The following is a 71010-nucleotide window of genomic DNA, read 5'->3' on the forward strand; positions in this document are numbered from 1 at the left end:
CGTCCGGCTGTGGTAGTAGTTTCTGCACATTTCTGCTGTCACAGAGTAATTCCAGCACAAATTAAAGTAGGTATGACGGTTTGCCACTTAACGTTGCCCATCAGAGTATGCTTGTAGCTTATATTCTTAAATCCAGGATGGTTTGTGTTATGTATGAACCAAGAGTTATGGTGTGCTATGCAAGCCATCGCCAGTAGGGGGCACCACGCCCAGTTATGTGTGTGTGTGTAACTTCTGTGTCATCCATAAAGAAGAAGTCAACTTGTAAACAAACTATCGTATGTGCAGTCTGACTCGGCATAAGCCAGGGGCCCGTTCTTCGTACCTCGCTTACTACATCCAAGATCAAATCATCGCGCCAACTTTGAGCTCGCTATTCCGGTTCTCCGAACACACCTGTTGTTGACGATTAGTACAGCTGGATGAAGTAATGCGAGATCACTGGGTGGCTTAAAAGGGGCTACGCATCGATAGTAGAAACATTGATCGGCAACCCTGTGATTGGTCGGCGAAGATGTCGAAGGAGCGCGCTCAGTATTTTTCGGCAGCAGAGCAAGAACTCTTGATTGAGGGATTTCAGGAGTTTCAGAGTTTAATTAAAACGCAGGGGAACACCGCAAAGGCTGCAAAAGCAAGGAGAGAGGGCTGGCAGAAAGTTGCTGACAAATTAAACTCGTAAGTTTTATTATATTATATTACATTATATCCTCTTTCACATTAGAGCCACAACAGGACCCACTAGTATGGAAGCCCGTTCCCGCCACTAAGAAAAAAAATAAAACGATACTTAACTCGAAATTTCGAGTTATCTTTCTCGAAATTTCGACTTATTTTCTCGAAATTTCGACTTAGTTTCTCAAAATTTCGAGTTAGTAACTCGAAATTTCGACTTAGCAACTCGAATTTTCGATTTAGTAACTCGAAATTATGAGAAAAATAACTCGAAATTTTGAGATAATAACTCAAAATTCCGAGTTAGCTCTGCCAATCAGTAATCTACCTGAATGACGTCATTTCCGTGTTACCCGGAAGCTGAATCCCTCAGCTACAAATGCTACAGATATGCTAACAGTATTACAGATACGGATCATGAATTCACACATTGCTGAGTATTTTAACCGTGGCTTCACAAATGAGGAGATTCTTGCGTTATTAGCTGAATCACATGGCATTACTATCAGCCTTCGTACACTTGAAAGGATTTTACACAACAACCGACTTTGGCGCAGAAAGAACAAAACAGAGGTGGGAGAGGTGGCAGTTTTTATACAAGCACAACTGGCAACCTCAGGACAGTGTCATGGGTATCGTTGGATGCACCAGAAGTGTTGGATGAATGGCATTGTTACTGACAGAGAAACCGTTCGTCTTCTGCTCCGTTTATTCGATGGAGAAGGTGTGGATTTGAGGTCACGTAGACGACTGCGGAGGCGAGTGTATCATAGCAGAGGCCCCAACTATGTGTGGCATATCGACGGCTACGATAAGCTGAAGCCATTTGGGATTGCAATCAGTGGATGCATTGACGGCTTTTCAAGGAGTGTAATATGGCTAGACGCTTACAAGACAAATAATGACCCGAGAGTAATTGCTGGCTACTTCATGGATGCCGTGATTCAACAAGGTGGTTGCCCTGATCGAGTGAGATTAGATCTAGGAACAGAAAACGTCCATGTGGCTCACATGCAACGATTTTTGCACTTTACAGACAATGAACCAGAAAGAGAGCACGTCATATTTGGAGCAAGTACAGGAAATCAACGCATTGAAAGATGGTGGCTAATCTTACGAAGCCAGTGTATCCAGTACTGGATTGAACTATTTGACAAACTAAGAGAGGATGGCCACTTCTCAGACTCTTTCTTGGACAAATCATTGGTCCAGTTCTGTTTTCTTCACATTATACAGGTGAGTTTACATAGGTGATTGTGTAAACGACATGTATTGTAACTGTTTAATTTGTAACAACTCACACGGCCTTTGCATATTATAGAAACATCAGATATATAAAAGTACACGTGAAAAGTGTGTGTGTGTGTGTGTGTGTGTGTACCAAAGCTACATTAATGGTGTGTATGCTAAGAAAATCAATGTAGAAGTTAGTTGTGCTATTGTACATTAACATTTTCATATTGTATGCCTGAAAATGTTTCTTTTGTGCATTTGTTTTCATCTAGGAAGAATTAAATGAAGTTGCTTTGGCCTGGAATGACCACAGAATGCGCCCAGTCCACAACTCCCGAAGTCCTTACGGCCGACCATCTTTTATGTATGCCCTCCCAGACATTTATGGCGCGAGGGACTGTCTCAAACATATCAATATGGACAAAGTTGAAGCCTGCCTTGAAGAATGCGTGTTCAAAGACTTTCCATGTGAAGAGGATGTTTTTCATCTCTGTGTAGAACTCATGTCAGAACATAACCTGGACTTCTCAGATGATGTGTTTCATACAGTGGATCTGTATGTAAAGCTAAGGCAGTTGATGCTTACTGAGTTGGAGCTTTTGCCTTAAAGGTTAGACATCATTATGCATTTGATTGAGGTGGCAAAAACACATTCTTTGACCCTTGTCCTTCAGGGACATCTAGGGATATTTAGGGCACACCCCCCCTTTTGTTTGGTTTTAATTTTGCTACATTTGCTGTCTGCAACAAATATTACCCCAAAAGACACTTTTTTAATGCTGTATTTTGATATTTAAACTCTAACCTTTTATGAGTTATTAATTCATGGATGGTTGTCGTTTTGGGGGCACACATACATGGGTTTTGAGGGCCTGAAAATGTATTTCACAAACAGGGCCAAGTGAAAAAGGCTATAAAAATTGTATTTAATTTTTGGAGGGTTTTTTTTTAATTTATTTTTTGGGATGGTTTATTTCAATTAACAAACCATTTTTTTGCGTTAAAAACCTTATTATTAAAACACATGTACACAATGTCTGTTAAACCTGCTATTTGGAGGACGTCATAAAGGATATGCAACGAATGTCACCTTGGAATTATGATTTCAACTTTTTGTAAATATGCTTTTTTATCTTTCTTTTTATTTGAGTAATTATTGATATTTTGAAATATCTGGTTATGTAGCAGTAATTTTTTTTTCATTGTCATTTTTTTTTTTTTACTGCTGAGACTTTTTTATATATACTGACTGTTTTCCTGATTATGGGCAGTGTAATTATATATTTTTTAGCATATGGACATTTATGGACCTATGTTTTTTTTTTTCAGATTGTGCCTCAGAATAATAAAAACCCAGAATTTACCAAAATGAAAGATGTAATTTGACTCATTGAACACTTTATTATAAAACACAGATCTTTTGCCATCATCTTATCTTAAAGCAAATAATATATGTACTGTATTTACAGTTACACAAAAAACCTTAAAGTACTCTTATAAAAATCAAATTGCAAGCACAAGACTTGGAAAAAGTAAGACAATACACATAACAAAAATATGCAATATTTTGTGCAAAACTTCAATTAGTATTAAAAATACAAACTTTCTAAAAACAGAATGGGACAATAAGAAGAGATTGAGGATAATATGGCAAGATCTGATAACAATATCCTACAATTACTTAAAGAATAAGAACAGTGTGGTCTAAAACCACTATGAAGCAAATACATTAGGCTCGAAGATGAAAACAAATATAGGAAAATATCTTTTAAATAACTACCCCATCTGCTATGCAGTTTAAAAAAAGGGGGCTATGATAAACAAGGGTTTTTTTCCATCACAAAAATCAGGAAAAGCCAACCAAAAGTCAACCTTCAGCTCAGCAATTGCTGATTTCACAGAAATCCCAAATAAAAGCATATAGGTGTTCCTTATGGCCATTCAATTTAGCAAAAGTCAACATAACCCAGATGGCTAAACAGAACTGTACGAACATAACTGTATTAAAATACAATGATATAATAAAACCTGACTTGTAAACTGTAAAATGTGTGCACAATAATAAAACATGTAGGAGATATTGAATATATCTCCTACATGTACTACATACTACATATTGCAGGGGTCTCAATCTCAAATTTTCTGGTGAGCCACTAGAATACATGTCATCTTGTGACATTACATTAATAAAATTTGACAAATTAAAATTAACCTAATGCATTTTTTAAGTTGATTTTGGATTCAAATAATAGAAAATTGAATAAAAGGTGGGAAAACTGCTTTGATTGTTCACATGCACACATGCTGACTGAGGAAATGGGAGTTCTTATAAATGGTCTCCAGACTTCCACTTTGAGACCTCTGCAGAAATGCATTTCACAAGTGTTTAGAAAAATATTGCCTCAGTTGTAATACGAAAACGCAAAGACAAAGAAGTACCTCAAATTACATTACAGTGGTATTTCACCAAAGACTTTTTCTTAGAACTCAGTTTTTAAACACCTGAAACCTTTGATGTGACATTCACTTGGGAACACTTTAGTTTTAGTTCACAACTCAAATATAATTTGTTGTAAAACAACAATGGCTTTTAAGCCATTGTCTGTGAATCAAACCTTTAGATAATGTCCATGACCCACACATTTGATTCCAACACACTGTTCATCTCCGATCTGAAGTCAGGATAGCTGTCATAATTTATCGACAGCTCCAGTACAAATCCACATGTGTGTGCCACAGGTCGTCTCTGGAAACCTTTAAGTTCATTAAACCCAATGATGATGTTCTTTCCAAGATGTAAATCTGAACCTGTGCAAAACCTGAGGAACAAACACAAATGTTCCTTCTCAGCATTCTTCACATATGTAGTTAGATATTTCTGAATCAGCTTCTGGTGAGCCGTCATTGTTTCAGGGAAAGTGAGACACTTGAGAACTTTTCTCACATTTGGTTGGAGAGTTTCAAAAAGTGACGATAGATCACAAATGCTTTCCCATGCAGTGCTGAGTGTTCTTGCCCACTGTTCAATAACATAGGCAGGCTCTTGGACAAGTGTTTTGTGTGCAAGCTCCAATAGGACTTCAGTGGCATTGTAGGCTGTTGGTATCTTTCTGCAGCTGTGGTTATCAAGTATGTCTATAAGTTCTTCTTGGTCCACGATGCTAAAGTCTGATCGCCACGCCTCTAACACTGTACGCTCAGATTCAGGCATGAACTTAAGGAAATCCTCCACAATATCACTCTTTACATATCCAAAGGCAGCTTGTTCTAGAATGGCAGGTGCAATTTTCACAGGCAAATATTTCTCTCTAACCCATCCAAATGCAATGATTCTGCCCACACTCTCCCACTCCTGTTGCCCAAAATCATGCCTTAAGAAGGGCACCTTGCAAACATTTCCAGTGGTGCACTGGTCATAGAATTCTTTCCAGAATTCTGAAAGACAATCTCTCACAACTCCCCCATCGTCATGGGCCATTTCAGGTGTTCCATCAGGCAGTATGAACTGGATTTTGATGTCGACATCTTCAAGGTCCTTATCACTAAAATGTGAAATGAGCTCTGACATTACCTGCCCTCTGTGGACCACCACTACTCTCCTCACTCTCTCACTGGATGGACCAGGGTGTGGAGAAAAAATCAGGGTGTCATCCAAATTTATTGGCTCACTGTCAGAAAAGGGGCCAACAAAAATAATGTCACTGCTGTGAGAAGTGTTAGCACTTAGAGACTGCGTGGAAGATTGTGGAAGGTTATCGTTTGGAGTGTCTTCAATGTATGTCACATCATGGCTGATTGTTTCAAATGGAGCAGATGTTTGGACTGTAGTGACAGTAAAAGAAGAGGTTTGGTTTTGAGGACTCTCTTCAATTTCTGAAGATGGATGCAAACCTGGGCTGGAACTCTGAAGGCTGTCATTTTGTTTTTTCTTTGTGGTGAGGTAGAACCTGAGGATATTTAGTTTTGTGACATGATAAAGTTCTCCTACTGTCAATGCATCATCGACTATCATCTCTTGATAATCCTTTAGATCACAGTCAAAATCTGTTAAGGGCCCCTGAATGTTTCCTCCATCTGGAAAGAACAGGCCTGTTGCAACCTGTAATATGTCCCTTTTCTTGGCATCCTTGCAAATGTCTATTTTTCTTGTTCCTCCTCCTCGTCTAGCTCTAACCTGCTTGAAAACCTCAGTGTCTTCATCATAATGCATCCATCCTATTTCTATTTTTCTATTTCTCTTCAGAGCATTTCTTTTATGGGTTGTTTGGGAATGTTCTTCTTGCCGTGTACTACTGCCATCCTCTTCAGATAATTTTCTTTTGGACAGTTTGGATTTCGGCCGTTCAAAAAGCGCTGACTTGCGGCTGCTGCCCCTCCGTCTGCAAAATCCAAATACTGCTAGACGATCACCATATGATGGCAAATAAGTCTTCAGCTCCTCATCTGTCATTAGACTTATGACACTGGCATCAATCTAAAGATGGAAAAATAATTTAATTTATTAAAACAACCAGCCTTGAAAATACAATCCTATTTTTAACTTAAGAACAATAAGGAAAAGTTGCATTTCAACCAGTATCTTGTTGGAATTAATTACCTTCTCATTCTCCAAGGTCTGTATAATTTCCTCAGAGACTTCTCTTTGTTTCAAGAATTCAATCAAGTCTCCCATGCTGTAAGGAAGGATGTAAATTAAAATTATCTATTATAAAGCCACAATATTATCATCAAAGTATCTGTGCCTACATTATGGGATCTGACTATGGTGGAGAAGTGGGAATTGCATTTTTAAGTGTCCATTTGCACTGTAACTACAATCTGCATCACAATACAGTCAATCCCACATTTTCTCAGTTTTCTGGTTACATTTTTATTGGTTTTGTTCCTTATTTATATAGTTTTCAGTCATATTCCCTGTTTTGGGTGATTTGTGATTTTGTTTTATACAGTGCTGTACACTTATTACGCATGCTTTCAGCAAAACGTCTGTTTCATCAAACGTAACAGCTGTCATTAGCGTGTAACAGAAATGGTAAATAAATGGTAAAATGGGCTGTATTTATATAGCGCTTTTCTAGTCCCTAAGGACCCCAAAGCGCTTTACACATCCAGTCATCCACCCACTGACTCGCACATTTACACACTGGTGATGGCAAGCTACATTGTAGCCACAGCCACCCTGGGGCGCACTGACAGAGGCGAGGCTGCCGGACACTGGCGCCACCGGGCCCTCTGACCACCACCAGAAACCTTATAGGTACCTTTGGTTAACCCTCACGTTGCATTCTATTCAACTTTGTATGTAACAATTAGGGATGCACCGATACCGATACTGGTATCGGGTATCGGGGCCGATACTGTAAAATGTGTGCGTACTCGTACTCGTAAAAGTTAACCGATACCATGAACCGATACTAATGTAGCCCGGATGGGAATACTCATAATTCCCATGGACTTAAACGCCACGGTAACATAAGGTGTTCACAGTTGATGTTATGTGATGTAACTCTACCCTGAATATAATTTGCCCTGTAATATGTCGCAAGGTAAATACAGGTAATTAGAGCAATCAAACTGTTATGTTAATCATAAAAGTATTATTTTATGGTATGTAACTCTGAAGGGAGTTAAAATATTTTTCAGAGTTCTAATTTTCTGGAGGCCTGTGAAGGTAGCATAAAACGGGACCTTGCATGGGGAGATGCACGAGGTTAGCTGAACCAAAGTGAGAGACTCGGCTAGTTTTACTGAGGTTAACCAGCACAAAAGAGTGTGTGACTAGAAAGCTGACCGTGTGAGAGCTTCACAACAGAGTGTGGGTGAAGTGACTTTTTGTTTCAATGGTCGCACCACTGTGCTGTGTTTCCAGCTACGACCGCCGAGGCTAAAGGCTAGCCCGGACTGCTTGGCTTCGCCAAGGAGGCAGCCGCTATGGACTGTCGGAGAGCTGGACAGTGACTCGCTAACGCGCTGTAGCAGAGACAGCATCGGGTCCGCAGGGAGTGGATTTAGTGTGGGACTGGTGCACGGCGACCTACCGATCAGCTGAACTGTAAGTCAGACTTTTGTGCTCTTACTGGGGAGAAGAGGATTTTTCTCCATCGTCCGGCGTGAGCAGCAAACAGGCCTGCAACAAGTGTGAATGTGAGTGTGTGTGGCGCCCATGTGTGAATATTGTATGTTTAGTGGAGTTATATAACGTGTTTTGGAGTGTATATTAGTGAGTCACTTACCAAAAGGTGATAACATAAGTTGGGTTGTTTAATATAATTTGAAAGGGAATTATTTCATTTATACAGTGTATTTCATTTGGTTAAGGAATTGGAATATCATTTGAGTTTAAAAAAGGGATGTGTTGTACAGTATTTGTCTCTGCCCTTACGTTCAGTAAACGTTTCGTTTGTGTTAAAGAGTTGTCTGGGGTCGTTTCTTTACTACTGGTTAAGTTTAACTTGTGTGTGGTAGAAGTATCGGTTTTTGTACTCGGTATCGGCAAGTACTCAGATCCAAGTATCGGTATCGGATCGGTTTGAAAAAATTGGTATCGTTGCATCCCTAGTAACAATCGCTGTCACAGCGTTTTTGTATACCTTTTATCCAGTTATCATTTGTAGGAAGGCATTCAAAGCTGAAGAACCTGGCGCCATTTGTAGCTCACTGTAGCTCACGAGAGGATCCAGTTTTGAGTGCGCGCGCCTTTGTGCCATATCCTTCCGGGTAACAAGGAAATGACGTCATTCACGTAGATTACTGATTGGCAGAGCTAACTCGAAATTTCGAGTTATTTTCTCGAAATTTCGAGTTATTTTTCTCATAATTTCGAGTTACTAAGTCGAAAATCCGAGTTGCTAAGTCGAAAATTCGAGTTGCTAAGTCGAAATTTCGAGAAAAAAAAGTCGAAATTTCGAGAAAAAAAAGTCGAAATTTCGAGTTAAGTATCGTTTTTTTTTTTTTTAGTGGCGGAAACGGGCTTCCATACACTAGAACATGGGAACAACAGCATACAGAAACGTGCCACTCGCAAAGAAACGCAAGGCAATGCACACAGTTTGTGCAGTTGTTAATGCCCGACTACGGTGAGTGGAACTCTTAACATAGGGATCCAACAAGTTGGTTAAGTCAATAATACCCTGACGGGAAAATCAATATCTCTCTATGAGCACACCGTCGCGCTGAGCTAAAGGATCCTGTCTATCCCGCAATATACGCTAAATTCTGTAAACTCTCCTTATCAATCTTGCACCTTCCTTGCTCGCGTACAAACGGACAGGACATGGCTGCGACAGACTTCCCAAATCCACCTTCGCTTTTATAGTCGTGGTCTCTCATCTTGATTACACGAAGTAATTTACTATTACTACTCTAAAATATGAATTACATCTGAAATAATCAAATACATGAAATAGAATGATTAATAGTACATTTCCCTTTTTTAGGAATTTACATTGATAATATTTATTTATGGAAAAACAGTGGAGAAATATCGCTGTTGCTTTCGTATAAATGCAGCGGACATACCTGAGTGGCCGCGATCTAATCCTGTTTACATAAAGTAAACCTGTTCCCGAGCAGGTTTACGCTTACGGATCTGTTGCTATGACAGCAAGTCCCGGATGAGCTTCGGAGAACCGAACGATCCAAGATCACGCGAAATCGTCAACAATCAAATCCAGCTAACTTACTTAGCGAGGTACGAAGAACGGACCCCTGGGGTCTCAAACTCAAATGAGCCGCGGGCCACTTCTGGCACCGTCATCTCATTGGAGGGCCACTTTAGTGTCCAAGTAGTACAAAAAAAACAAAAACGAAAACACCCTCTAATATTTCCTAAAATGTAGTGTTTTGTTTGTTTTATTTAATTCCAAATATTGTGTAACAAGACAAAATTGCAAACATGAACGCAATTTTTTTTCTCACTCTTAACTATCTGAAGCCTTTCCACTTCAGTTTCATTTGTCATATGCAAGTTAGCGCAGGGTCAACATTGCAATGAAATGTATTTAACGAGCAACAGTCACTCAGCAGTATACTACAGTAGTTTCATTGAACTACCAAATAAACAGCTCTTTCTGGCCAGATACTTTCCAGCACTTTTGCTACAATTTTGTTTGTATTTAACAAAATAAAAATGCAGGCATAAGCGTACACATTAGTTTTTGACTGCAAGTGAAAATAGTTTTCTTTCCAAATAAATCTCTCACTGAACTAACACAGCCCTCAACATGTTTGCACTCTCTTGTTACCTCGGCCAGGTCCGCGGCTCCGAACAGTGGTAAGGAGACCTCTGGATAATACTTTGGGTTCTGTGTCGGGCTCGTAGCCGGGAACGGGCTTTACTGTCTGGGTCAACTTTGCTAGCGAGAAACAGAGAGAGGCGTTGAAAGGCTGCTCCAGCAGAACTTTATTGTTTTGGAGGAAAACACGAACACGGTGTACAGTCGAGTCTTAATGGCACTTACAACTGGGCTCGTCAGGCACTCTTTTTGGCTGCAGTGGTTATTTTTATATTTACATGCTTCCATCTCCCGTTTCTGCTCGGTAGCACCTCGTACTTTTTGACTCTCCTTTTTCTCCCTCCCTCACGCTCAGACACACAGCGGGAGGGGCGCTCCCACAGGTTCTCCCTGCAGCAAGGACACCACCGCCCATGAGGCTACAGTCTTAAAGGGCCATGCCTGTAACACTCTGCCGTCGTATTAAATCATTTTTTGTATAATAATTAAAAAAAAAAAAAATTTCTTCACATCAATATGCAGGCCGCAAGTAGAGGAGACGTGGGCCTCAAATGGCCCGCGGGCCGCGAGTTTGAGACCCCTGGCATAAGCCCTAATAGTGTACTGACACTACAGTGGGAATATAACAGTTTGCCACTTCATTTTACCCGTTAAATTATGCTTATAGGTAACATTCACAAAGGTAGCATGGTTTGGCACGTAATTTCACCCGTCAGAGTATGTTTCTAGCTCTTATTAACAAAGGTAGGATGATTTGCCACTTAATTTTAGCCGTTAAAGTATGCTTCTAGTGTGGTGGACCACTGGAGGGCTCCACTCACACCCAGTTCTCAGGAAGTGTGGTTGCTATGTTTTGAAGTGTTCAGTTGTGTGGTGATGAGTAATAAACGAGGAGTGTTAATCGACAGCTCTCGTGTCGTCTGTGTTTACCTCCACACTAGCTCATTTTCATAAAGGTAGGATGGTTCGCCACTGAATTTTAGCTGTTAAAGTATGCGTGTACGTCACATTTACAAAGGTAGGATGGTGTGGCACTTAATTTCGTGTTGTGCGCATGCGCAGAAACAACGGGTGGGATGGATTCCCAGAACACCTGCTTCTGTTTTCACTGTTCTGAGGTGGTAGCGCTCCGTGGACAACGTTAGTTTAGCACTGACGGCTGGTGAGAAACCCGAATAACATTTGCTTTATTATGCTTTATTTATTTATTTAATTTCATCGGCAAACCTTAACGTTAGCTAAAATAATGCGTAACTGGATGACACTTTACTTTACTGGATGTTTTCTGTGTAGCTTGTTGCCACTGATAAGTGAATAAATCACTTATCCTTAGACCGTGCTATCTAGCTTCATGCCTCCATCTCTCACCACTGCCTCCCAAATCCTTGTAATCCAGACAAGTTGAATCGCTGCTGTTAATCTGATCGTCTATTTCAGGAGCAGACTGCGTAGATGGATCCTGTGGCAAACTTTGCCTTTCCTGATGATACAGAGACCAGTTTGTGTTGCACCTTCCACAATTTGACTAGCACTCGGTGAGTAGTTGGCAAGTGTTTGCAGACAGCATTACAGCTACAGTAACCGCGGCTATCTGCTAGTGACCAAATTAATCATAAGGTGGTCTTTGGTATCACTGCATACCTCTTTGTGATTATGTTCACCTATTCACCAGCAACCTCCAATAACCACTCGCCTAGAGACACTGGTGTCTAGACCTGTGTGACTAAGATGACTGAAGAGTGGAAAGTTGGCATTAGAGAAATGACCCCTCTACTCAATCTTCTTTGTTGTTTGCATAAAATGTTAGTAAGGGTGGCCAGTGGCACTCTGAGAACCCTAGATATATAGGTGAACCTTTTTTGGATCAGAGAAACTCCTCTATGTTAGTCACTGTACTTTGGAGCCTCAAACAAGAAGCAGATTAGTGCCTTTGTCAGTTTTCTAGGTCACTCTAATGAACATTTTTGGCAGCATGAACCTCAAACATGGCTGGCACTAATCTTGGATGTTTCCTCTTAAATTGAGCGCAACTGTCTAACTGATAAGAGAGCTTTGTTTCTCTTCATAAGGCATGAACGGGAAATGTATAAGACTCTGCTGAGCTACTATGACGCTCGCCAGAGAGAGCTCGTGCTGGAAAATGCAGAGCTGAGAAAAGTGTTGCAGCAGATAAAAAAAGACATGGTGTCCATTCTAAGTTCAAGAAAACCAGCCGTGAAAAGCAACAAACGTGAACACAGTGGCGTACAGGTAGTGTTTGATCACCTTTTGTATACTTTGTATTTTTCTTTTGAGACTCTTCCGTCACATTTTAAAGCTGCTGATGACATTTCCTCGCAATTTTAAACAATCAGCCTCCTTCTTTGTTTCACTTAGTCATTCAAAAATGTTTGTTAGATATGCTACCAGCAGACTGAAAAATGTTTTATTTTATTTATTCACTCCAGGCCACATCGGAGGAGAAAGAGGAAGAGGTGTTTGATTCCAGTAAGGAAAGTGTAGAGCTTTATTGCGTTCATGCCCCGGAGAAACTGACCAACAGTATTCGTCTCCAGTGGGGAAGACTTAAGAGCCACATCGAAAGACTGGACAGCCAAGGTAAAATACTGTGACATCAACGATTCCTCACTAATGCAAATAATTGTTTAAATTATTAACTGAAGCCTCTGCTGTGATTGCTCAAAGAATTAAAAGTCAGTATTCACACATGGACCTGTTATGTTTTTTTGTCTGTTAAAATCAAGAAATGTTATGAGCTGATTGGAAGCTAAAGATAATGTGTGGTTTGAATATTTTGTATACAGCGGCTCTGTCACTTTGTGTTTGATGTTTACTTCTTGTTCCTTCTTCTTGTTGAATTCAGTATTTATAAGACACATTTAAATCTGATTAATTATTTGGGCTTTTTGCTTAGCATCCTTGGTTCAGACGGTGGAAAGCAAAAACACTGATGCTGTTCCACAAGAGACTCAGGAGGAAGAGATGGACAGACTAAAGCTGGAGATCTAGCAGTGCAAAGACTTTATTCCAACACAGCAGCAGCTCCTACAGGTACGGATGAATTAGCCCTGAGGTTTTGTGGATTTAAAAGCTGAAATTTGCACAGAGAGAGAAAGTGTCTTTAATATTTATCGGTGTTTAGTGAAAGGTAATATACATTTACCAAAACCAGGATCAGAGATGTCTGCTACTTCTCACGTTACCCTGGAATGAACACCTGACTTACTGTTGTTTGTGTTTTGGTTGAAACTCATTTTGTTCTATAAATAATCAATAAATTGTTGATTAATCCATCCACGTTCCTTTCTTTCCTATAGCAGCAGCTAAGCTCTCCATGTGATGAGGAAACCGCATCCCTGCTAAGCAATTGCTACATGCTTCAAGAGAAGGAGCGCCTCAGGGAGGAGTGGAAGACTCTGGAGGAGCAGAGGAAGATCTTTGAGAGGGAGAGGAAGAACTTTACAGAGGCAGCCATCAGACTGAGCCACGAGGTGATCAAAAACAAATATTAGTTTAGATCTTGTGCAAAGTTGTGTGCATATGACAGGTTACTGACTTCAGTTAAGATGTTTGAACTGTTTTTAAAACCTTTTTTTGTTTGGTTCATTTTGCAGAGGTGGGCCCTTGAGGAGGATCGAGCAACATGGCTCAAAGACCGGTTTTTAAACTTGAGTCCATTTGCAGACTCAAAGAAAACCCCATTGTTAAAATCTAAAGGTGCCTTTTTGATATGTGAGTCTCAGTTTTCTATCAATTTCCCTAAAATGATGAGCAGCAGTTGCTTTAGATGGTTTGAAAATGTTACATATTAACAGGAGTTGAAAAAAGGAAAATATATCCAAATAGACTTATGACTAAGTTTCTTTTTAAGTGATGAGTAATTTCCATCCGTTCCAGCAATCATTAAATCAGCCTCTTTTTTTTCCCCAGCAGCTGAAACAGAGGCGGCTGCGACGGTGGCTCCAGAAAAGCTCATCAAATGTCCTTCAGACACAGCCTCCCCCACACCCAGTGTGTCCCGCTCGCGTCAGCTTCCACCGCTGACCTGTAGCCCACGCTTTGCCTTATCCCAGAAAACAGGTGTGGTAGCTTTATGTGTACCACAATTTCTGAATTGGTAATAAGCATGGCATAATGTACCTGCATGAACTTAATTTGAAGTTTTCCCCTCAATGTGATTGCAGCTCAGTGCAACCAAAGACAAACGGGGAGCATGCGGAGGAATCGATCATCCAGCACCAACAGTGGGAGTACAGTGAGGACCACACACTCTCACAGGAGAAGAACAGCTTCATCTGAAGCCAAAAACTCCCATCACTGAATTAAACGTATCATTAATGTCCAGTGTTTATGGTTTCTTCTGTATTAAGTCAAATCAAATCAAGTATGCCGGCTCTTTGTTTACAACACTGAGAATGAGTGACAGCTGCATTTTTCCAGTAAATGTTGCTGTTAGGTTTATAACAGGTAGTATATCTGCTGCTTTTGCATAGGAAGAATGTAACATCTTGCACAGTTTACATATTATGTAGAAGATAGTGACTTTAGACCACTGTGATGTTAATATGATTTGTCATGAAACAATTTGTTTCTTTAACCTCTGGAGGTCCTGGGACCATTTTGTGGCTTTTGCGTTTTTCAGTTCTAAGCCATTTGCACTGTGTTGAATGGAATACAGGGAGTGCAGAATTATTAGGCAAGTTGTATTTTTGAGGAATAATTTTATTATTGAACAACAACCATGTTCTCAATGAACCCAAAAAACTCATTAATATCAAAGCTGAATGTTTTTGGAAGTAGTTTTTAGTTTGTTTTTAGTTTTAGCTATTTTAGGGGGATATCTGTGTGTGCAGGTGACTATTACTGTGCATAATTATTAGGCAACTTAACAAAAAACAAATATATAGCCATTTCAATGATTTATTTTTACCAGTGAAACCAATATAACATCTCCACATTCACAAATATACATTTCTGACATACAAAAACAAATCAGCGACCAATATAGCCACCTTTCTTTGCAAGGACACTCAAAAGCCTGCCATCCATGGATTCTGTCAGTGTTTTGATCTGTTCACCATCAACATTGCGTGCAGCAGCAACTACAGCCTCCCAGACACTGTTCAGAGAGGTGTACTGTTTTCCCTCCTTGTAAATCTCACATTTGATGATGGACCACAGGTTCTCAATGGGGTTCAGATCAGGTGAACAAGGAGGCCAAATGAGTATTTTGTCCACATCATCCTCTTCATGCATGTTGTCTTACTCCAAGCTGTATAGGCTCGAAAGCCTACTACCAATTAAGCATATTAGGTGATGTGCATCTCTGTAATGAGAAGGGGTGTGGTCTAATGACATCAACACCCTATATCAGGTGTGCATAATTATTAGGCAACTTCCTTTCCTTTTGCAAAATGTGTCAAAAGAAGGACTTGACAGGCTCAGAAAAGTCAAAAATAGTGAGATATCTTGCAGAGGGATGCAGCAGTCTTAAAATTTGAAAGCTTCTGAAGCGTGATCATCGAACAATCAACCCAGATAGCAAGGAAACATTGAAACAATGTTGAGTCAATATCAGGCGACGTCATTGAAGCAACGTTGAAGTGTGACGTTGACCCAACATCACTCTTGCACCCATTTTTAACGTTGAAACAACGTCAGGTTTTGATGTTGAATCAATGTTGAAACCTGACATTGATTCGACGTTATATTTTCTAACACTGTTGACATTGAAACAATGTCAGATTCTGATATTGAAACACTGTTGAGCTATGGTGTTGATTTTCCACCTCTTTTGTACAGTTGCTTTTTAATGAAAAAAAACAAAAAAACAAAAAAGGTCAATAGACATGTATCATTTGCAAAATACTTTATTAAAAGACAAAGTTTCCTATTTACATTTTTATGTTTCACGTCACTTTTTATTATTTACTCGGGGATGGGGATGGATGATGTGCGTCCTGCGCGCCACCCGTACGATCTGGAGCATATCTGAGCCATTTCTGGACTGCTTGAGCAAAGACCAACTCAGACATAGAGTTCGCCCCTACCTGCTGCGCCAGGCCATCTAGGACAAAAATAGACACACACACAAAAAAAACAAAGACAAAAAAAGCGAATTAGAGCACATGAATAAGCTCTTGTTAATTGTCTTCAGCAGGGAGTAAGTATGTAAACTCCTAGGCTGATAAACATGAAAGTCACCAGGCGGAAATCAGCAAACTGCTGCCCAAAGAGCTATAAGCTGAAAATGTGATATGTCTTAGCATGGTGTGCCGTGTATCCTTTAAAAAAAAAAAAGAAAACATGGGGTCCTCGGGCTGTACAAAGTGTACAACCCGAGGACAAAACAAGCCGAAGACCAAAGACTCCATCTCCAGATTAACCGGACATGAAAGTCTTGTTATTAAAAAAGACAAAGTAATATAGCAAAAAACAGACATAGGAAATGTGAAACGCACCCAGCACATCAATTGATCCCTTTATTGTTCACTTTAGGCTCATAAAACTACAATAAATGTTAAAACTTACCAAATATGCATCTGCACAGCGCTGTCTCTTTAAATGCCCTTTTTTGCTTTGTCTGGTCCTTGGTTTTTTTTCCCCTGCCCAGTTGAGTACAGAGGCCAGCTCCTTTGTAATGGCATAAACCATTACACGGCGGACTCGCACCTCCAGTGTGGTCCAGCAGCACCAATCAACGCAAAGCGTCTCACCTATAGACACATTTTATGAGATGGAATTAGCGTGTCTCATGTCTTAAATGTGTATGCAAGTGCTTGTGTGTTTACTTCATGTAATTGATGATAGAAACATGTCATTTAGTTTTCCCTAAAGCCTGATTTTCAAGTCATACAAAGAATAAACCAAAGTATTGGCAGTACAATGTATTTCTATTCCCTTTTGTTGGATATTCATTTGTTAGTTCTTGTAACTGCTAAAAGTGTTTACTAGTTTTTGCCTGTCACATATATTTGTAATACCATGTAAACTGTGAAATTCCAAGATTTTCAAACTTGCCTTGTAATAGTGGCCTCACAGAGTCTCTGGAATCTACAGGAAAAAAAAAATCACAACAAGATGACATTCAGGAGAATTGGGTTTTTTTAAGATAAGAGTACAATGACATTGTGATGCAGCTTTAAAGCTTTTTTTAAAAGCATACCATCTATAGGGAAGACATCAGACTCTGCATGCTGGCGAGATCGCAAAGCTGTGTCGGTTTGTGCCGGAGTGGCGAAAGGTGCCGGAAGCTGGGTGGGGCATTATGATGGTTGCTATCAGTGGGCTGGGGGGCAGACTGCGGAGTGATGAGGGCTGTTTAGAAAAAGATAATTTTTTAAGTATTTAAGAATACAGACAACTTGTCAAAAAGTTTCCTCGTGTCAGACACAGATATGTACACAGACACTAGACAGTATTTTATTACCTGGTATTTTCACTCGAGGGGCCTGGGGAAACCGTTTTTTTGTAGGCTGCTCATCCTCTGAGTCCGTATATGTGTACAGGGGATTTGGTCTAAAGAAAAGAAATTAAAAACGGTCTTAAGTAATTGTAAATATGCTTTTGGCATATTGTTTCCTAAAGTTAGTTTGATTTCTAACAACACACACAGGAAACAGAGACGTGCAAGAAGGTACAGTATACAATGAATTTTTGAAGTGCACAAGTGTACACGGCTTTGCATTTTTAAAAAGTTTACAAACTTCCACTTTTTGGACTATATTATGTGGTGATATTGCAGTATGCAAGCACCACAGATATGTATAAAAGACAAGATCATAAATTCTTAACAATCAAAGATATGTTTGTGAATAAAAGGGTTTTACTTGTGCTTTCTTTTAAGACTGGTCTGGGTTTCTTCTTCGGACTGAAGGTCAGACGTATCACAGCGTTCACGTGGATATCTCTGAAGACTGCGTTCTGCTTCGTGAAATGTGCCTGGAAATACAAACACAATGTACGGCCAGACATACATTACGTGTGGACAAAAGGTGCAAACGCATAGAAAAATCAGCGTTTTCAAAAATACGCTGGTACGTGTGGACGTAGCCTTATTCATTATACAAGGCACAAACGGAAAGTCATGTACGCGTGCAACGTAAAGTTAGGTCAGCGTGCAACGTACAGTCACGTGGGCATGCTGCGTGAGCATTCAAACTGAGTCTAAAGTTTTCGTGTGCGAATTGAAACGAGTGCTCTCCAATCATCAAAAGTAACAAAGTCATTGAACACGTTTATACAGTTAACTTTACGTTTATCAATCATATATCACAGATTTAGAATTTTTTGTAGTACTAAGCAACTACAGAGCGAAAGTCTGGGTCAAGCGCCGAGGCCACGGCAAGAACAAAGGAAACCTCGAAGCGTTAAAGCTAGCTTTGTAAGGGAATATAACGAAGAAATTATGAAACAAAAATGTTTTCTTTGTTGATATACTTTGTTCGCAGTGCAATTTATTTGTTGCCGGATTGTAAGAAGTAGACACAATTTCGGGCTCCCACATTTTTTGGGAGCAACGTAAATAACAGTAAAAAAACTCGTTAATGTACAACATTAACGAGTTTTTTTACTGTTATTCAGATGCAAACATGGAAATAACGAGTAGGAAAAAAAAATCATTCATTCTTACCTTATACTAATCGTGGTGCAGGCCAGTGCAGTGCATGACCTGATGCCTTCTCCAGTCAATTCCGCTGAGAGTAAATCAAATGTCTACTGTAGAAGACAATGAATACCTGGGGGGATGTACCAATGTGAGAGGGGTGCTGCGGAATAGTCCAAGTGATCGCTGCTTTAATTTCCCGGTCAACTATACATAAATTGCACGTAGACATGATTTTTTTAAAGCTGGTGAACTAGACCAAGTCATTGATAACAAATGAACAATAAATCTACTTTCTCTGGTACTTTATACCTGATCAGTTACAATGCAATTTAATGCTCAACTACAAATCGATGGTTTTTGATGGTGACCGGAGCCGAATGATCGTCAACTATAAATAGACGTTTTCTCGACGTTGTTGTTGTCACCTGGTCGACTACAAATAGATCAAATATCAATGACAAAAAAACAACGGTGAATCAACATCGTTACAACGTCTCTATAGTAAGACCGTCGGTTTACCACAGTATTTCAATGTTGTTACAACATTGGCATTTCAACCCCGACCATATACGACGGTTCGGATGAAAAATCAACATAGATTCAATGTCGTCTTGCTATCTGGGAAGCGTTTCATTCAAAATAGTCAACAGGGTCGCAAGAAGCGTGTGGAAAAACCAAGGCGCAAAATAACTGCCCATGAACTGAGAAAAGTCAAGCGTGCAGCTGCCAAGATGCCACTTGCCACCAGTTTGGCCATATTTCAGAGCTGCAACATCACTGGAGTGCCCAAAAGCACAAGGTGTGCAATACTCAGAGACATGGCCAAGGTAAGAAAGGCTGAAAGATGACCACCACTGAACAAGACACACAAGCTGAAACGTCAAGACTGGGCCAAGAAATATCTCAAGACTGATTTTTCTAAGGTTTTATGGACTGATGAAATGAGAGTGAGTCTTGATGGGCCAGATGGATGGGCCCGTGGCTGGATTGGTAAAGGGCAGAGAGCTCCAGTCCGACTCAGACGCCAGCAAGGTGGAGGTGGAGTACTGGTTTGGGCTGGTATCATCAAAGATGAGCTTGTGGGGCCTTTTCGGGTTGAGGATGGAGTCAAGCTCAACTCCCAGTCCTACTGCCAGTTTCTGGAAGACACCTTCTTCAAGCAGTGGTACAGGAAGAAGTCTGCATCCTTCAAGAAAAACATGATTTTCATGCAGGACAATGCTCCATCACACGCGTCCAAGTACTCCACAGCGTGGCTGGCAAGAAAGGGTATAAAAGAAGAAAAACTAATGACATGGCCTCCTTGTTCACCTGATCTGAACCCCATTGAGAACCTGTGGTCCATCATCAAATGTGAGATTTACAAGGAGGGAAAACAGTACACCTCTCTGAACAGTGTCGGGGAGGCTGTGGTTGCTGCTGCACGCAATGTTGATGGTGAACAGATCAAAACACTGACAGAATCCATGGATGGCAGGCTTTTGAGTGTCCTTGCAAAGAAAGGTGGCTATATTGGTCGCTGATTTGTTTTTGTTTTGTTTTTGAATGTCAGAAATGTATATTTGTGAATGTGGAGATGTTATATTGGTTTCACTGGTAAAAATAAATAATTGAAATGGGTATATATCTGTTTTTTGTTAAGTTGCCTAATAATTATGCACAGTAATAGTCACCTGCACACACAGATATCCCCCTAAAATAGCTAAAACTAAAAACAAACTAAAAACTACTTCCAAAAACATTCAGCTTTGATATTAATGAGTTTTTTGGGTTCATTGAGAACATGGTTGTTGTTCAATAATAAAATTATTCCTCAAAAATACAACTTGCCTAATAATTCTGCACTCCCTGTACGTCTTTCAAGTGGAACAGCAAAACCCATTACGTTACACGGGCATTTTGTTGTACCACGGGCAAAAATATTGCCGTTAAGTGCCTTCGTAACTTGAATTTTTTGTTAAATGGGGTCTTCGTAAGCCGGGGTTCCACTGTACTTATGGAGGGGGGAAGAAAACAACTTTAAATATTGTCTAAGGAGCTTGGAAAGAAAAGCGTCTGGACTTCTTTAAGTTTCTTGAAGACATTTCACCTCTCATCCAAGAAGCTTCTTCACTTCTAAGGTCAAGAAGCTTCTTGACCCCACATTGTTACGTCCCCCCGAAGGGGTCTAGGCGTGCGAGTGAGGGGACCAGTAACAAATGAGTCCAGAACAGAATGAAAGGAGAACAGACAGGTGCTTTTACTAAATAAAATAGTCTTTATTATAAATAATCTTAACATAAAGAGCCGGCAACGCCGTTTTACCAATGACACTTGGAAAAAGGAAAAAAGGTTATAACAACAAAGAACACAACAACCAAACAAAAACTCCACACCACGAGGAGGCACTCCAGGGGCCCACAAGCTCACCCTGTCACTAGCAGCAGCTAGCTTTACTGCTGCCGAGGCCCACAAGCCCACACTACTCACGTAAAGCAGCTATACTGCTTCCACAACTCCACACTTCAAGCAGGATAACCACACACCAAGCAAAGACACCAGAGAACACCACCCCTGCTCACAGCTCATCCCCAGCTTAAATAGCCTCAGAGGTGATTGCTGACTGGATTCAGGTGGCAAACGAGGCTAACCAAGAGCAGCTGTGTCCTGGGGAGAGAGGAGAGTGAGAGACAGAGGGGGTAGGAGAGGCAAGAGAGGAGGAGGCGGAGAAAAACACCACGCCCACACAAGGGCAGTTTCAGGAGGCCCAGCTAGGGCCGTAACACCCCCTCCCATAAATACAAACCAGTGGTTTGTCACAGAATGTCCTACCCAACTTTTAAACATATCACTTACCATACACCATAATAACGGTTAGGCAGACCCGACATTCCCAGCGAGCTGAGGAGGAAAAGACGGGGGTGTCGTGCTGGGAAGGAGCGCCGTCGCCCGAGAAGGAGACGTTATCGACCATCTCTTCCTTCTGTAATTATTGGAAATGTACGATCTTTGCCCAATAAGATGGATGAGCTCACGTCGCTAACCTGGTCACAGAGGGAGTACCGGCAATGTAGCATCATGATGCTAACGGAGTCGTGACTAACACCGCTAACTCCGGACACGAGCGTGACACTACCGGGATTCCAGCTGCTGCGAGCGGACAGGACGAGAGACAGCGGTAAGAGGAAAGGAGGGGGACTGGCAGTGTTTGTGAATGACAGATGGTGTAACCCCGGGCACATCACTGTGAAAGAACAACTCTGCAGCAGAGACATTGAGCTGTTAGCCGTTAGCATGCGTCCGTACTACCTGCCCCGGGAATTCTCGCATGTTATCGCGATAACAGCGTATGTCCCCCCCTCGGCCAACGCGGATGCAGCCTGTGACACTCTCCACTCTGTGGTCAGCAGACTGCAAACACAATCTCCGAGAGCCCTTCTCATAATATCAGGGGACTTCAATCATGCCTCACTGGACTCCACACTGCCCACCTTCACCCAGTATGTGACCTGCCCAACCAGAGACAATAAAACACTGGACTTACTGTATGCCAATGCAGAAGAGGCATACATTTATATAGCACTTTAAAAACACACAAGGCTGACCAAAGTGCTGAACAATAGAAACATAATAGATACCATAAGAATAATAAATACGATAAAAATAATAAACATAATAAACATAGCAAAAACAATAAAATATAAGTAAATACAAGTCAGTCAACCACTGAGTCAAAAGCCAGTGAATAAAAATGCGTTTTCAATCTGGATTTAAAAACCAGCACTGATGTCGATTGCCTAATGTGAAGAGGAAGGTTATTCCAAAGCTTAGGAGCCACAATAGAGAACGCTCGGTCTCCTCTCAGTTTCAGCCGTGATTTGGGGACTGAGAGCAACAGCTGCTCAGCTGACCAGAGCGAACGAGTGGGGACATAGGGCTTCAGCAAATCAGACATATATGCAGGTGCCAGACCATTTAAAGATTTAAAAACCAATAAAAGAACTTTAAAATGAATCCTAAATTTAATTGAATCATTTCTTCAACAGATTTGATTCAGCCATGAGGCAGTCTCCAACATTGGCTGCAGACTCACCCACCCCCACTGCTGCTGTTCCACCTCTGACACTTCACACCTCCTCTATTCACCCTGCTCACTCCTCCCCACCCCCAACAACAGCATCCAATACACATCCAATACACACTCAACACAAGGCTCCAGCCTGTCTCTCTCAACCACCCAGGTTAGGAGGGAACTGAGGAGGATTAAAGCCAAGAAGGCAGCGGGTCCAGATGGCATCAGCTCGAGGGTCGTCAGGTCCTGCGCGGACCAACTGTGTGGTGTTATGGAACACCTCTTCAACCTGAGCCTGAGGCTGGGAAGAGTCCCACAGCTCTGGAAAACCTCCTGTGTCGTACCAGTGCCAAAGACTTCACGCCCCAAGGACCTCAACAGCTACAGGCCGGTGGCTCTGACATCCCACCTGATGAAGACCCTGGAGCGGTTGGTCCTGGCTCAGCGTCGGCACCTGGTGAGCTCATCACTGGACCCACTTCAGTTTGCCTACCAGCCTGGCATTGGAGCAGATGATGCCGTCATTCACCTCCTACATCGCTCCCTCGCTCACCTGGAGACCGCTGGGAGCACTGTGAGAATCATGTTCTTTGATTTCTCCAGTGCCTTCAACACTATTCTTCCCTCGGTTCTGAAGGACAAGCTGGAGAACTCTGGAGTGGACCATCACCTCACAGCATGGATACTGGACTACCTCACCGACCGACCACAGTATGTGAGGACTCGGGGCTGTGTGTCGGACAGGGTCGTCTGCAGTACGGGGGCCCCACAGGGAACGGTTCTGGCTCCGTTCCTCTTCACCATCTACACTGCAGACTTCTCCCACAACTCCACCCAGTGCTTCCTGCAGAAGTTCTCTGATGACTCTGCAATAGTCGGCCTCATCACTGATGGGGACGACAAGGAGTACAGAGGACTGACTCAGGACTTTGTGGACTGGTGCCAGCTGAACTACCTCCAGATCAATGCCAGTAAAACCAAGGAGCTGGTGGTAGACTTCCGCAGGCACAAACATCCTCCACTGCAACCACTGAACATCCAAGGTATGGACATTGAGGCTGTGGACAGCTACAGGTACCTTGGTGTTCATCTGAACAACAAACTGGACTGGACTCATAACTCAGACACCCTGTACAGGAAAGGGCAGAGCAGGCTGTACCTGCTGCGGAGACTCAGGTCGTTTGGAGTGGAGGGCCCACTCCTGAAGACCTTCTATGACTCTGTGGTGGCCTCAGTCATCTTTTACGGTGTGGTCTGCTGGGGCGGCAGCATCTCTGCTGGGGACAGGAAGAGACTGAACAGGCTGATCCGCAGGGCCAGCTCTGTTCTAGGATGCCCTCTGGACCCAGTGGAGGTGGTGAGTGACAGGAGAATGGTGGCTAAGCTGTCATCACTGATGGACAACATCTCCCACCCCATGCATGAGACTGTGACAGCACTGAGCAGCTCCTTCAGTGGGAGACTGCGGCACCCACGGTGTGGGACGGAGAGATTTCGCAGGTCTTTCCTCCCCACTGCTGTCAGACTCCACAATAAAGACTTTAACTGATCAAACACACACATGTGCAATAACACTAAGTGCAATAATCTTCCTGGCATCGTTGTATTTTTTACTCAGTTGTATATAGCATTTGTATTCTATTTTTATCTTATTGTATATTTTATTCTATTTTATTCTACTGTATATAGTATTTTATTTTATTCTATTCTGTACAGTTGTGTACTGTATTTATTCTTATTTTATTTTATTCTAATTTTTGCTTCATAACTTTTGCACTGTCCACTTCCTGCTGTGACAAAACAAATTTCCCACATGTGGGACTAATAAAGGTTATCTTATCTTATCTTATCTTATAGTTTGACCATAAAATCCCAGAATAGTTACTATTTGAGAATGTGGCAGCAACATCATTAAAGAAAAAATATCTTTCCATGACACTTTCATTTAAAAATATAAAAATGTGAAGTTTTTGTGTAAAACATTAAAAACAACAAAAACTTAAGACCTTAAGAATATCCTGATGAATTTTGTGAATATCTAGATCATTGGTGTTTGGATTTGAGGGTCTACAGGGCGAACACTGAGGCTGGGTATTAGAAATACAACATGGTAACATGAGACATGTTAACTCTGAGAACACGAACATTTAGTTTAACGTGTGAGAGGTAAATGCATAACAGAAGCTAAAAAGGAGTTGCTTGTCCCTACATTTGTTCAGATAAATTACAAGAGATTTGTTTGATGAATAATACAAAAAAGAGGTTAGTGAGATAGTTGAGATCATCTAAGTAAGACTCTATTGGAACCTGAAATGTTAAAGTACACTTACTGATTGTACTTTTATTTGATGAGCTAATGTAGATGCTCTAAAAGCACACTGAGTGATGAAAAAGAAGCACACATTTGGAGAAACTGTGCTGTGCTATTGTGAAGGTTTCTGACAAAAAGTGAATTGAAAACTTCTGCTGTACAGCTTACTAAGGGGCTTTGTGATGGGCCATGTGCAATTACACAAAAGAACAAGTTTAAATTTCACCATAACACTGAGTGGAGAAAAGCCAGTTTGGAATTCTAATTGACATTACAACTGTTGCACATTACTGTAAAATCAGTGCTGTGATAGTTCGTTTAAGCTCACAACCTGATTTAAAACACAGTCTAACATGAACATTGTTGTCCCTGAAAATAGGTCAGGATATTTTCTTTCGTTTCATTGGAACAGTAAAGTACCGTAACAAAGAAATGAGTACACCTTTGTAAGAACAAATATCCCAGATATGGAGTTTTTCATGTTTTACATAAAGACTTAGGGCTGCTAGTTTCCTAGTAGCAATTTCTCATTTAAACCTTGGTGACTTAAAAGTTTAGCAGCAAGACACTTGTTTACTTTGTTCCATCAAACATTTCTTTCAGCCATCTGTGTTTATCAGAGCGATATGTGACTAATTTTTTATTGAATCACCAGAAAGTACACAAATACAAGATTAAATATTTTATTTATTTATCAAAGATACATAATTACACATTGATACAATGAACAAGGTGTGAATGAAAATTACACATGGTGTAAGAAAAACATTATAACATACAAATAAGTGTTTTATGATAATCTGAGATAGTTTTAAAAGCATAAGAATAAAAGTCTTTTTAAAAACTCATGTTCTTTGATGATCACATTACATGTATCAAATTTTTTAAAGCATAACGTGGGGAGCAAAGTGTTCACAAAAAACAGTTTTAGAGGACTTACACACGATTACTTTTTCCACAGTGCTTGCATGCCTCTTGCAAAACTACTTTTCACCATAAGACACAATAACTCACGATTATCTAAGATCAGCCATGAAATGTCCGTCGCTTCATTACAAGCATTTGTCCCCGCTGCTGCTGCCCTCAGATCCAGTCTTCTGTACTGGGGGGTAAAATGTCTCTTTTTGGTGGTTCATAAAAAAAAATATCTCAAAAAGCGATGTTAGTGAGGGGACCAGAAACACTGGGTTGCAGAGCAGTTGGTAAGGATTTGTATATTTCTGGCGAGTCTGCAAAAGCTGTCTTGCTCGTGCTCCTGATTGGATATGTGGAGCCCGGCTCTGATATCTCACTGGTGGCAGCTAAAGGTAGGCACGCCTTGGAGGCGGAGTTGGTCTAGGGCGCAATCTTTCAAACGAGCCTGACGGCATTTCAGGCAACCTCAGGCCGGAAACAACATCCGGTCACTCGCGGTCAAAATCCACGCAGAGCTGGTGTTTCGCAGGGATCAGGTGAACACATCTGGCTTAAATCAGAGTCTAAAAATATAAAGAACAACAAAAAGAGTTTTAAAACACGCAAACTAGCAAAATATCAAAGGAGCATAACATAACAATAACAAGAGGATATGAGATACCTGATGAGGCCATGATAGGTGATGTAGACATGTAATGTATAAACTTTTAACGGGAGTTAAAGTCGAGCTTTTATATATTTTTAAAGTGTATTGTACGTGGGATAGGCTCCAGCGCACCGCGCGAGCCTGAAAAAAGGATAAGCGGAAGCGAATGGATGGACGGATGGTGTATTGTACGTGTTACAAACCAATGTGATATTTTTTAAATGAAAGGATTGAGAGAATGGTAAAAAGGAAAATGCAAAAATGTAGTTAGAGAGGAAGATTAACACTTACCAACTGATATGCACATAGGGAAAGCGAGGCGAGTTGTTGTTGATCCCTGGTTCGCGGTTGTTGCGAGCTCGTCCCGCAGGCTCTTCTGCACTTCGGGCGTAGCGATGAGGCTCAAAACACCCCAATCAGACGAAGTAAAGACGATCCGCGGTGTTAGCGGGCCAAAACCTTCACCCGCTTTTAGCTGGTAGAAATAGATTTTGCTCTCTCTAAGGCTGAAAGCATAGCCCCAAAGCCCACCGGTGTTGAGCCTGAATCTCTCCTCCATCGGACCTGCAGCCGATTGGCTAACCGGGGTGCGAGGGGAGCCGCCCCTTTGTTATGTGATTGGCAGCGGGGCGAGTTAGGCACGCCTGGGAGGCGGAGTTGGTCTCTGGTGCAAATTTTCAAACTAGGTAAGCAGCATTCGGGGATGAGCCGGGGAGCGAACAGAAGGAAAAAGATGCTGCTCTGGGAGAGGTTCGATGCGAGTCAGAGCGAAAGGAGAACTTAGACTTTGCTGAATTTGAGACGGAGCTAGTAGAGGGCTGGTTTGAAGAAAAAAGACTAAGGATTTTTTCAGGATTTCCCCTTTTTTCAAATATAAGGCTTTGGGTATAGAGGGTTCCCTACAAGTTATTCTAGGGTTTTTTTGTTGCGCGTGTTTTGGAGAAAAGAGTTTTTTTCAGGAAGTTTTTAATGTTGGGAGCCGCGGTGCGTTTATGATCGCGAGAGTTTTTTGTGACTCTGACTTTGATTCTAAATCTCCTTGTTCGGATTAAACAAATGCATATAAATTGAAATAAATCTGTGAAGGTTCTCAGTCATCCAGGTCATCGTAGTCAAAGGAGTTTGCAAAGAAAAGCGTCTGGATCTTAAAATTGCTTGAAGACGTTTCACCTCTCATCCAAGAAGCTTCTTCAGTTCTAAGGTCAAATGGCCGAGAGTCCCAGATTTAAACCCAGTGGGAGTATCCCCCCAAAGAGGGACAAAGGACCCCCTGGTGATCCTCTAATCACATGAGCCAAGGTGTGAAAGCAGGTGTGGGACCTAATCAGCCAGGGTTTCAGGTGAGCTCATTGTGAAACCTGGCCCCACCTTGTCATATGAGGATCACCAGGGGGTCCTTTGTCCCTCTTTGGGGGGATACTCCCACTGGGTTTAAATCTGGGACTCTCGGCCATTTGACCTTAGAACTGAAGAAGCTTCTCGGATGAGAGGTGAAACGTCTTCAAGCAATTTTAAGAAGTCCAGACGCTTTTCTTTGCAAACTCCTTTGACCAAATTGAAATAAAGTTTTCCCCCAAGGCATGCACCCTGTATGTGTGGCCATACTGAACGTTACAAAAGCACAAGTTTAACTAAGCACTTTTACTACGGTTTAACACATTTTCACACACACACACACACACAAGCACGGTCCCAGAGACACAAGCACGGGCCCGAGACAGGCGCGCCCACGAGCGCGCGGGGGCGTGCACGCGCGCACACACGCGCTGAGCCACCACCAGATGGCGTTTTTTAAGCATAAAAAAGTAAAAACTTTTTAATGGCTTAAAAATAAAAGAATGCTATTTGATATAAAAACTTTCTAAATAATCACTTAGTTCTTTTTTGGGGGGGGAAGAAAAAGCAATGAGCTATGAACTATCATATTTTTTGAGCAATATCATAATTTTATGAAAATCATACTTTTTATGAATATCATATTTTTTTTATAAATATCATATTTTTATTACTTCCTTTATTACTTCCTTTACTTCCTGAGCTCATGAATAACTTATTGGGGCCACAAATCACTCAGTTTGACATAAGGGGCCTAATATCCCTCTCTAGTGTAGTGCAGGTCTATGATGATTTTTAGTGCTACTACCATGTAGTTCTGATTCTGGTTCTGTCTTGTTTAAGTCCTAAGTAGTCCTGATTTTGAACTGTTGTAGTCCCGTTTTAATTCCGGATCAGTTCTGGGTCTGGTTGAATTGGGGTTTAGTCCCTGTGTCTTGATACAGCCCCAAATTTGTTCTGCCTTGCTGCTTAATTAAAAAACTAGTTTAAGGTGTCCTGCATATGTGATATATATATTTTTTCCTATATGAAGTCATTCTTTTTTTAACAAAATTCAAAACAGAGCCTGTTAATCTTTCAGTCATTTCTACCCTCACTTAATTTCCTTTCGCTGCTCAGCTCTCACACAGTGGCTCAGCTATGCTCCAATTGCTCCATATTATGGTCAATCACATGCGAGGATACAGGATAATATCATTGTGTGAAAAACAGAGAGGGTGAGAGACGCGACAGTCAAGTGGAGTGTGCGTCTGTCCTCTCAGTAAGTGAGTGAGACAGTAGACAGCGGTGAGGAGGGCTGTGCGAAAGCAAAAACACATAAACATGCCTGACACCTGTAAACGAAGCAGCATCTGGCTGCAGTTTAAAGACTTTTTTGTCTCGGTCCTGGTCCCGTCTCGACTTTGTCTTGGTCTTGGTCTTGTCTTGGTCTCGGTACCCTCTGGTCTTGGTCTTGTCTTGGTCTCGATACCCTCTGGTCTTGGTCTTGTCTTGGTCTCGGTTTAGGTGGTCTTGACTACAAGTCTACTTGGTCCTGGTGGTCTCCCTCACTAGTTTCTCCCCAGGGTGAATGTAGCTGTTGATATAATATGGACTCTGTTATTAAATGAAAAGACCAAATTAGACTACACTACTGAAACGTTCTGCTGATGTTTTTAAAGTCTCCATGTTACCAGGATGTAGAGGGCTCTGAAGATTTAAACAGTTTTAGATCCATTACACTCACAGTCTTATGTTAAAATCTCAAAGGACAGCATTATATTTTTGATATTAACAGTAACTCTGGGCCTCTGCAGAGTGAGCAGATGATCTCATTGCTGTCTAAAAATGGATAAAAACAAACATAAGAAGTGCTGAATCCTTCAATAATACAGACTATTAGAGTAACAGGTGTGTAGCATCGCTAACTAGCTAGCAACAAGCCTCCAACACAGTGCGTATGCTAGCGGCTAATCTAGCAAACGAATTAGTGTGATTTTAGATGTTTTAGAAGTATAAAATGATAAGCTGTGTGTCTTTTTCATAACTGTGACATGGTTGTATTTACCTTAATTGAAGAAGTCGTCAGTGGCGGTATACTCATCAGCAAATAAACTGGAGCAGCTGGGCTACGTAAAAGTGTAGGGGGGCGTGTTTGCAGTCACGTCCAGCGGGTGTGTGGGCGGGAGCGTGACACAGTCGCTCCACCTCAAGTCACTACTGCGCAGACTTCGGCTCCAAAAATGCAGGATGGCAGCCTCCACAAATGGGATATTTTGGCTTCAGTTTTGTACAATGGGAGGTGGCGCTGGGTAGACCCGTTTTGTACGGTCCAACTTTGCACATGTGCAGTAAGGATCGGGGAGTCCTGATCCATAACTACCTTTTTTTTCTGTTTTTGTCCACTTTATATTAATATGTTTCATTACTGCAAACATTTTAAGAGATACGTATTATTGTTAACATCTTAACAGATACTCTGACGCGTAACTATTGTAAAATGCTTCAAGCGTTAGTAGTGGCCTTTCGCACATGCGTGGTACTGATCGGGTTTCTGGTATGGATCTGGTAGTGACGGGCAGCTGAACCAATCAACTCAATATGGAAGATGATAAACGCACACTGGCCCTCTCGATGGGAAATTTGAGTATTAAAAAAATAACAAGACGGAACAGTCGACCAACATAGAGTATTATGCACATTGTGCACGAAGGAATTTTCTTTTCACCGAAGCACTTCCAGCTTAAAATATCACATTGACGAAAGCAAACGTTAGCCGGGGATGCTGCTAGCACTTTGGCTAACGCGTCACCCAGCTTGCAACAAACCACTCACGGAGCATCGGGGACGCAGTAAGTCTACCTCGGACATATTGACTGACACAAGTGGATTGCAACAAACTGCAGACCTGTTAATATCATTAAGAACACGCACTTTACATAGCTTTGGTTCCTCGTTTCAAGGACTTGAAGCCTCCCGGAGAGTGACAGAGGGAGAGGATACATGTTTACAGAGTTTATTGTTAACATGAATGTTCAAGATGTTCAATAAACATGTTAAGTGCGTATATTTTACCTTTTTTTTCCCGAGTCTGTTTGCTCATGCAAAATGAAATGCAATTAATATAGAATAAAAATGAATTATATTTAATCGTGATTATTCAAAATCCACCGTAACCCTGAGATGAATCAGATTGAACATTTTGATTGTTTGAGAGTGCTAATATATATTATATATTAGTGTATACTTACATATTAGTATATAGTTTCTTTTTTTTTAAAAGTTTTATTACCTGTGCTAAAAGACTGAAGAAAACTATTCATATTCTCTTTGAATTTAAGCATACGCTCTTTGTGTTTATTCTGCGTTTACTTCATAACTGCATAAATGTCAGTTTAAAGGTTAAATATAAAGTTGAAAAAATGTAATTGCATTGATCAAGTAATTGCAATTAATCGCGATTAATTACAGACAATTGTGAGACTAATTAGGTATTTTTTCTTAATCTATTGACAGCTCTAAATAATAAACAGGACAAACGTGTGTTTAAGGCTGCTGGTCTGCACATTTTCTGCATGTAAATATTTGTTCACTTACGTTTTATTTCTTTTTATTTCCTGGTGTGTATTTATCTACAGATCAAGAAGTCATTTTTCCTCCTCCAGATAAAGCTCTGCTGCCGAGCCTCTGACTCTGACAAACTTCATTTGTTTTTTTGTTTTTGTTTGTTTGGGGGGTTTTGTGGGGGCAGGGTGTAGTTGTGACAAAGAATGATATTACAAACTCAGAGCAACACCCTCTTCTCTGCATGAAGCCTTCCAGCTTCACACATTTTGCGTTTATTTCTGATGTCGGCCGTGCGACGGAGGTTTGATCATGATCGGAGGTGTCTGCTAACCAGGAAAAGTCCGTCAGTGTCAGAACTCACAGTGAGTGTTGATAAAGATGCAGAGGAGGAGAAGCTGATGGATGCCTCAGGCGGAGAAGTTATTTCAGTCCAGGAGGAAGCTGCACGACACCGCAAACCCCAAACCTGCTCACCGAGAAGAGTTTTACTCTGGATTTAAAGATTTCATCATGTAAACACAGAAAACAGGAGAAACATTCAGACATCAGAAGAAATCAGCTCCAGCTTTTAAACTGTGATGACAACAGCTCATTTACACAGAGCCAAATCACAACAACACTGTAAGGTAAAGACCTTAAATATTCACACAACACAGAATTAAAGCACACAAAGAAGAAACTGGTGTTTGTTGTGGTGTCCTCCTCCATGCGGATCACAATCATGCCCACGGTTTTCACAGCGATGTCCTTTTAATCCAGGACTGTCTCTGTGGAGAGGACACGTCCTTAAAGTGCAGAAACATCCTCAGTATGAAGGTTTAGGTCTGACATGTGTCCATGCAGAGTCCTGAAGACACTACAGACACACACACACACACACACACACACACACACACACACGCAGACAGACAGACACACACACACACACACACACACACACACACACACACACTGAAGATGAAAGGTGTGTTTGATGTGTTGGGCTGTGTCGCTGACCTTCATCATCATCACCATCCTAGCTCCAGCTCTAAAATCATCGTCGGCGTGATGATGAAGTCTCCTGATGAAGATAATAAAACATTCCTTGTTCCTGGCCGTTTGAATATCCGTGTGGAGCTCAGTGAAAGTCTGTTTTATCTCGTGTAACCTGAAAGTTCAGTCATTATGGACGATAATGAGCTCACACAGCTCAAAGACCACAGAGGAGCTGACTGTCAGACCTTCCTCCACGGTCACCTGACCTTATCTGTCCTGATTATTTATGAGGAAAGATAACGCTCTGAAATGTGGCTGAAGTTCTGTATGTGTGTTTGAGGAGGACAAGGACTGCTGCTGCTATTTGTTTGATTTAATCTGCTGCTGCTGGTGTTTCTCATTTCTCTCCCAAGGTCGCTGAAGCTGCAGCGAAACAGGTCGAGCTGTCTTCTTCTTCTTCTGCTCTGGTTTCTGAGTAAACAGCATCTGCGTGACGTCAGCTTCAGCCTCAGAAATTTATCTTTGTCTTTATATATAAATAATAAAATAAAATTTAAAAAATGTTGTTCCTGGGATCTGCTGGAGCCACTTGCCTAGCTTGGGAGTCACCGCGCCAAGCGCTCCAACTATCACTGAGACCACTGTTACCTTCACCCTTCACATTTGCTCCAGCTCTTCTCTGAGCCCTTGGTACTCCTCCAGCTTCTCGAGTTGTCATTCAGTATCATTACATCAATCACTACTGCCATCTTCCTCTGCTAGTCTACTGATACGTCCAGTATATACACAGTCTCTTGTCCTGTGTCCAGTGTGTTCAGTTTTGCTTTCCCTGTTAGTCTGTATTTGTTCCAGCTGTGTTCCCACCTGCTGTCCATCCTCTCGTTATCCTGTCTATGTTTTAGTCTTCAGTCTCCCTCTGCTTGTTGTTTCCCTCCTGACCTGAGTTTTTCATATCTTTTATTTTTGAGTGTTTTTGTCAGAGAAATAAAGCTGCCTCTTTCAGTTCATCCTGTTGTGTTTGAGTCCGGTGTTTGGGTACTGTCTGACCTGCCACACCTCCCCCTCGGCCTGTGCTTCGAGGACTCTGATAGTTAGAATGGCTCGGGGCTGTTGATTCATTTCAACTAACATGTCTGTGAAGATTCTCAGTCATCCAGGTCACAGTGATCTGAAGACCTTGGAAAGAAAAGTGTCTGGACTTCATAATCATCCTGCTGTAACCAGGTTTCTGTGAGGCAGAGTAAATCGATTTGTTGATCACTTATTAACTCATGTAGTAACAGAGACCTAACGTTTAATAATCCACATCTCACAGTTTTTCTCTTTGGTGCTGTTGTGGATACTGTATTGTTTTTTCTGATGTTTTATGTTTCAGTTATTTTTTGTCAGATACTAAATTAAACATTTGTGTGACAAATATGCAAAAACCTAAGGAATCAAAATATTTCACTGACTAAAAGTTCTGCCAAACATATTTGTACATCTTTTAAAGTAAGGCCAGCTTCTAAAAAGCACTCATCACACCCACTGACAGCATCCATGACAACACATGTCAACAATTCAAACAACACAAACACAATAACATCAGACAGAAGCATCACCGTGTAACATCCCTGAAACCATTAAACACAAAAACATTCATGAATAAAAACAGTTCTTCATAGAGACATATTTATGATCTACTGTGTGATGTAATGATATTAAACATTATTTATATGACACTGGCTTGATGTTCAATAGTTCTGTTTCTGTACATTTGGAATAAACACAATGAATGTGAGTCGATGTGGCATTCCTAATGAAGCGGTGCAGCAGAGCTGGCGTGGAGATGTGAGGTTTTCGTCCGTCAGCGCGGCTGTGGTCTGACATTTAGTGGTTAATGAGAGTGCAGATGAAAGCGGAGCGTGAACGAGTGGAGCTGCAGGTCGCAGCGTGATGCAGATCAGACAAAGAAAAGGGCACAAACTGTTTCTTCTGCGTCATCACCAAACTCTGAGCCAAGGGCAGCTAAGGTGCATCACGTATGGCGCTCACATCACTAAACAACACTGAATGAGCAAAACAGTGAGCATGACCTCTGACCTGTGATGAGAAGGTGCGGCCGTTTAATGAGCAGATGGAAACAGAAGCTGCTAAAGAGTCCAGGTATTAGACATGGCCCCTGGAGAGCAGCGGCTTTTAGCACCAACCACATGGTTTCAGCTAGCTGATCTCAACAACACAAACACATGTTTGTTAGCCATATACAGCCACAAATCTCAAGATTAAACTCTTACACATTATGTGTTTTAGCGATGCCATAACACTGAAACAATAGAGCGTGGTCAGTAAGTCAGAACAAACTACAACATAATGAACACACATTTACTCACTAACAGATTTAAAGACCATCCAAGAAGTCGGAGCTCTTTGATTTGGATGGTGTTGAGCACTAATTAGCAGCTATCTGTGTAAAGTCCTTTAATATCCAAGCTGGAAAGCTTTAGCTGATAACTTCACCCTCTCATGCAGATGCAGCGGTGATGTCACATGACCACATCCAGCTGTTATATGCAGTGTTTTTTTCATAGACACATGAAATGTGCTCACACTGACAGTGAAGAAAACAGTGTTTATTTGTTTAAGTCTGCGATTAAAGCGGCTTTAAGTCGGCACGAACGTCCGACCTGAGTGTGATCATTAAGGACAAAACACTTCCACCTGATGAGCAGTCACACGAGTCGTGCTCATCTTCAGCTGTGCGTCACATGGTGACCTTTTGACCTCTGCGCAACAGGTAAACATTCATGTAAACATTCAGTATAGACATGTTTAATATGAACTCACGGACACCCCATCAATCAAAGCAGAGCACATCCACACAGTTTATCTCATAAGCTGCATACATGAATAATCTGAGCGATGGAGAGGAGGAGGCGGAGGAGGTGGAGGTATAAATAGAGGAGACAGACAAACCAACGCTCATGAGGAGGAAGGAAAGGGAGAGGAAAACCTAAAGAGAAACACCAACCTGACTGAAATCAGACACCACAGAAGAAGAGTTTGTGACACCTTCCTGGAGGATCTTTAATTATTAGTTTAAAGTGAGTTTATTCACCTTCTCATGACTTTAGTGACAGTTAACATGAGAAAACTCATTCTCTGATTGTTTTATAGGTTTTTAAAAGTACTTTTGGAGATGGAGAGCAAACGAGCTGTGGTCTATCTGTCCGTCTGTCTGTCTGTGCTGACATCACTCTGTCAAGGCCAAAGGTCAGGCAACAGCCACCTGCTGTCAGCGCCCGATGAACCAACCCTCGGACTCACAACCAGTGAGCTGGTGAGTCATCTGTCTCATACATGATCTTTGTATGTCTTTTATTTTGAAAAGGTCTGCTTGTGTTTACTAATCTAATAAGATTCAAATGTTTAATCTGATGACATTTGTGCTTCATTTTAATGAGTGACTAAAGGAAGCCATAATAATACAAATAGTTTTTTGGCTGCAGGTAAAATATCATATAATGAGAAAACTGATTCTGACTTTTTAAACTAGTGTCTGATGAAGCACAGTTAAAATAAAGATAATTAACAACTGTTTTTTTTTCTTAGAGTGAAATATGAAAAATAAATTAAAGATGGTAAAACTGAAACAGACGGAAACCAAAATTGTATTAAATCAGTTTTATGAGTTAAACTACAGTGAATTATGATCATCTGATATCTGAGCTGATCAAAGCATTAAGTTTCCTTTGTAGAAAATAAAGATATAAAACGACACGCAGGTTTGAGCTGATTGGCTGAAATATGTTTTTACAAATGTACATAAATGATGACAAATGAAAGTAGTTTGATTAAAATTTGATTAAAAATTATAATTAAAGTAATAAATGTAGACAAATACAACTTTAATAGGAGAAAAAATAAAAAACACTGTTGTGACGTTAAAGAACTAAATCAATAAATGAGCTGTTTAATTTTAACAAAGGAAGATGAGAATGATATATATATATATATACATATACATATACATACATACATACATACATATATATATATATATATATATATATGTACACACATATGAAGTCCAGCCATTACTGAGTCCACAGACACAAACTTAATGAGATTTAAATTTATGAAGATTTTAGGAGAGAAAACATTCATGTTTTATTTTTATTAAATATTTGCTGTTTTTATTTTTATTTTCTGAAATTTACTTTTTTTTAATTTATAAAGTTTCCCCATGAAGTCTCAGCGATGAATCAGTGACACCAGTGTAAACTATCACTGCTGTACTTTGGTCTCTGTCAATGAAATATGACTTTAACATGTGTGTGTGTGTGTGTGTGCAGGCTGAAGCTCTGCAGGGTCTTCTGGATGAAGCTGACAGCTCAGCCGGTCTCTCTGTGGAGAAAAAAGCCAGCGTGATCCCGCGGGTGAGAACACTCTGACTCTATGTTATTTATTTATTTAGTTAAGCATCTTTTGAAAAACAGTTTCCAAAGTGCTTCGACTGAAAGCAGCGAGTGCAGATCCAAATAAAAAGGTTCCTATATGATTCATGATCATGAATGACGAGAGACGATCATAAAGATCAAATCTCGCCTCTGAGCGGTCGTGATGAAAAAGACCATGTAAAAGATCCGAGGCTCAGAACTGACTCGCAGTTCTGAGCTGATGAAGAGCTCTAAAACTGATCAGTAAAATCTCGCAGGATGGGGCTGATGTGATGATTAAACCCATCAGTTGCTGAGAGGCTGGATGGACAAATAATAGACGAACTGGAGCCCAGTCCAGAGAAAATACAGCGAGCACTGGTTTTACAGTCAGGAATGAGAAACGTTTCTGCTCAAAGTTTAGAGCTGCTCAGCTGTACTCAGGACAGAGAGGCTTTTAACATTTGCTTTAGTTAGTTACATAACTTTTTTCTTTTAAAAAAATATAGATTAACAAAGATTACAACTCAGAATACAAATTATACAACTACATCATAGTTTTGACTCTACAGCAGAGGAAGTTTAAAAGGCTGTGACAAACGCAGCCATGAGTCTTCACTGCCTGACTTCACCAACCCTCCTTTAAACTCATGTTGTGAGTCCAGGACCTGTGGGCAGTCAGTACTTAAACTTTGTGACCCTCAGAGGTTTCTCAGCATTTTTTTATTTTTCTGAGGAAACGTCTGATTCTGAATCGGTCCATTGTGATACACCCTGAATCCTCTCTCTCTGTCTTCATCAGTGTGATGTGGGTGAGCGGTGTGCGATGAAACACGGACCTCGGATTGGTCGGCTCTGCGACTGTCTGAGAGGAACAGCCTGCAACACCTTCTTCCTGCGCTGCTACTGACCACTCGCTCACACATTTTCCTCATGAGGACCTAAACTCGGTCTGGGCGCTCACACAGACAGTGCTCAGAAAGACAGAAGTGCACTCTCTCACCAAGCTGTCTCTCTGCATATTTTAGTCTTTGTTTTAAAGTTTTTGGTGTTTGTCCTTCAGATTAATTTATTTTTGTTAATAAAGATTCTTCATAAAGCTGCACGGCTCCAAAGACTTCATGATTTACAATCTGTTCACGCCTTCAGCTATCAAGCTGCTGCCAACACCTGCAGTTCCTCTGACGTCCAGCAGAGGCAGCAGTGAGTCTGTCCCCGTCGACTCCTATGTTAAAACAGCAGAAAGAAATGTTTACAGTCTGATACACAAACTGTTTGGTCTTTATAGATAATTTCTCCCTTCATAACACCTGTACAGGTGGACAATGTTTTTAAAACTCACCTGTTTGGATTAGGTTTGTTAGGGGTGTGGCCTCTTTGACTCGCAGGTGGATGGTGACACAGGCGTCTGTAGCTGCTAACTGTCTGCTAGGCTTGACCTCAGCTAACTGGAGTGATTGAACTGGACGTCTGGACCACGTTTGTGCTGTTGGAGCCTTTTAATGACATTTTCATTCTTGTAATATCATTTTAGTAAATAATGATCTGATAAGTAATTATTGTTTGTCAGACGATCATTAGACCAACCAGGAGCTCAGTGCTCCAGTTTGGTGAAGGAAATTCATGGATTTTGTTTGAAAGTCCAAAGATTGAAAGTTTTGCAAAATTACTGAATATTACATATAATATTTAATATAACAGTACAGCCTTATATGTACTGATGGAGGAGAGTAACTCCAGAGCACAAAACACGATGAAAGTGATGCAGTTTTATACTGAAGCATTAAAACAAAATCGTCTGATGCATCATACGTAAATAGCGCAGTGATTAGATTTACAGGAAACCTTGAAGTCATTGGGTTGATCAGGCTGGTTGAGCTCAGCTGTCAGAGCTGCAGGTGTGTGAAGGTGTAGCAGGAATCTGGCATTCAGTGAGCTTTAATTTAAAATCAAAATCAGGAGCCCAAAGTGAATCAGCCCAGTGAGACCAAACACTTTCCTTCCATGTTCATCTGCTGCTTACTGAGATGTCTCTGACCCCCCAGGGTCAGGATCCTTGTTTCGATCATTCACACCCACTCTGAACCTTAAATCAGATGATAACATGGAACCGAACATTTATAGCTAAGGTTTGCTTGTTTTTCTCCAAAATAAAGTTCATGTTTACATTTTTTTCTGCTTCTTTCATTTTCAGCTGCTGTTTCAAATTTAAATTATAAGCTTATAAATGTATGAACCTCCTGAACATGTGTTCACTTAGACCGGGACTGTCTGCTTTCTCTGCTGTTTTTATCTGACATCAGACTTTCCCAATCAGTCTTCTCTAATTAGACCTCCGGAGAGGCTGATTGGCCCCTAGGGCTGATCATAAACCCTCCTAAAAAAGACTGACAGCAACAGCACACCATGGCCTTCTCATCAAACCTTTATTAACAGTCATGCTGGTGACAGACTTAAACCAACTACTGCTGTGAGAATCAATCAATCACCTATTAGTCAAAATAAAGACACGTGAAAATATTAAACTTAAAGTCAGATTATTTCATTGATATCAGACTTAAACATAAAAAATCACAAAGAAAGAACAATACAGTATCTTCAACAGCACCAAAGAGTAAAACAGTGAAATGTGGATTAGTAAACATTAGGTCTCTCTCTTCCAAGTCTCTGTTAGTACATGACTTAATAATTGATCAACAATTAGGTGGTAGAGCAGGTTAGCTGCTGATTGGAAAGTTGGTGGTTCAGTCCCTGGATCCCCCAGTCTGCATGCCAAATATCCTTGGGCAAGTTACCAAGCCCCACTTGCTCTCCGTTGCATCCACTGAGTATGAATGTGTATGAATGTTAGTTAGAAAAAAAGCACTGAAAAGTAGAATAGAATAGAATAGAATAGAATGGAATGGAATAATCCTTTAATTGTCCCACAAGGGGAAATTTGGTTGTAACAGCAGCCAGAAAGACACATATACAAACAAACAGTACACAGGACACGGAACAGAAACATACACAATTTTTCTTGAATATTTACATTAAGGACAATGTTTACTATATACAGAGTACTGTACAGTTATTAAATTAAATAAAAATAACTATAAGTAAGAGGCAAACCAGGTTGTAGTGCAAATCGATTGATTAACTTATTGCAGTTACAGCGCTGATGTAAACATCTATGATTGTTGGGAGCAGTTCTGATTGTACAGTCTGACAGCTGCAGGGAGGAAGGACCTGCGGAAACGCTCCTTCATGCATCTCAGATGCAGCAGTCTGTCACTGAAGGAGCTCTGCAGTTCAGCAACATTTCCATGCATGGGGTGGGAGACTCTGTCCATCAGAGATGTTATTTTGGCCAGAGTCCTTCTGTCTCCCACCACCTGCACTGGGTCCAGGGTGCATCCCAGAACAGAGCTGGCCTTCCTGATGAGTTTATCCAACCTCTTCCTCTCAGCTGCCGATAAACTGCTGCTCCAACATAACACACTGTAAAAAATGACAGACGCCACCACAGAGTCATAGAAGGTCTTTAAAAGCGCTCCCTGTACTCCAAATGACCTCAGCCGCCTCAGCAGGTAGACTCTGCTCTGACCCTTCCTGTAAAGAGCATCAGTGTTGTGGCTCCAGTCCAGTTTATTATTCAGGTGAACACCCAGGTACCTATAAGAGTCCACTATCTCAATGTCCACTCCCTGGATGTTCACCGGTGTCAGTGTGGTGGGTCTGCATCTCCGGAAGTCCACCACCAACTCCTTGGTTTTCCCGGCATTGATCAGCAGGTGGTTCTGCTGACACCAGTCTACAAAGTCCAGAGTCCACTGTCTGTACTCTGAGTCGTCCTCGCCTGTGATGAGGCCGACTATGGCAGAGTCGTCAGAGAACTTCTGTAGGTGGCAGCGTGGGGAGTTGATGGAGAAGTCTGCAGTGTAGAGGGTGAAGAGAAACGGTGCCAACACAGTTCCCTGTGGGGCCCCCATACTGCAGACCAGCGTGTCAGAGACACAGCCCTGTGACCTCACATACTGTGGGCGTCCTGTGAGGTAGTCCAGTATCCACTGGGACATGTGGTGGTCCACTCCTGATAGCTCCAGCTTGTCTCTCAGAAGTCGTGGCTGGATGGTGTTGAAAGCACTGGAGAAATCAAAGAACATGATCCTCATAGTGCTTCCAGGCTTCTCCAGGTGAGTCAGAGCTCACCTGGAGAGTATAGACAGTGCTTGTGAGAATGGGTGTGTATGGTGTGAATGCGGCGTGTTGTATAGAGCGCTTTGAGTACTGCAGGAGAGTAGAAAAGCGGGGTATAAGAATCAGTACATTTACCATTTACCAAATTGATTAACTCTGCCTTACAGAAACCTGGTTGCAGCAGGATGAGTATGTTAGTTTAAATGAATCAACACCCCCGAGTCATTCTAACCATCAGAAACCTCGAAGCACAGGCCGAGGGGGCGGTGTGGCAGCAATTTTTCACACCAGCCTATTAATCAACCAAAGACCAAGACAGACTTTTAATTCATTTGAAAGCCTGATCCTTAGCCTTGTCCACCCTAGCTGGAAAACTCATTCAAGTAAAGTCAATCTTTATTTGTCACATGCAAAGTTACACATTACACGTACAGTTACTTGCAGTGAAATTGGACCACTACCGACCACACGTGCATAGCACAAACATTCACATTGTCCTCAGCAAAGAGTCAAAACCCAGTCATGTTATGAAGAAGAATTTTGTTGTTCCCATCAGCCTTGGCCTTTCAGGGATCCAACTTCCCGTTGCAGAGCCGTGAGCTTCTCCAAGATCTTATCCATATTGCATTCAATAAACACAGTCTCAGTACTCACGGCTTGCCCATCGTCAATCATGTGGGTCAGCCTTGTTGGGTTTTCAACAGTTGCAACTGCTTTCTTTGTACTTTGATAAGCCAGGTCTGAGCCAGCCCCGATCAGCCAGAACTCTGTTATCATGGTTCTGGTGGATGTCATTCAATGTCCTCCATTGAGAGTGTCACCAGGGACACAATACAACTGACCACCGCGTATCCGCAGCAAACATCTCTGCAGGACAATCGGGCTCTCCCAAGCCCAGGCTTCTCGTCGAGAATAGGCTGTGAATTTCGTTGAGGGACCAGTTGATCAAATCCATAATTCTTTAGGTTTTGGAGGTCAAGACTGAGGGACTCTATTTGTGATCATCTATCGCCCACCTGGGCCTTACACAGGGTTTCTGTCTGATTTCTCAGACTTCTTATCTGATTTACTGCTCAGCTCAGATAAAATAATTCTCAAACACGTAGCTTAAAGCAGATAACTCGTGAGCTGGAGAGGAAATGGCGTGTCACAAAAAGAGAAGATGATCATATAGCCTGGAGAAATAGTTTGCTGCTTTATAAGAAAGCCCTCCGCAAAGCCAGAACATCTTACTATTCATCACTGATTGAAGAAAATAAGAACAACCCCAGGTTTCTCTTCAACACTGTAGCCAGGCTGACAAACAGTCAGAGCTCTACTGAGCCAACAATCCCTTTAACGTTAACTAGTAATGACTTCATGAACTTCTTCACAAATAAAATTTTTATCATTAGAGAAAAAATGACTCATAATGATCCCACAGATGTAATATTATCTACAGCTACTTTTAGTACCATCGATGTTAAGTTAGACTCTTTTTCTCCAATTGATCTTTCTGAGTTAACTTCAATAATTACTTCCTCCAAACCATCAACGTGTCTTTTAGACCCCATTCCTACAAAACTGCTCAAAGAAGTCCTGCCATTAATTAATTCTTCAATCTTAAATATGATCAACCTATCTCTAATAATCGGCTATGTACCACAGGCCTTCAAGCTGGCTGTAGTTAAACCTTTACTCAAAAAGCCATCTCTAGACCCAGCTGTCTTAGCTAATTATAGGCCAATCTCCAACCTTCCTTTCATATCAAACATCCTTGAAAGAGTAGTTGTCAAACAGCTAAAAGATCATCTGCAGAGGAATGGCTTATTTGAAGAGTTTCAGTCAGGTTTCAGAGCTCATCACAGCACAGAAACAGCTTTAGTGAAGGTTACAAGTGATCTTCTTATGGCCTCTGACAGTGGACTCATCTCTGTGCTTGTCCTGTGTTGTGGGATTTCTCTTTAGTGTATTGTCCTTTAATGTCTTGATGCATTCTCAATCATCCAGGAAAGTAAATCTCCAAAAGTTGAATCTGTTCATCTGGACGTAGCGTTTTGTGGGAGAAACGTTTCGTCACTCATCCAAGTGACTTCTTCAGTCTCAGCTGACTGCAGGTTTCCCCAAACCTGAGTAAATGTGGCTATCCCAGCTGGACTTTTGTCAAAGCTGGGAAGGCACCTAAAGAAAGCTCCAGCCGATCCAGGAGAGAAGGACAACCGCTGCCCAGGCGAAAACCTGCAGTGATCCCATATGTGTCAGGAGTATCGGAACAGTTGAGACGCATTTTTTCTAAACACCGGGTCTCTGTGGCTTTTAAACCCCAAAATACGCTGCGCCAAAAACTGGTCCACCCCAAGGATCGGGTCCCCCGACACAAACAGAGTAACATAGTGTACGCTGTTAAGTGCCAGGAGGATTGGCAGGATTTATACATCGGGGAAACCAAACAACCTCTAGCGAAGCGGATGGCACAACACAGAAGAGCAACCTCATCAGGCCAGGACTCTGCAGTTTATTTACACCTACAGGCCAGTGGACACTCTTTCAATGATGAGGATGTACACATCCTGGACAGGGAAGAACGCTGGTTTGAGCGCCGAGTCAAGGAGGCCATTTACGTGAAAAGGGAAAGACCATCTCTGAATCGAGGAGGGGGGCTAAGGGTACATCTGTCACCATCTTACAATGCTGTGATTGCAGCCATTCCCCAACTCTCTGTGAATGGTACTCATGGCCATTGATCAGTGTTCTTTGATCAGTGGGTTTTGGTCAGTGATTGTTGATCAATGGTCATGGGAATTTGCATAATTATGATTAAGGAACTGACCTCACAGCCCATTGTTCCTTCTGTGGGCTGGTTTCAGTCATTATGCAAATGTGTGACTGAATTGTCACGGATCAGCCTGAATATTCTCTCACTGATGGTAAATGGTAAATGGCCTGTATTTATATAGCGCTTTACTGGTCCCTAAGGACCCCAAAGCGCTTTACATATCCAGTCATTCACCCATTCACACACACATTCACACACTGATGATGAGCGGGATGATACAGACAACGCAGACAGCAGCGAGGAGGTCGAAAAGTTCCAGACCGGGCAGAAAACGCGGAGACAGCGACAGGCGAAAGGAGAAAACCTGCAGCTCCCGATGGTGGAAGTGGCGGGACCCGAGGGAGCTATTTTAGTTCACAGTCTGACACAGTCAGACATCGCTGACGCCACAAGCCATCTACCTGACCCTCTCATGTCGGGTGCAAAGTTCGGTGAGCAGCTCCTAATTTTCTGCCAAGAATATCGTCCCACGGGTCAAGAAATTAGACGCGCACTGGCAGGCAAGCTGAAACCATGCGACTTGAGGAGAATATCACCTCACTTGCCTGATCCTACGCTGAGGATACGACACCTGACCTATGAGCATGGAGAAAACAGTGAATATTGTACTGCAGTGACCCACCTGATGGATAAGCTAAAGGAAGTTTTCCCAGATAAGGTGGACATGTCAAAGATTCAGGCTTGCAAGCAAAGAAAGGATGAATCTGTGGATGATTTCATATATCGCATGACAACTGTGTTTGAAGCTAATGGTGGAATACCCAAAGATGACATGACGGGCGCCTCCGCCTCCACATATGAGCACCATCTCTGCGGCCATATTTTCCGGGGACTGACATCAGATGTGGCAGCCGAGGTAAAGCATTCATACGTGGGGGGAGAAGATGAACCGCGGCTAACGGAGCTACGACGCCATGCCCGCCATGCTCAGAGCCACCTGGATGAGAAGATAAGCAAAATAGAGGAAAAACAGAATGCCGACCTCCATAATGCAGCCCTAACACTGTATACAGCCATGGCAAACCTGCACGGAGGTTTCCACAACAGAGACAGTTGGTGTGGCCGAAGTGGGGAGAACAGATGACACCGAGGACATTATCAACAATGACAGTAGTCAAGACGAGATCGGGACGCCTATTTTGTCTATGGGGACTATGGACATTGGCGAGGAACCTGTCCTAACCGTGGCCGTCGTGGAGATAGACAGCAACAACGCCAGAATTACCAAAGGCTGAGCCCACGGTGGGAGCAAGCGGACTGAGACCGGAGGGAAAGAACGCCAGAGTACGCTTCAGGCTGTGGTTTGCCCACCTCATCAGAACAGGGAAGTGAAAATCACACACACATACACACACCCATTGATGTAGAAAGTGTTTTACACACAGACACACACACTTTAATACACCACACTTTTGAGCATGTAGAACACGTTTCTTTGTCACCAGCTGGTACATATGTACATTTAAATAGCGCGCCTTATAAATCACTGCCCTTGTATAAAATGTTAGTTTGTAATCAGGAAGTAGAATTTCTTGCAGATTCCGGGGCCACCCACTCTGTACTACGCTCAGATTCTCTCTCACCCCAGCCCGTGCTGGGTGAGAAGTTCACTCATTCTGTGTCCGCTTCAGGAACCATACAGAGAGAAACTTTCACCATACCCCTGTGTTGTGTAGACGGACAGGGTAGAAAATTCACACACGAGTTTCTGTGGTCAGACCTGTGCCCGGTCAGTTTACTTGCCAGAGATTTGATGTGCAAACTGAAAATAAGTTTAATCTCCTGCTATAATGGCATCTCAATCACGCAATCAGACTATGATTATATGATGGTGAAATATAACCCTGTGACCCCGGCTTTCACTTACGGGTGGAAGCTGGAGGAGGGGCCGCTTGTTACAGAATTCATACAAGCGACTCGCAACTGCATGCCTCCAGATGTCTGTTTTATGGCTCCTGGAGAGTTGAGTTGCACGTCTCACTTTTCCCTGCATGGCCCTGATGACAGTTATGAGGAAGAATGGTGCAGAACCGAGAATGATTTGCTAACTGTGACATGTATGTTTTGGAGCTCCACATTTGCTGCGCTTGCAATTTCTCTCACCGATGAGCAAAGAAACATGTTTACTATGGATGCATCCTTCCCACATGTTCCCCTGGCAAAAGCTCACAGCTGCCAGTGGGAAAACATGGGAGAATTTATGCACCGGTGCTACCGCGCTTGCGATTGGGAGACTACAGAGAATCCCACAGTGCTGTTTTCTCGAGAAATGAAAGCCTACAAAAAAAACATGACGTATACAGTCCATTGTGTCCGCTCAGTTGAGCTAGCGAACATAGCTGTCTCACACTGTCTGCACCTCCTCTAAACTCCTCACACCCCCTGCTGACAGAGGTGCCTGACGGCCTGTGGGCCTCATCTAAGTATGATGTAGGCCTGATTACAGATTGTGAGCCAGTGATAATCACTCCACAGTCCTCGTTTAGACCATGCCAAAGACAATATCCTCTGAAACAGGAAGCCATAGAGGGGATTACTCCTGTGTTTGAATCCCTGTTAAAGGCCGGAGTAATTATCCCATGCCCCACCTCTCCGGTTCGCACTCCACTATTCCCTGTGAAGAAAATCAGAGGACCAAATGAACCTGTTGAGTGGCGGTTTGTGCAGGACTTACAAGCTGTGAACAAGGCTGTAATCCCCAGAGCCCCTGTGGTTCCGAACCCCCACACCATTTTGTCCCAAATCCCATCCGACGCTATGTGGTTTACTGTTGCTGACCTGACTAATGCATTCTTCTCTGTTCCAGTTCACCCAGATAGCCAGTTCTGGTTTGCTTTTGAGTTCCAGGGAAAGGCTTACACATTCACTCGGTTGTGTCAAGGCTACTGTGAGTCCCCCACGATTTACAATGCAGCCTTAAGAGACTCTCTGTCAGACTTGGTCCTCTCCCAAGGCACAGTGTTACTGCAATATGTCGATGACCTGCTACTGTGTGCACCCACACAAGAACAGTGTCTTGCAGATTCCCTCGCATTACTGACACATTTGTATAACAAGGGCCACAAAGGTAGTAAGTCAAAACTACAGTTTTGTAAAGAGCAAGTCACATTCTTAGGGCATGTGATTTCTTACAACTCGCACCAGATTTCCTCCAAGAGGGTGGAAGCTGTGATGACCATTCCAAAACCTCTCACCAAAAAACAGATGATGTCATTCCTAGGAACCACATCATACTGCCGCAGTTTCATTCCACACTACTCCTCTGTGGAAGCCCCACTCACTGCACTCATGCATGGTACAAGTCTGTCAGCCATTGATCGCATTTCTTGGACACCAGAGGCTGAAGCTGCCTTCACTTCCTTGAAAAAGCTGCTGCAAACAGCGCTCGTTTTAGCACTTCCAGACCCATCCAAACCATATACACAAATGGTGGATGAAAAGAATGGTTTCATGTCTTCTGTTCTTTTACAGCAGCATGGTGATTCACTTCGCCCGGTGGGTTATTACTCTTCCAAGCTTGACCCAGTGGCTGCAGGACTGCCTGGATGCCTACGAGCAGTAGCTGCGTGTGAGAGGGCCGTGCTCGCCTCACGTGACATTGTAGGGTACTCTCCTCTGACAGTGCAGGTACCCCATGCAGTTTCTGTCATTTTGCTGGTTCAGAAAACTTAACACCTTTCTGCAGCTCGCTGGCTCAGGTACTCTTCCATACTGCTTGACATGCCCAACATCACAGTGAAACGATGCACAACACTTAACCCAGCCACTCTTCTCCCCACGCAAGAGGATGGTGAGCCACACAGCTGCACTGCTGTATTGGGTGAAACTTGTACACCTCGAATTGACTTGTTAGATGTTCCCATCGAGAGCTCTGACATAGTGTTATATGTAGATGGCTCCTCCTCACGTGATTCACGTGGAACTAACCGGGTGGGTTTTGCTGTGTGTTCTGATCATGCTACTCTCGTTTCAGGCTCATTGCCCAGACACTTCTCAGCACAGACTGCGGAACTTCTGGCGCTCACAGAAGCCTGTAAACTTGGGGAGTGTCAGTCGGCCACCATCTACACTGACTCTCGCTACGCGTTCGGTCTGGTGCATGATTTTGCCGCCTTGTGGAGGCACAGAAAGTTCCTGAAATCTGATGGGAAGCCCATCCTCAATGCTAACCAGGCAGCAGTGCTGCTGGATGCCATCCTCCTGCCTGCTCGCATTGCTGTAGTGAAGTGTGCAGCACACACAGGTAAAACTGATTCTGTCTCCCAAGGAAATGCCGCCGCCGATGCAGCAGCCAAAGCAGCAGCCAAAGCAGCAGCCGCAGGAGGCCTACCCTTCCAACATGTCTTGGCATCACTGTCCACACCCAACCTCGCTGATCTTCCTGCTGTACAGTCATTTGCCTCCCAGCCAGAGAAAACTCTCTGGCGCAAACATGGCTGCACACTGGTCGAATCTGTTTGGCGCTCTCATGACGGCCGCCCATGTCTACCTAAACACTTCTGGCCCTGGTTTCTAAAATGGACACATGGGTTGGACCATGTGTCCAAAGGGGGGATGCTACAAGCAGTAACATCGCTATGGTTCACCAAAGGGTTTTCCACAGCAGCTGACAGGTATTGTAAAAGGTGTCTCATTTGTGCGACCAACAATGTGGGACGCCCAGTACAGGTAAACACTGCAACACCCCCCTCACCAGACATGCCTTTCGACCATCTAATGATGGATTTCATTGAATTGACACCAGCCGAGGGAAAGAAGTATTGTCTGGTAGTAGTGGACATGTTCTCTGAGTGGGTAGAAGCATTCCCCATTAAAAGTGCAGATAGCAGTGCAGTGGCAAAAGCCCTCCTGTCAATTCAATTCAATTCAATTCAATTTTATTTATATAGCGCCAAATCACAACAAAAGTCGCCTCAAGGCACTTTATATTGTACAGTAGATCGCACAATAATAAATACAGAGAAAACCCCAACAATCATATGACCCCCTATGAGCAAGCACTTTGGCGACAGTGGGAAGGAAAAACTCCCTTTTAACAGGAAGAAACCTCCGGCAGAACCAGGCTCAGGGAGGGGCGGGGCCATCTGCTGTGATTGGTTGGGATGAGAGAAGGAAAACAGGATAAAGACATGCTGTGGAAGAGAGACAGAGATTAATAACAGATATGATTCGATGCAGAGAGGTCTGTTAACACATAGTGAGTGAGAAAGGTGACTGGAAAGGAAAAACTCAATGCATCATGGGAATCCCCGGCAGCCTACGTCTATTGCAGCATAACTAAGGGAGGATTCAGGGTCACCTGGTCCAGCCCTAACTATATGCTTTAGCAAAAAGGAAAGTTTTAAGCCTAATCTTGAAAGTAGAGATAGTGTCTGTCTCCTGAATCCAAACTGGAAGCTGGTTCCACAGAAGAGGGGCCTGAAAACTGAAGGCTCTGCCTCCCATTCTACTTTTAAATACTCTAGGAACAACAAGTAGGCCTGCAGAGCGAGAGCGAAGTGCTCTAATAGGGTGATATGGTACTACAAGGTCATTAAGATAAGATGGGGCCTGATTATTTAAGACCTTGTATGTGAGGAGCAGAATTTTGAATTCAATTCTGGATTTAACAGGAAGCCAATGAAGGGAAGCCAATACAGGAGAAATCTGCTCTCTCTTTCTAGTCCCTGTCAGGACTCTTGCTGCAGCATTTTGGATTAGCTGAAGGCGTTTCGGGGAGTTTTTAGGACATCCTGATAATAATGAATTACAGTAGTCCAGCCTGGAAGTAATAAATGCATGAACTAGTTTTTCAGCATCACTCTGAGACAGGATATTTCTAATTTTAGAGATGTTGCGCAAATGGAAGAAAACAGTCTTACATATTTGTTTAATATGTGCGTTGAAGGACATGTCCTGGTCAAAAATGACTCCAAGGTTCCTCACAGCATTACTGGAGGCCAAGGTAATGCCATCCAGAGTAAGAATCTGCTTAGATACCATATTTCTAAGATTTTCAGGGCCGAGTACAATAACCTCAGTTTGATCTGAATTAAGAAGCAGAAAGTTAACGGCCATCCAGGTCTTTATGTCTTTAAGACATTCCTGCAGTTTAACTAATTGGTGTGTGTTACCTGGCTTCATGGATAGATAGAGCTGCGTGTCATCTGCATAGCAGTGAAAATTTATGCTATGTCTTCTAATGATGCTGCCTAGGGGAAGCATGTATAATGTAAATAGAATTGGTCCTAGCACTGAACCCTGTGGAACACCATAACTGACCTTAGTGGGTGAAGAGGACTCTCCATTTGCATGCACAAATTGGAGTCTATTAGATAGATATGATACAAACCACTGCAGTGCAGTACCTGTAATACCTACAGCATGTTCTAATCGCTCTAATAGGATATTATGGTCAACAGTATCGAACGCAGCACTGAGGTCTAGCAGGACAAGCACAGAGATGAGTCCACTGTCAGAGGCCATAAGAAGATCATTTGTAACCTTCACTAAAGCTGTTTCTGTGCTGTGATGAGCTCTGAAACCTGACTGAAACTCTTCAAATAAGCCATTCCTCTGCAGATGATCTGTTAGCTGTTTGACAACTACTCTTTCAAGGATGTTTGATATGAAAGGAAGGTTGGAGATTGGCCTATAATTAGCTAAGACAGCTGGGTCTAGAGATGCTTTTTGAGTAAAGGTTTAACTACAGCCAGCTTGAAGGCCTGTGGTACATAGCCGATTATTAGAGATAGGTTGATCATATTTAAGATTGAAGAATTAATTAATGGCAGGACTTCTTTGAGCAGTTTTGTAGGAATGGGGTCTAAAAGACACGTTGATGGTTTGGAGGAATTAATTATTGAAGTTAACTCAGAAAGATCAATTGGAGAAAAAGAGTCTAACTTAACATTGATGGTACTAAAAGTAGCTGTAGATAATGTTACATCTGTGGGATGATTATTTTTTCTCTAATGATAAAAATGTTATTTGTGAAGAAGTTCATGAAGTCATTACTAGTTAGCGTTAAAGGGATGATAATTATGATTAAGGAACTGACCTCACAGCCCATTGTTCCTTCAGTGGGCTGGTTTCAGTCATTATGCAAATGTACTGTTTATAAGGTTTGGGGAAACCTGCAGTCAGCTGAGACTGAAGAAGTCACTTGGTTGAGTGACGAAACGTTTCTCCCACAAAACGCTATGTCCAGATGAACAGATTCAATTTTTGGAGATTTACTTTCCTGGATGATTGAGAATGCATCAAGCCGTTAAAGGGATTGTTGGCTCAGTAGAGCTCTGACTGTTTGTCAGCCTGGCTACAGTGCTGAAGAGAAACCTGGGGTTGTTCTTATTTTCTTCAATCAGTGACGAATAGTAAGATGTTCTGGCTTTGCGGAGGGCTTTCTTATAAAGCAGCAAACTATTTCTCCAGGCTAAATGATGATCCTCTAAATTTGTGACACGTCATTTCCTCTCCAGCTTACGAGTTATCTGCTTTAGGCTACGTGTTTGAGAATTATACCACGGAGTCAGGTACTTCGGATTTGAGGCCTTAGTTTTCACAGGAGCTACAGTATCCAGAGTCGTACGTAGTGAGGAGGTAAAATTATTAACAAGATAATCGACCTCTGTTGGAGTAGCGTTCAGATAGCTGCTCTGCTCTATGTTGGTACAGGGCATTGAAGATGATAACAGTGGGTGGATTATATTCTTAAACTTAGTTACAGCACTTTCAGAAAGACATCTACTGTGATAAAGTCTACTCTCCACTGCTGTGTAATCAATTATTGTAAATGTAAATGTTATCAGGAAATGATCAGACAGCAGAGGGTTTTCAGGAAACACTGTTAAATGTTGAGTTTCTATGCCATATGTTAAAACAAGATCTAGAGTGTGATTAAAGTGGTGGGTGGGTTCTTTTACATTTTGAGAGAAGCCAATTGAGTCTAATAACAGATTAAATGCCATGTTGAGGCTGTCATTTTTAGCATCTACATGGATGTTAAAATCACCCACAATAATTATTTTATCTGAGCTGAGCACTAAATCAGATAAAAAGTCTGAGAAATCAGAGAGAAACTCTGTGTAAGGCCCAGGTGGACGATATATGATAACAAGTAAGACTGGTTTCTGGTTATCATTCCCAGGTGGGGCATCCCGGGAAAAATCACAAGTGATAATGGTACTCACTTTGTGAACCAGGCATTGAAGGAGATTAGTGAGCAACTAGGTTTCAAATTGCAAACACACTGTGCATATCACCCACAATCAGGAGGTGCTGTGGAGAGAATGAACGGCTCCTTAAAGTCCAAGCTGGCAAAGTGCTGTGAAGAAACTGGCCTCACTTGGCCAAAAGCACTTCCCCTCGTGCTGATGTATGTGCGCACGCGCACCAGACCTCCAGCACACCTCAGCCCTTATGAGGTGTTGTATGGACGACCTGCCAGAGTGGGGGCAGAACCCCCCAAATGGACTGGCATGTCCACAGAGTTGTGCAACAGCGAAATGATTGTGTACTGTCAAAATCTCTCCAGGACTCTCTCGCAGGTACACCGAGCAGTGAAAGCAGCCCTACCCAGGCCAGCAGAAGGACCCCTGCACCCGTTCAAACCAGGGAACTGGGTGCTAGTGAAGGATTTCAGGAGGAGACACTGGAGGGCGAAGCGGTGGCTGGGCCCATTCCAAGTCCTACTGACCACACAAACAGCGGTAAAGGTTGGAGAACGAGTTACTTGGATCCACGCCAGCCACTGTAAGCTGTTTGGAGGAGAACCACCCAGAACAGAGGAGCAACTAGAAAAGACAAACGGGGCAGAATAATCCCCGCACCTCATTCAGGTAGTAGGCAGTCTACCCTCTACCTGCAACAATGCGACAAGCCAGGAAGCAGCTCATCACTGGGGTAGCTCTGATGCTTTTCAGTGGGCTGATGGTTGCCCTCTGGTGGAGCCTCTGGAGAGATCAGCAGCTGAGCACCATGCCAACATCCAAGGAGGCTCATGCAACAGAAGGAGCAACCCACGAGATGAGAGACAAATGCCTTACTGAGTATGGCGGATACATTGAGCTACACTATACGTATGCGACTACCCAGACTTTCAGCTTTGATCTGTGCAATGTGATAGACTGTAAAGGTTATAATGAAAGCTGGAGAGGTTATGATGTTTATTTGTGCATATTTGGACATGGCGTTCCGGGATACCAGAAGTGGTGTTCAAGTTGGAGTTTTGTGTGGTGGCATTCCAGGCCGGGGTACTGGGGAGAACAGACAAAATCAACAGAGGGTAAGATGAAAAGTAAGAACAGTTTTTCCTTTGTTAGAGCCCAATTGGCGACTGGTACCGGCCTGAACCCATTACTGCTAACAATTAAGAACCTGAATTGGAACCCATTTTCCAGGAGACCAAACTTCCCAGGACAATGCCACGACTCCAAAGAAGACTCCTTTTATTTAATCATAGGAGTGGACCAGGCCGGTGGAGACACAATGGGCATAATAAAGGTAAGACTACATCATGCATTAAGCCCAAACCACAGTATGACCCGTGCTAATGCAACAGAGGTCACCGCCACCATAGCCAAGCAAATGTTCAGACCACTTGAGGACCCCTTTGTAAATTATCTGAATATCACCTCCCCAGAGAATGTCGTGCAAGTAGAGACGGGTTACATAGACAAAAATACTTGGCTTGACTTGATAACATACACAGCCAGGGTAAACAACATGACAGACTGTGTGGCCTGCTCTGCAGCCCGCCCCACACTGTTCACTGTGCCTGCCCCTTTATTGTTTTCGGAGGACAGGCCAGGATTTGATTGCATGCTACAACTCCACATGACGGAGAGGGTGGACCATGATTGCGCTGTATTAAGTACTCCCTTCCCAGTGGTAAGGAAAAGTGTCACCCCCCCCCCGTGTTCTCCCCAAAGGCCGGAAATTATACGTGCCTAACCAGGGTAAATGCCACCCCCGTAGGAGCTCCTGAAGATTCATGGTGTGCTAAAATAATAAATGTCACAAAATGGGAAAATATGAGCAGCATTACTGTGGCTCGAGCCGATCTGTTCTGGTGGTGCGGTGACAAGGTGTTAATAATCTCTGTCTCTCTTCCACAGCATGTCTTTATCCTGTCTTCCTTCTCTCACCCCAACCGGTCGCAGCAGATGGCCCCGCCCCTCCCTGAGCCTGGTTCTGCCGGAGGTTTCTTCCTGTTAAAAGGGAGTTTTTCCTTCCCACTGTTGCCAAAGTGCTTGCTCATAGGGGGTCATATGATTGTTGGGTTTTTCTCTGTATGTATTATTGTAGGTGTCACGGCACTAGGTCATGTGACCCAGTATGTGGGTTGTTAATGTGTCATTTTGTATTCATTTGTGTTCTGGTTTCAGTTTAGCTCATCCAGTCCATTTCTAGGTTGCTATTAGTCCTTTGTTTCTTAATTTCTTTGTGTCATCTTCCCCTGTGTTAGAGTTCCCCTTGTTGTTTATTGTGTGTTATTGGTTATTGTGTTATTGTGTGTTATGTTTCTTGCCGGCCTGGTTAATGTTGTGAAGTTCGTGTCATGCCTGCGTCTTGTCATGTTTTCCTGTTTATTTTGAAAGTCCAGTTTCCATGTCTTTGTGTTTTGGTTTACATTTCCTGTGCATCATTATGTTCATCCTAGTCAGCTGTTTCCTCATGTGTCTCCACTTCCCCTGATCATTTTATGTGTATACTTAAGTCCTTTGTCTCTTACTGTTCTTTGTCAGGTTGTCTGTTATCCTCACCACTGGTTTCATAGGTTTGCCTCATGGTTTCACTGTGTTTCCTAGTTTACTCAGTGTTCATAGTATTTCATAGTCTTTTCACCGAGTGTCATAGCCTTTTGTTAACACAGTGTTCATAGTCTCCTTACTTTCCCTAGTTTCATGTTTTTCTCGTGCCATCAGCCACAATAAAGGCTCGCTTTGTTTTTGAAACTTCGTTTTGTCTCCACCGTGTCTGCATCTGGGTCTACCTCGTTTTCACACCGGCGCACCCCACTGTGACAGTAGGGTCTGCCTTACAATATAAAGCGCCTTGAGGCGACTGATGTTGTGATTTGGTGCTGTATAAATAAAATTGAATTGAATTGAATTGAACTTAGCATCTCACCTCAGTTATCATTGTTAACATAAAGTACTTTATTATAACTTTGATTTTTGACTTGTTTGTAGAGAATGTGTGTTTGAATAAACACCCTCCTCTGATCGTGCTCTTCCCTCTAGCTGTGTTTTCAGTTTGATCGTACAATCAGAGACGAGCAGCGTCTGCTTTAGAGAACCTTTCCTGCAAGCATGGATCAGACAGATGGAGCTTATCAACCCCCATCACAGACACACTGGCATTTAGCTCCCAGCGTCCACCTTATCCAGAGATAAGATGGGTTAATTATTGCAGCGAGTGCACACACACACACACACACACACACACTGACGCAGCAGCACAAACAGGTGCGAGCTGCACATGAATCATTACAGCGAATAATGAATTATAATATGAATTACTACAAATATGACAGTGAGACACCTTCAACTAATCACTCTCAGTTTTCCTCGTTTAGTCTCATTCTTCTAATGTAACACACACTGACTTCCTCTCCCATTCTCAGTAAGTCAGACAGTAAACAGCTGATTCTTTGTGTCACCTGACCATGTAAGTGATAAACTTATTTACTTTAATTAATCAGAAAATGTCATGTTCAAAATGTTCTGCACAATTAGAGCACACACATCCAATTTTTGAAAAAGAAACTTCATTTATAAATCATCAAAGTGCAAAATAAAACCATAAAAAAGAAAATAAAACAGTTCAGGTAGGAAGTAAACAGAAATCATTTAGATGCAGGAACAAGAGGAGCTTGGCAGAGCTTCATTGGCATGGAGTGGTGTGAGACACACGTGACCCACTTTGTGAAGAGAAATGAGGAGGAAGAGGAGGCTGCAGGAGCAATAAACTTAGTGAGGAAGAAGGTGCAGGTGAAGCAGTGGCTATGGGCTGCTAGGAAGTAGGAAGTAGTCCTAAATGAATATGAGGAGAAGTGACCTTTCCCTTCCATGTCTGAGGAGTGGACAGAGGCTTGATGCTCCTTTCCAACTGGTTTCATTCACAGCTGACCACTGTTGTTTCAAAATAAAAGCCTTGGCTGTGTCTGCCAACACAGTTCGTTTCTGTTTCTACTGCACTTTATTTTGTTACACAGAAAATCGGTGTGAAAGCAGTTCCAAGTATCCTATTTGAAATCAGTGTTTAAATAAGAAGCTTATTGTGTTATGACCCAAGATCATGTGGATCATATGTGTGTATTCATAGGTGTGACTCCTCCCACTAGAGGATGTGAAAATTTAGAATGTAAGATGGCGCGGGCACGTCCGGACGCCTTCCTGACCACTCTGCTCAGACTATGCGCTTTTTTAGTTGTTTACTTATTTATTGCTTTGTTGTACATTCCAAAATCTTCCAGTTTTATAGTTCATGACAGCAGATCACTTCTCAATATTCGTAACAAGTTTGCATTTGTAACCCTGGACAAAACTGTTGTTTTTATGCAGGTCACTTACACAAGAACAATCCGTAAAATCTCTTCTTTACAAAAGTCAGAATTGTCAAGAAAAGGAGCATTTAGGGTCAGATTTACTAACGTCTGCAGCAGCACAAAGACATCTTTAACATTTCAAATGCTGCTGGATTTATTTATTATTGACAGGCTCAGAGTCAGTTTGTGACTGAAAAGTGTGGACAGGAGGATTTTTACAGCCTTATGACATATGATTTTATAAGAGTCTTACTTTCAGGAAGAAAATATTTGAAAGAGTCAGACAAAAGTGATATATATACTAACATTTGCAGTATGCAATTTACTGAAAATTGCAGTAAATTTAATGCAGAAAGAAATCCTGTCTTTTGCCTGACTATGAGAGCGCCTGTCTTTTTGTCAGTGACACATTTTTAAATCACCCAGCATGCCTCACTACGTTGTTAACCTTGATATTCACTTTAGCTGCTGTCCTTCTGTCACAAATCACACCTGACACATGTGTACACCACTCCACCCTGCCTATACTGTAACCTATTCTCTTTTGGACTTTCTTGCTTTGTATGGTTCACTCTATGTATTGAAACTGATCTATCATCACTTCCTCTACTGGTTGCTTCCCTTCTCATATTCTATACATGCTGTACACATACATGCTGTACGTCACGTCTGAAGTGCTCTTTCTTGTCATGAGGCCATACTGCTGCTCACACATCCCTTTTCCACTTTCTCAACACAATCTTTACAGTGTATTGCCCATAAAATGCATGTAACTACAGGGTACTTGTACCTTATTCGCAGGTAGTGTTATAAAGTGTTACGTCTTTTTTCATTTAAATTAATTGTTCTTTGATTATCTTTTCAGATTTTATTGTTCAGTTTCTTTACCAGGTTTTGCTGTACTGTGCAATGACAAAGTAGAAGTAGTAGAAAAGTAGATCAACCAATTTCTTGCAAACACAGTCTTGGGCATTTTTAGAAGAAACCTCGCCTCGTTTTGTTAGTCTTGTAAAGTTGTCATTTGAAGCTGTAAATTCAAATTCAAATTTTATTTGTCACACACACAATCATACACATTACAGGAATTATTAGGGAATTATTGTATTGAATGCTGAACTGTAGTCCACGAACAGCATCCTAACATAATTCCCTCTGCCAGTGTCCAGGTGCCTCAGGGATGTGTGGAGCAAGTAATCTATGGCATCGTCTGTGGAACAATTAGTCCAGTAAGCAAACTGAAGTGGGTCAGTGGTGGCAGGAAGTGAAGAAGTGATGTGATCTCTCATCAGTCTTTCAAAACACTTCATCACAAGTGAAGTCAGTGCTACTGGGCGGTAATCATTGTGGCAAGCGGGCTGTTGTTTCTTTGGGACAGGGGCAATGATGGACGTGGGAACCACTGCTTTGGCCAGAGGTTGAAGATCTCCTTGAACACCGGTGCTAGCTGGTCAGCGCAGGCTCTCGAGACCAGACCAGGGATTGCACCTGGTCCTGCTGCATTCCGGGTGTTCACACTCCTGAAAGCTTTCCTCACGACATGCTATGTGATAATGTAAGAATTGACAGTAAAATTTACAGATTTTAACTTAGAAATTTAAAGTAAAAAGAATAACGATTTACAAAAGAAATTCTGAAAAAAAAGAAGTTATAAATTATAAGAAGTGCAAGTAATTGACAGTAAAATTTACACTGGTGCACTCCATACGCGTGCAGCCATTTGTTGTTTTAATTGCTGCTGTGTCGAAGCGAGCATAGAACGTGTTCAGCTCATCAGCCAGCGAAGCGTCGTCATTCATCATTGGAGAAGCTGGTTGTTTATAGTCCGTTATTGTCCACAGTCCCTTCCACAGGCTCCTAGAGTAGCACTGTTTTAGCTGTGACTAGTTTTTCCCCAAGGCTCCGCTTTAAATAAATAAAATGTACTTATTTTTGTTTTTTAAATTTATTTTTCTTTGGAAACATTTCTGTATAATCCTTACAGATAAAATGTAAGCTAATTTACTAACTGGAAAAGTTTTTTTAAAAGAAATCTATGAATGTTTTTCGTCTTTTGGATTGAATGTTTTAGAAAAATGGTATGAACCTGCTTACCGTAAATATGTTCTGAATTCTGCACCATGAATGAGGTATTTACGAGGTATGTAATGTTCTTTAGCACTGCATTAAAACCTTTTGTTAATGTGTTTCCCGATGTTGTACTAAAAGTTCTCTGTGTTACTGCTGATTCATTCTGAAAAATGTCAGTGCCTCCTTCCTGACACCTCAGAATCAGGTGAATGGCGATAAACCCATGAAGTCAGAACTATTTCCATTCCAGCATTAAGCATCCGCTGTGTCAGAGTGAAAACTACGTTAATTAAATTACAAAAACAAACCGGCTTTAGAGGGCTGGAAGACTCAGAGCATCTCAGAAATACTGAGTGTCAACCACTGACATCACAATTACCAACGAAGCTGAGCTGTGCTACTATGTTCTTTTACCTTGTTGAATTGCAGCTCTACAAATCTGACAGGTGGATTTTCCTGTTTCAGTGCAACTAGACAACAATGAAAAACTACTTACAGTGCAGACAGTATATCCTTGGCTTTTTAGCATAAAACGGATCGCTGCAGCCAGGGGCAAAGCAAAAGTGACCTGCTTAGACTGCTTTTTAGTTTTAGTTTGTTTGCTTGTTATTGGCTCGGTCACTACCCAGCAGTGATGGGAATAACGGCGTTACTTTTTTCAGTAACGAGTAATCTAACTAATTACTAGTCCTATCGTTACAACGGCGTTACCATTACTAACAAGAAAATGCGGTGCGGTCACGTTACTATTTTTCAACGAACAGACGGTTGAAGCTGTGTTCAGCTTACCGCATCTTATATCAGTTGCACAGAAGTAGCTGTAAGTAATCTGGACGCTACAGCTTTAAGCAGCTGCGCGTGCTCCCGCGGGCGGCGATCACTTTCTGCCCGACAATCACTTTTTGGCACAACACCTGGAGCTAAGGGGGCAAAACAATCGCATGAGTGCTGCTGTTTGACTGAGGAAGAATAAAGTAGTCGTGGTAAGTCAATCACATGACCACTTTAAGATGACAAAGCAACAAGGTGATATATACCAGTTTTTAAATTGTGTTGATGGGCCAAGTAAAACCAGAGTCATGATAAACAATATATACGCGTGTTTTTCCTGAATAGTTTCGTCACGTTTAACGTCTAAGGACAGCGCTAGCAAGCACTCTATGACCAAAAAATAAAAAAACAAAACAAAAAACACCTAGTCGTTCGTGTTGGTGGAAAAATGTACCATGTCGACCAATCAGAAATGATATGGCAACATGACATTTGTAGATGTGAGAGATTTGTGATGTTTAGCATGTTTGGAGTGTGTAGTTAATGTGTTGTCTTGTGTAGTTAGTGTGTAGTGTTGTGGATAGTTTTGTGTTGTGTGTCAGAACAATGAGGCGACTGCTGAATGAAAAGATCTGCTGCATCTGCTGCTGTCAGACCTGCAGGTATCAGGCTGTGATGTTCTCCTTTATAGTGGACAGAAATTATTTTTTGCAGTGGCACAAATAATTTGTGTGGCATCTTATTGAATGCAGAACAGCTGATTGTTCTGTAAATAGTATAAAATGGTTATTTAAAAAAGGGTAAAAGGTAAATGACTGCAAATAACTTTGTTGTTTGCAAAACTTGTGCATATGATTTTAAAATTGACAATTTATATTTGCATTTAAAGTTATGAAATATGATGCAATAAACATGTTTGTGGTTGTTACAGTAAAAAATATAACTTTTTTTCTACTCGGATTATGTTTTTTTGACTGATTTTAGATCAATTGTGTTAATACAGTATGTCAAAATGAAAACATAACTGTAAATTCAGAGACGTGAGGTTGTGCTGAAAAGGATGATACCAAACAAGACAAAGTAAATAGTTTTTTAAAGGTGAAATGTAGACGGAAAATCAAAAGTAGTTAAAAATGTCCAATTCTACCCTGGACCCCAGAGGGTTAAACATTTTTTTGAAAGTAACACTATAGTTACTTTTCAAGTAATTAATTACTTTTAGAATCTTATAACTCAGTTACTTTTTAGAAGTAACTAGTAACTATAATTAATTACCTTTTCAAAGTAACTTGCCCAACACTGCTAGTTGGCTAATATAAATTAATGTAGGACAATTAGCAGCAACTAACCCTGTGACATGCATATCATCCTTTTGTGCTTGGACAAGATGACGCTAAGCATGCTCATAAACTATACCTTAACACAGTTGTTTACAATGTGTGCACTCCGTGCCTATTGTCCCTTGGGTTTGCCGTAGTGTCAGTGGGGCGGGTATGATTACGGAAGTGGAGGTGTGTCATTATGTTTACAGAACAAGTGGCAATAAAGAAAATGGTGGCTCACAAAGCAGTTTAAGAAGATGTTCTTTATAATCAGAATCAGAATCAGAAAGACTTTATTTATCCCCAAGGGGCAATTAAGATACAACAGAGCAGCATGACGTTGAGGGTAAGGGCAGGGCATAAACAGGCAATAAGAGTGAGATAATAAATACACAGAATATACAGTATATACAGTTTTAAAATGTCACAGTTTTAAAATTAAAGTGACTGAATTGGTGAATAACTGTAAGTGAATAAAGTGTCTGCAGTATAAAAAAGATCATAGAGTAGTTTATGTTTATGGGTGCGGGAAATGTTCTTATCGGCTGGAGTTAAAAACACAGGTGGCTTTGGGGACAAAGGTGGCTCTCCTCCTCTCAGTCCTGCAGGAAATGCAGCGGAGGCATCGCCCAGAGGGGAGCCATTGAAATGCGGGGTGAAGAATGTGAGAGGGGTCGTTGATGATTTTGGCTGCCTGTCTAAGGGCCTGTTGGCTGAAAACCTGTGCCAGAGTTCTGACAGGCAGTCCAATGATTTTAGAGCACACTGATGCAGTGTGCTGCAGTCTGTTCCTGTTCTGAAGGCTGAGGGAGTGGAACCAGCAGGTGATGGAGAACGTCATGATGCTTTCCAGGAAGGCGTAGTAAAAAGTCATCAAGGAGATATAGCCGTTGGTGGCACCTCCTGAGAATCTCCTCTGTGTTGGCAGAGAATTTCAGGAGGTTGTCAAAGATGGTTCCCAGGTATTTGTACTCCTCAACTACCTCCACTGGCTTCCTGTGGATGGTGGAGGTGACTGAAGCAGCCAGATCCCTCTGCCTACTGGAGAAGGTCACCACCATCTCTTTGGTTTTGCTCACATTCAGTTCAAGTTTGGAGCTGTCATACCAGGACAACAGGAGAACTGTGTCGTCGGCATATTTCACTAGGTGACAGTTGGGCTGTGTGGATCTGCAGTCATTGGTGTAGAGGATGAAGAGCAGGGGGGAGAGCACACAGCCTTGGGGGGAGCCAGTGGAGGTGGAACGGAGACAGGAAAGAGAGTTGTTGACCCGAACTTTCTGAGACCTGTTGGTCAAAAAGTCCACTATCCACAGGATTAGCTGATCATCCAGGTGAAATCGGGTGGAAAGTTGAGTGGCCAGGATATGAGGCTGCAGAGTGTTGAACGCTGATGAAAAATCTGGGGGAGGAGTCAGGGAGCTCCAGATGTTTGTGGATAGAGTCCAAGATGAAGATTTTGGCATCATCAACACCTCTGCGTGCACGGTAAGCAAACTGGAGTGGGTCCATCAGGGGGTCAGTTGCTCTTACGATGTGCTATGTTATGATCTTCTCCATGGCCTTCATCACCAGGGAGGTGAGGGCCACAGGACGAAGATCATTCAGAGACTTTGGGTTGTTTCTTTTGGGGATGGGGATGACTGTGGAGTGTTTCCACAGCTGGGGGATGGTGTGACTGTCAATTGAGTGTTGAAATAGAGTCCAGAACACACTTCCTAGTTGCCCTGCACAGAACTCGACTGCTGATGTTGTCAGGGCTGGGTGAGCTCCTCTCCCTGGTCCTCCTGAGGGCTCTCACCACGTCCTCAGTGCTGAAGGTGAGTGCAGAGCTGCCAGGTTTGAGTGAGGATCTGGACTCCTCAAGCTGAGCCATGTTGTCCGTCTCAAACCTGGTGTAGAAAGCGTTGAGGTCGTCAGGGAGGGAGGAGGGGTTGCTGCCCTCCACCTGGATGGTTCTGGGGGTGGTGACCACAGTATTCACAGAGGCCATGGTTTTGAGGCCCTGCCCGGCTGAGTAGAGGTCCCCTGTGGTGAATTTTTTTCAACAGTGTTTTTATACTCCAGCTTAGCAGTTTTTATGGCCCTCCTCACCTCCCTGCTGACCTCCTTTTTGTCCAGAGCAGAGCTGGTGAAGAAAATCCTCTTTTATTTTAAGGATTTCCTTGAGTTCCTTGGTGATCCAGGGTTTGTTGTTGGGGTAGATGCTGACTGTTTTTGAGGGGATAATGTTGTCAACACAGAAGGAGATGTATGATGTCACCGTGTTGACTTGTTCGTCAATGTCATCAGAGGGAGAAAGAAGGCTGTCCCAGTCAGTGGCTTCGAAACATCCTTGTAGGGTGAGGATACTTTCCTCTGTCCACTGCTTGATGTTTTTGGTGACCTTTCTAATCCTCTTGATGACTGGGGTGTAAGCTGGGGCCAGCAGGATGGTGTGGTGGTCTGCTGAGCCGAGAGAATAGAATAGAATAGAATAGCTTTTTATTGTCACTGTTACAAGAACAGTGAAAGGCAGTTTGGCATCTCTCCATGTGTGTGAAGCACACAATAGCGTAAGTATTTACACAATAACAGACAAATTTACATTTACACAAGAAAGATATGTACAAGTTATACATACACCTGCAAACATACACGCACATACATACATATATGTATATATACATATTTGCATCTGTACATTCATACACACGTATTTCCACATACACGCTTACATCTATATACATACACATACATGCCATCTAACTAGCAGATGCATTGAGAGGTGCAGTGTGATCAGTGATATTGCACATTGAGTGGGGGGGTGCTGTTGGAACTATACTAAATAAGGTTATAATAAATACAGTTTAAAGAGGTAAGGGTGTTGGTTGCATTGAAGTATAAACAGAAATACGATTTATAAATAAGGTGTAATGTCCATGAGTGTTGGCAGTGCAGTTATCCTCCAATCAGGGTGGAGGTAGGGCATGTTTGACAGCCTGTGGGTAAAAACTTCTGTTGAGTCTGTTTGTCTTCGACCTGATGGACCTGTAGCGTTTACCAGAGGGAAGGGGGGAAAAAAGTGAGTGTCCAGGGTGTGAGGGGTCTTTGATGATGATGCTGGCTTTCTGCTGAAGTCTGCCAGTATAGATGTCTCTGAGGGGAGTTAGTGAAGTGCCGATTGCCCGCTCTGCTGCCCTCACCACCCGCTGCAGTTTCCTCTTGTCCTCCGCGGTGCAGCAGTTGAACCAGAGTGTGCAGCAGTAAGTCAGAAGGCTCTCAATGGTGGAGCGGTAGAAGTTTACTAGCAGTCTCTGGGGTAATTGGGCCTGACGTAGTTTCCTGAGGAAGTACAGCCTTTGTTGTGCTTTCCCTACCTGGTGGGAGATGTTTGTGGACCAGGTAAGGTCGGCCGAGATGTGGACTCCGAGGAACTTAAAGCTTTCTACCCTTTCTACCTCCTCCCCATCAATGTAGAGGGTAGAGTGCTCAGATCGCTTTGTTCTTCTGAAGTCGATTACCATCTCCTTGGTCTTGGCTGTGTTCAGATGCAGGTTGTTGTCGTCACACCATTGCTTCAGATGCTGAACCTCCTCTCTGTAGGCTGAATCCTCTTTGTCGATCAGTCCTATGACAGTGGTGTCATCAGCAAATTTTATAATGGTGTTACTGGTGTGGATTGGTGAACAGTCATGGGTGAAAAGTGAGTATAAGAGGGGACTGAGGACACACCCCTGTGGGACACCCACATTCAGAATGAGGGTGGAGGAGGTGTGCTCTCCCATTCTTACGTTCTGGGGTCTGTTGCTCAGGAAGTCCAGTATCCAGCTGCACAGTGAGCTGCTGAGTCCTAAGTTGCTTAGTTTATTAACCAGTTTGTGGGGTTGAACTGTATTGAAGGCAGAGCTGAAGTCCACAAACAGCATTCTCACATAGGTGTTACTACAGTCCAGGTGTGTGAGGGCTGTGTGAAGAGCTGTTATTATGGCATCCTCTGTCGACCTGTTTGCCCTGTATGCAAACTGGTGTGGATCGAGGTTTGCAGGGATGGCAGCTTTAATGTGTGACATGATGAGCTGTTCGAAACATTTGGCAATTATGGGTGTTAAAGCAACTGGACGATAGTCATTCAAGCAGCTCACTGTGTTCTTCTTGGGCACTGGAACGATGGTGGCTGACTTAAGGCAGGATGGTACTACAGACTGTAGCAGTGAGAGGTTGAAGATGGTGGTGAAAACCTCTGCTAGTTGGTCTGCACATGCTTTAAGCACTCTACCGGCTACACCGTCAGGACCAGCTGCTTTCCTCGCGTTGACTCTGCGCAGTGTGGCTCTGACCTGGTGCTGCTCCAGCTGGATGGGAGCGTCGTCCCTCTCTGTGATGGCAGGATGGGTGATGGTGTCTCTGTTTTCTTGGTCAAAGCGGGTGAAGAAATGGTTTAGGGTGTCAGGTAAGGTGATGTCTGGGGAGTTGGTTTGTGTGCGACTGTCTTTGTAGCCAGTGAGTGTCTTGATCTCCTGCCACATGTTTCTGGAGTTCTTTGTGTTAAAGTGTTCCTCGATGCGCTGTTTGTATTTGCGCTTGGCTTCTTTTATGCCTTTAACCAGAGATTGGCGTGCCTCTTTGTAGACTTGTTGGTCTCCTGATTTGAAGGCGCTGTCACGTGCTCTTAGTAGGGCTCTCACCTCACTGTTGAGCCATGGCTTCTGGTTCGGGAACACTTTAACAGTCTTTGTTGTTGTTACGCTCTCAGTGGGGGGGGAGGGGTAGGGCTTTAAATGCATCTGGTACAGAGCCATAGCATGTATCCAGAGTCTTCCCCTGACGTGTGCTGCATATAACATACTTTTGGTCTCCTTTAAGCAACTTGTCAGGGGAACAGTGGTTGAAATCACCCAGGATGAACTGGGGAGAGTCCGGTGATAATTGTTCCAGTTTGTACAAAGTGTTGGTGATGTACTCTGTGGCTTTAGCTACATCAGCTCTGGGGTGGATGTAAACCAAGATGATGAAAAGCTGTGGGAATTCTCTGGGGAGGTAGTAGGGGCGCAGGGAAACAGCCAGAAGCTCGATGTCTGTAGTGCACAGCTTCTCCCTCACAGTGACTGTAGAGCACCAGCTGTTGTTTACATACAGACACACCCCGCCGCCATGTTGCTTCCCGGTGCGTTCGCAGTCTCTGTCCAGACAAAGAGGTGGTGAAAAACCATCAATGTGCAGCGTGCTGTCGTCGTCGCTGTTGTTTAACCACGATTCCATAAATGCCAGAACGGAGGCAGTTCTGTACTCATGCCGGTGGTTGATGCAGGCTTGCAGCTCATCCAGCTTGGAGCAGAGAGACCAGACATTAGCAAGGATAATGGACGGGAGCGCTCATTGTTTGTGTGTCTCCCTCTTGAGTCCGGCTCTCACCCCACTCTTCTTTAATCCCCTCCTGGTTATCTTGTTATTGTGAATTTTTCGATTTCAGTGTCCATGGAGTATTTCCTCAGGAAAGCAGTCCGTGGGAGCGGAGCGGAAAAGCCGGAGGCCGGGCTGCAGCTGCAGTCGCAGCTTGATGAGGGAGTCCCTGGTGTAGGTGAGCCTTGGGGTCATGTCGAGTGTCGATAACAAGTCCGAAAATCACAAAAATGAGGAAAAGGAAAAGGGAAAAGAATACAAATATACCGAGTAGACTGTCAGGACTAGCCGGTCGGACTCAGGCGCAGGCAGCGGGTCACGTTCACAGTTCTTAACTTTATTGAACACCAAGTGCTATTTACAAAGTGAGGGATTTTTGGATGGGTTCCACGGGTCGGTGGGGATAGGGACAGGTGCTCCACACTCGCGGGGTCTCAGCTGCTCCTCACACTCTGCTCACGCTCTCGCTCTCAGCTCACACTCACGCTCAATCTTCCAAACAGCGGAGAACAGGAAGGGTTCAGGAATCTGAAGACAGGAAGGGAAGCAAAAAGGTACACGATATCGGACATGAATCTATAAGCCGGGATTCTCACTAACATGGTAATTCAATATTCCAGCGACGAGAGGCTCTGAGCTGCTGCCTTTAGTAGTGTCCAGAAACAGTGATGAGCTACAGGTGAGTAATTAGCGGCAGGTGTATATGCCAAAGGCAGGAGCCCGAGGTGAGCTCCGCCCTGGCTGAGTGATGCAGGAGCAGGAGGGAGGAGAAAAGAGATCAAAACAAAAACACATGTAGCATTGCAGGGCTGGCCGGGCAGACACAGGGACCATGACATAGACGGTGAAAGACAACAACGAAAAGAACATTAAAGTTAGAAAAAGAACGCAAAACAGCTGACTGGCCGGTCGACCGCATGAGCAGCAACCCGGAACCGGAAATCTGCTCTTATAAGAGTAAGAGCAGAACATTACATGGTGTCAGAGTAGACTAAACACCCGCTGAAAGCGCAAAATGGATTCTTCGGGGGTTCCTGCACCATGAATGGACTGGGATTCAGCTAATCTTTCATATGCCTGGCGGAGGGTCGTACAGCATGTGAAGCTGATGTTTAACGGCCCGCTGAGTGACAAGCCCGAGGAGAGCCAGTGCAGCTATCTTCTTGTGTGGGTAGGAGAAAGAGGTAAAGACATTTATAACACATGGCAGCTGTCTGATGAAGAAACTAAAAAGCTAAGTACCTATTTCGACAGGTTTGAACAGTACCTCATGCCGAAAACGAACACCATCTTTGCCAGATACAAAAGACTCCAAGGGGAAGGTGTCACGGTTCTGGGTCAGTTTGACCCAGTATTTTGAGTTGTTATGTTTTGGTGTGTTTTTTGCATTATGGATTGTTTTCTTATTCTCTTGTAGTGCTTGTGTTGGTGATGGTGATGATGAGGATAATGATTATTATTAGAGTTTCATGTTTCTGTTTATCTGTGTTTAAGGATTTGTTGTCTCATGTGTTGTTTGAGTTCCATGTGTTATATTCTGTCTGCCTCTCAGTGTCGAGTCTGCGTCTTTGTGTAGTGATTTCTTGCTTCCTGTTTTATTGTGAAGGTCTGCGTCTCATGTGAGTGTGTTCAGTTTTACCTCTTGTCTCGTCTCGTTAATTACTCCCAGCTGTGTCCCCCACCTGTGTGTAATCTTCCTGTGTTTAAGTCGTGTCTTCTGTCGTAGTAGTCGCTGGTCCGTCTGTGTATCCACCATGCTTCATCTGTGTGTTCTCCCTGCTGTCCGTCGTCATTTACCTCCTCTCATCCTCCTTCATGTTCATGTCCTGGTTTGTGTTCAGTAGTTTAGTTGTTCTCAGTTTAGATAGCCTTCTGTCCCATTTGCCGTTTCTCTATTTGCTTTGTGTTCAATAAACCATTTTCTCACCTTCACGACTGCCTGCGATTGGATCCTCCTTTATCATCTCTACACGGCTCACCTCACTCGTCGTGACAGAGCGGACCAGCCACAAATGGATCCAGCAGCATTCGCCCCTCCCAAGGAGCTTCAGGAAGTCATAACTGACGCAGCCTCCAGGTTAGTGAACCTATGGCTGGAGCATGAGGAAGAGGGATCTCTCAGATCTGTGGAAGCCAGGCTACAGCAACTCATTTCCGGTCACCCCTGGCTCTTGGACTCACTGCACCCGCTCATTCAGGACTTTATACTCCACGAACTACACCTTCACCCCCCGCCGCTACCGCTCACCCACTCGCTTCAACGGAGGACGTGCCGTCCGAACCGCCGGACAAGGAGTTACCCGGCCCGTGAGAGCCATCTCCAAGGAGGAAGCGACGTTCGCGGCACCGGCGCGGCACCCCACAGCCGGACTCCAGGATGTCAAAGCAGCCGGCTGTGGTGAGTGAAAGGGCCACATTTTCTGCTGCTCCTGACTCTGTGACTGTGTTTTCTGGGGCTATTTTTTGTGTGTCTACTGAGGATAACAATGATTTCTCTGTCTCACCCATGGCCATAGCTTGTAAGACTGCCTTTTCTGAACCCTCATTCTGTGTTAATGACTGTGTCCACTCCATTGTCCCATCCTCACTTCCACCCCAGTCAAACGTCAGGTCTGAAACACTGCCCGCAGTTCAGTCAGTTCAATTCAATTCAATTTTATTTATATAGCGCCAAATCACAACAAAAGTCGCCTCAAGGCGCTTTATGTTGTACAGTAGATCGCACAATAATAAATACAGAGAAAAACCCAACAATCATATGACCCCCTATGAGCAAGCACTTTGGCGACAGTGGGAAGGAAAAACTCCCTTTTAACAGGAAGAAACCTCCGGCAGAACCAGGGTCAGGGAGGGGCGGGGCCATCTGCTGCGACCGGTTGGGGTGAGGGAAGGAAAACAGGATAAAGACATGCTGTGGAAGAGAGACAGAGATTAATAACAGATATGATTCGATGCAGAGAGGTCTATTAGCACATAGTGAGTGAGAAAAGTGACTGGAAGGGAAAAACTCAATGCATCATGGGAATCCCCGGCAGCCTACGTCTATTGCAGCATAACTAAGGGAGGATTCAGGGTCACCTGGTCCAGCCCTAACTATATGCTTTAGCAAAAAGGAAAGTTTGAAGCCTAACCTTGAAAGTAGAGATAGTGTCTGTCTCCCGAATCCAAACTGGAAGCTGGTTCCACAGAAGAGGGGCCTGAAAACTGAAGGCTCTGCCTCCCATTCTACTTTTAAATACTCTAGGGACAACAAGTAGGCCTGCAGTGTGAGAGTGAAGTGCTCTAATAGGGTGATATGGTACTACAAGGTCATTAAGATAAGATGGGGCCTGATTATTTAAGACCTTGTATGTGAGGAGCAGGATTTTGAATTCAATTCTGGATTTAACAGGAAGCCAATGAAGGGAAGGCAAAACAGGAGAAATCTGCTCTCTCTTTCGAGTCCCTGTCAGGACTCTTGCTGCAGCATTTTGGATCAGCTGAAGGCTTTTCAGCGAGTTTTTAGGACATCCTGATAATAAAGAATCAGCAGCCCAGCTGCCCGCAGTTCAGTCAGCCACTCCACCACCTGTTACACCTCCACTACAATTATCTCCGCTACCTGTAGTTAAGTCTGTAGCCACTTCGCTACCTATAGCTCAGTTGCCACTTGCTCAGCTGTCTGTCTACTCATTCATTCAGCCACCATCCTCATTGTCTCATTACAAGCAGGGAACACACTTCATAAAAACTTTAGCTGGTTCTCAAAAGCTGGTCATCTTCGAGGAAGTAACTCCCTCCAGGGCCTCCCCAGAGGCTTGGTGTCAGTCACCAGCCAACTCTGGACCCCTAGAGGTTAAGCCATCAGCTCCAGCAATTTCACCTGAGAACTTTACTGAGCAGTCTCAGCCGTCATCCCCTGCTGAGAGCTCCAGTGAGTTCGCCCTTCTGCCTCCGTCCTCTGCTGGGGGTGTTGGAGAATACTTTCAGTCCTCTGAGGACTGCATCCTACTGTTGCTGCCTGAGTCAGGCCACTGTACCGCTTAGCCCCAGCCAGTGTCCACGCTCCCAGAGGTCTCCGTACCCATTGGTTCAGCGTCTATCTCCGCTGGAGGCCCGAGGAGCCCGTCCAGCCTCAAGCCAAGTTAGCTGGAGGGCCCGAGGAGCCCGTCCAGCCTCAAGTCAAGTTAACTGGAGGTTCTGAGGAGCCAGTCCAGTACCAAGCCACATTAGCTGGAGGTTTAGAAGAACTTCCAGCATAAAGTCTCGTCAGCTGGAAGTTCCGAGGAGCCCGTCCAGTCTCAAGCCACGTCAGCTGGGGGTTCAGGTGAACCCAGCCAGCATCATGCCTTGTCAGCTGTCGATCTAGAGCTTGATCAGTTCCTCCATTAAAACTCGTCATCACACTAAAAAAGTCCAACAACACGCATTAAAAATGGGCACCTACAATAATAAATGATCCAAACAAAATGGCAAAAGTCTCTTACCGAACAATATACCCACTCGCACCAGAATGAGTTAATTGCCTCTGGAATTTCCCACAGAAGAGCGCTGACCTCATCCCACACACCCACTACCTTTTCAAAGCTCCTCTGCCAATCACCTGGAAGAGAGTAACAAACTGCCAGGTGAGACTTGTTACAACCCTCCCCTTCAAAGGGCATCGGCGACCCGACGATGAGCTGAAAAGAGAGCACACTTAAAGTTTCGCTCATTTTATAGTGGATTGTGGCAATTTAAATGGGTTGAATGCTGTCCAGCAGTCTTCCTCATTGACCTATGAGGCCCTTGTGCCAAGCTTGCAACATCTTCTTTCCCAGAGAGTTTCACTTTAAGCCCCTCTTTATCCAGACGAGAAAATATTTCTTTCAACCGTTCCAAATGCTGTTGCACGGAGAATGAAAAAACAATAATAATGGATTGCATATCATGCCATCGGCCCCTCTGGCCATCACCAGTAGGCGATAGGTGAAGTGTCTTGCCCAAGGACACAACGACCAAGACAGATAGAGCTGGGGA

At 42.9% G+C, this 71010-nt stretch overlaps 4 protein-coding genes and 1 long non-coding RNA gene across 9 annotated transcripts; 3 read left to right on the top strand and 2 right to left on the bottom strand.

Annotated features, from left to right (window-relative positions):
- The first annotated feature begins 1012 nt into the window (after positions 1 to 1012).
- LOC109196328 (uncharacterized) lies at positions 1013 to 3271 on the top strand. The gene is made up of 2 exons (XM_019350302.2): positions 1013 to 1908; positions 2178 to 3271. Exons 1-2 carry the CDS (start codon positions 1063 to 1065, stop codon positions 2511 to 2513), a joined length of 1182 nt encoding a protein of 393 aa, XP_019205847.1. The 5' UTR covers positions 1013 to 1062; the 3' UTR covers positions 2514 to 3271.
- A 1251-nt stretch (positions 3272 to 4522) lies between these two features.
- Positions 4523 to 7196, bottom strand: LOC109196340 (uncharacterized). Its single transcript, XM_025902183.1, has 2 exons — positions 6503 to 7196; positions 4523 to 6379 (listed from the first exon to the last, which is right to left on the bottom strand). The coding sequence occupies exons 1-2, from the start codon at positions 6575 to 6577 to the stop codon at positions 4523 to 4525; spliced, it is 1932 nt and encodes a 643-aa protein (XP_025757968.1). The 5' UTR covers positions 6578 to 7196.
- Positions 7197 to 7802: 606 nt separating this feature from the next.
- LOC109194196 (afadin- and alpha-actinin-binding protein) lies at positions 7803 to 14479 on the top strand. Of its 5 annotated transcripts, none has more exons than XR_003215950.1 (9): positions 7803 to 8049; positions 11577 to 11674; positions 12209 to 12389; positions 12587 to 12737; positions 13054 to 13190; positions 13457 to 13630; positions 13754 to 13871; positions 14070 to 14219; positions 14324 to 14479. XR_003215950.1 is itself a non-coding variant. In XM_025902375.1 (8 exons), exons 5-8 carry the CDS (start codon positions 13514 to 13516, stop codon positions 14458 to 14460), a joined length of 522 nt encoding a protein of 173 aa, XP_025758160.1. In that variant the 5' UTR covers positions 7803 to 8049; positions 11577 to 11674; positions 12587 to 12737; positions 13054 to 13190; positions 13457 to 13513; the 3' UTR covers positions 14461 to 14479. The 5 variants fall into 5 exon arrangements, 2 of the variants coding, with proteins under 2 accessions (XP_025758160.1, XP_025758159.1); XR_002057843.2 differs by having other exon boundaries at positions 14073 to 14219; XR_002057842.2 differs by having other exon boundaries at positions 13460 to 13630.
- Positions 14480 to 25778: 11299 nt separating this feature from the next.
- LOC102078016 (uncharacterized) lies at positions 25779 to 27804 on the bottom strand. The gene is made up of 2 exons (XR_002057912.2): positions 26962 to 27804; positions 25779 to 26587 (listed from the first exon to the last, which is right to left on the bottom strand). It is a non-coding gene; the product is annotated as an uncharacterized LOC102078016 (long non-coding RNA).
- A 7667-nt stretch (positions 27805 to 35471) lies between these two features.
- cart4 (cocaine- and amphetamine-regulated transcript 4) lies at positions 35472 to 38047 on the top strand. Its single transcript, XM_003455220.5, has 4 exons — positions 35472 to 35609; positions 35683 to 35845; positions 36861 to 36944; positions 37747 to 38047. The coding sequence occupies exons 2-4, from the start codon at positions 35705 to 35707 to the stop codon at positions 37852 to 37854; spliced, it is 333 nt and encodes a 110-aa protein (XP_003455268.1). The 5' UTR covers positions 35472 to 35609; positions 35683 to 35704; the 3' UTR covers positions 37855 to 38047.
- Positions 38048 to 71010: the final 32963 nt, after the last annotated feature.

Source organism: Oreochromis niloticus, linkage group LG22 (assembly GCF_001858045.2).
Source record: "Oreochromis niloticus isolate F11D_XX linkage group LG22, O_niloticus_UMD_NMBU, whole genome shotgun sequence".
In the NCBI taxonomy this organism is placed as follows: Eukaryota; Metazoa; Chordata; class Actinopteri; order Cichliformes; family Cichlidae; genus Oreochromis; species Oreochromis niloticus.

Excerpts from the sequence above, each read along its gene's own strand:
- LOC109194196 (XM_025902375.1), top strand. The coding sequence starts at position 13,514 with ATGCTTCAAGAGAAGGAGCGCCTCAGGGAGGAGTGGAAGACTCTGGAG. Across the intron at positions 13,872-14,069 it reads TAAAGGTGCCTTTTTGATAT|CAGCTGAAACAGAGGCGGCT; the intron begins GTGAGTCTCAGT and ends TTTTTTCCCCAG. Across the intron at positions 14,220-14,323 it reads TGCCTTATCCCAGAAAACAG|CTCAGTGCAACCAAAGACAA; the intron begins GTGTGGTAGCTT and ends ATGTGATTGCAG.
- cart4 (XM_003455220.5), top strand. The coding sequence starts at position 35,705 with ATGGAGAGCAAACGAGCTGTGGTCTATCTGTCCGTCTGTCTGTCTGTG. Across the intron at positions 35,846-36,860 it reads GACTCACAACCAGTGAGCTG|GCTGAAGCTCTGCAGGGTCT; the intron begins GTGAGTCATCTG and ends GTGTGTGTGCAG. Across the intron at positions 36,945-37,746 it reads AAGCCAGCGTGATCCCGCGG|TGTGATGTGGGTGAGCGGTG; the intron begins GTGAGAACACTC and ends TGTCTTCATCAG.
- LOC109196328 (XM_019350302.2), top strand. The coding sequence starts at position 1,063 with ATGCTAACAGTATTACAGATACGGATCATGAATTCACACATTGCTGAG. Across the intron at positions 1,909-2,177 it reads GTTTTCTTCACATTATACAG|GAAGAATTAAATGAAGTTGC; the intron begins GTGAGTTTACAT and ends GTTTTCATCTAG.
- LOC109196340 (XM_025902183.1), bottom strand. The coding sequence starts at position 6,577 with ATGGGAGACTTGATTGAATTCTTGAAACAAAGAGAAGTCTCTGAGGAA. Across the intron at positions 6,380-6,502 it reads AGACCTTGGAGAATGAGAAG|ATTGATGCCAGTGTCATAAG; the intron begins GTAATTAATTCC and ends TTCCATCTTTAG.